Here is a 71,718-nt window from a genome sequence, read left to right as displayed (position 1 = left end):
CTTTGCTCAGGAAAGTTATTCTGAAACAGCAAAAGACCTTTGGTGACTAGATTTCCATGGTTTAATCAGTCTCAGCTCCTTAGACTGGAGCTGAGATGTTCATTTTCCCTTGCTCAGAGGACCAGGGTATTCCTGTACCATTGACCTGCAGAGGTGGCATCAACACCGGTTTGGGGCTGCAGCAAAGTCCTGGTGGGAACTGGAAAGAGGCATCTGTGCAGTAAAAAAAAAAAAGGATGCCATAGGTGGGAAAGGTTCAAAGCCTTGCTGATGCTTCTGGAAGGAAATTTATTATCCAATACAGTCCTGAGTATCAGGCTCCAGTTGCACAACGCCCATGGACAGTGCCAGGCTGCAGCAGACAGCAGGGAAGGGGCTTTGGGCAGGTGCCTCCTGCCCCCACCTCCAGCCTAAGGGGCTGGCTCCTGTGGCCAGAGCCTCTGTGCTTTGATACGGAGCTTTGAGGAGTGGCAGGATGGCCTGGGGATGCCCCACTCCCCTACCAGGTGTGCTCACTGGTGTAGGCTGCCAGCAGCCCCACCACCACCAGGGCATGCAGTGGAGCTATCTGCACGTCTCTGTCCTCTCAGCAAATCCACGGGGGAAATCTCCTCGTCTAGAGGGTGGCTGGCACGGAGGTGCCAGGGCAATGTGCTTGCAAATGGCTGTTCTGCAGCGATCAGGAAGTTGGGAGATCCTTATTTATTTTTTATTTATTTATTTGCAGATTTGCAGATATAAAGACATGTGGGCTGTCCAGGGTTCTGTTGGTTATTGGGCTTTCCTAGAAAAATGTGGTGTGCAGAGACCCTGGGGTGTAGATTTTCTCCCTTTTGGTGGGGTTTTGAAGTATGAAGGAAAAAAAAAAAAAAAAAAAAAGGCAGACTGGGATAAGCTCTGGGGTTTGAGATCCTGCTGGGGCAGCAGACAAAGAAGCTCCTTCAGAGGAGAGCAAACAGGCTGACATCACAGAGGAGTGGCGACCTTGCAGTCATGGTCTGAAAGCTCTTGCTGTGCAGCCCCTCCTGCTCCTGGCACCTCCAACAAAGCAACGGGGTTTTCAGCAGCGAGCCTCTCTTGCCCCGTGAGCACTGTCACACGAAAGCATCCAACAGGAGCCTGTCTGATCTCTGTCACCTGCTCCCTAACCTCTGAAGTCAGGAGGAGAGCCAAGCAGAAAGCTGTGTCCCTTGGACCATCCCAGCTGTCAGTTTAAAGGGGATGAGAAGGAGAAAATGGAGGGGCTTGGAGAAAAAAAAAAATAATGCACCAAACATTACGATTGAGCTGCAGCTGCAGCCGGCATCAGCAGCAGAAAGAGAAGCAAAAGTGCCAGGTGTCAGGATGAGAGAGTGAGCAGAGGATTCGGATAGCAGCACAGCAGCAACGGGCAGAAGGCAAGCGTCAGGTGCAGGGTGATGCTTCTGCAGGAAGGAATAAGTGTTGTGGGGTGGGTGACAGCAGGCAGGTCCCACTCGAGGAAGGTCATTTCCACGGTAGCACTGGGCAGGTGCCAGCTGCAGTGACATGCAAATGGGAAAGGCACAGAGCTTGGAGAGAGACCAAGCAGGAAGCAATGGACACTATACAGAAGCTTTAGGATTATACATGTAGCTGGGAGAAGGCCAAAAGAAGTCCTAACTTACAGCCTCATTAGGAAGCCTGGTCGTTAACTGCACAGATTTTGCTTGGGCAGGAAAGGGAGGTGTCTTTCAGCGTCCATGAAAGGCATCCTCAGGTGACTGTGCCAGCGAGGATGTCAGGGAAAGCCAGCAGAAAAATAATTACCCCAAGCCTGCAATCCCCCAGAGATCCTTCCCTCCCAATTTAATGAGTCTCTGCTTTCTAAGGCCTGATCCCACTGCTCTCCTCAGCAGCAGGCAGAAAGGGAGGACGTGCTGCTCCCAAAGGGATGGTGCATAAATATAATAAATATAAATATACATTTATACAAATATATTTATATATAAATAAAAACAGCAGGGTGCCCTGCAGCATGCTGCGGAGAGCTCACCTCTGCAGATCTGGGAGGAAAGCAGGTCCTATAACACTATAACAGAGCTTCTCAAGCCCCCTTTATTGACCAGTTCTTGTCCTCCCTGCTGCCAAGCCACACCTCAGGTTACTCCTTACAACCTGTTAGGGCATCTCAAGAGCAATCCCATTTCTGCTGGCAGCACTGCTCTGGAGGTCAGACAGGTCTAAATGACAAATGGTCACCTTGCGTTGCTTGCTGTTAAAATAAGCTGCTAGTTTGGCTTTAATGTGCTAGGTTATGGACTGTCCTCCAGTTAGTTATTTATTCCCCAAAGCCAGTAGCTAGACCTGTCTCTGATTTTGCATGCCGAAAACGGCAACGGGAAACATTGCCTTGAAACTCCTTCGTTCTTTTTGGGCCTGGATAATTATTTATTTTGACAATTATTTATTTTGTTCCAGACAATGCCATAAAAGAAGAATGGGATTCAAAATATCACCCAAATGCATGTAGAAGGAGGCAAACCGGGATAGTGCAGGGGTCTGAGGGGCACACAAGAAGGTCTTGGAGGATGCAACCACCAAACCAAGGCAGGAGCCCAGAGAATCAAGTTGCAAATATTCCTCGGAGGTCAGGAGAAAGCCTCCAGGCCCCTGGTGGGGAGCAGGTGGGTGAGCAAATGTGAGTATCTCGGAGAAGGCTGCTGGACCCTGCTTCCACATGCGGTCCAGAAAGCCTCTGCTCGTCCTGGCCTGGCACCCAGTGCCCATCTGTGCCCACACATCCCACATGTATCTACACACTGCTGTATTGAGGTCACCATTTGCTGGTGAAATCCTCGCTTTTGTTTGCCTTCTGCTGTAGATACAAGCACTGGAAGCTGCAGCATCAAGTGTGCAGTGGACCGGGGTAAAACAGGCTCTGCATAAAGTGAAAAGCAGCCAAAATGCAAATTACCTTAAGGCAAAGAGTTAGTGCATGAAAAAATATATATATATTTAAAAAAAAAAAAAAAAAAAAAAAGGGAGGGGTGGAGAGAGAATTGCATCTGTTCAGATCAGTGAGTTTCACATTCATAATGGTCAATGCAGGTTGAGATCCATTTACATCTTAGCGAACCCTGCTTTGCTTAACCCCGACTGTAATTACACATGATGTGTGATGATGACTTCCTGCAGGGCTGTGCTAGTCTGCGCAAGGAAGCTGGTACATACCTGCTTGAATCCTTACTTTAGGCTTCCTAGCCTGAATTCCCAGACTTCGGATCTTCAACAGAAGAAGACTCCCAGTTTTTGGCTTGTGATGGAAGTCGTCAAGAAATGTTATACTCCTCAGGGGGAGAGGACAGAGCTGGGGCGTGGACAATCCTGCCTGCTCACTGCAGATGCAGCCCAAGAGATTGACGTTGTTCCAGTTTTCCTCCTGATTGCTAATCACTTTCATATACCGCCGAGCTGCGAGCTGGAAACTGCTTCTTGTGAAACCATTGATCCAGCTGTTGGGGTCGTTCTAACATTTATTGGGAACGGAAAGTGCCAGCACCAGAAGCTGGCAGGAATTCCTTAAATTCCTTAATTCCTTAAATTCCTTAAACCATCAAGCTTTATCTTTGGCTAAAAAAATGTTGCAGTTTGTGGTGTAGCAGCTGGAGAACTGCTTGGGTTGTGTTGTCTGGACACAGTGCCATTCCAAGGGGCTGCTAGCTGTAGCCATTTCTGAGGACAAATTAACAAAGATGGGTGAAAAAAAAGAAAGTGTAGTCTGTGCTCTTTACAGAGGAGTAGTCAGGACTGTGTATTTTCATTTGCTTCCTTACTTGGCTCTCGTGCAATGATACCAGGTGAGGGTGTAAGTGAGGTCGTTTCAGCAAAAAATAACGGAGCAGTGATAGCTCTGCAGAACACCTCCTGGACTACATTTCGACCAGTCTGTATCTCATGAGAGCATTGCTGAACTATTTACCTGCTTCACTTCTGCTGAATAATGTGGAAACAGGGCTCAGGGCACAATCAAACACTGGCTGAGGTCAGCCGGGACATGGCGTGTTCAATGCAGCAGGAAGAAAAACACTCCCTGCCCAGCTCTTGGGCCCTCCACTCTTCCTGCCCCGGGGCAAGCAGTCCTCTGGGGCTCTGGTGAGGCCAAGGCCAGCAGGGAAGCCTCAGCAGATCAAGGGGAACCAACCTGGAGGAAATCCATGCCACTGTTTCCAAGCTGTGTTTTCAAGGTGAGAAGGAGAGGGGGCTTGGGAAAGAGAAAAGCCAGCCCCACAAGGGCCCTGCAGGGCAAGATGACCTCTCATCTCGGCCCTGTGGGGACACAGCACGGGTGGCTGGCTGCCCGTGGTCTGCACAGGGAAGGTAAATTAGGGAAACCTCGAGGGGCTGGAAGCATTTCCAGTTTCCTGCTGTCACTACAAACCCAGTTACCGGCCTGCTGGCTGCGTGACCTTGCAGGAGGAGAGCCCAGATGGTGTGAGAGCAGCACGCTTGGGAAGCTGGTCAGCATCCAAAGCAGCAAAATCTGCCGGCAGAGCGAGGGGAAACCAGGTCTTCCTGAAGCTGTGGTTGAAGCTGTGAAGCCTTCTCCACCTGCTAGTCACACAGAGCCTGAACTTTTCGTGGCAGAGTCAAGCAATGAGTCCCAGGCACTCACAGATTTGTGCAAGAGGTCCACGGAGTGCTGATAGCAGCCTCCAGAGAAATTTTAAAATTATGGTTAAAAATAGCAGCTTCTGCTGAGCTTCCAGTTAAAGAAGTAACGCTTAAGAAGCAGCCAAGCCCCTCTGGAGTTAGACATGGGAAACATCCCAGTGCCAGGACAAGAGGCAACGGGCAGCAAGTGGAGCACAGGAGGTGCCCTCTGAACATCAGGAGACAACTCTTTTCTGTTTCGGTGGTGGAGCACTGGCACAGGCTGCCCAGAGAGGTGGTGGGGTCTCCTCCTTGGAGATCTTCAAAAGCCACCTGGACGTGGTCCTGGCAGCCTGCCCTGGGTGGCCCTGCTTGAGCAGGGGTTGGACCAGGTGACCTACGGTGGTGCCTTCCAAACTCAGCTGTTCTGTGATTTTGAGAAATAGGAACATAGTCAAAAAAAATCCTGCTAGGATTTGCTGAACGTTATCTGCTGAGGCTGATGGGATCAGCTGGAGGTCTTTGGCCATCACTGGTGCCCACCAGTACCCGATGCCAGCCACCACATCTGGCCACACCGTGACCCGATGGCAGTCAGTGCTGCTCCGTTACCTCAGTGGGGATGAACAGCCTCGGCCAGCAGGGCTGGAACCGAGCAGTTTGTGCTTTCCCTGCAAAACAAAGGCTTGTCCTGCGGCGCTGGACCAGCTCCCAGAAAATAAGTGAGACAGCTGGTGCACGAGCACTGCTCCCTTTCACCTCCCGGCCCTCACACTGATCGCTCTCCAGGCTGCACTGCACGCACCAGGAGGAGCAATAAACACGCTGTGGGCTTTCTGTAGCATGTGCCAGTGCACAGACCTCTCTGGGAGAGGCAGATCCCAGGGAAATTCATGCTGGGAGCTCCTCACAGCACAATGGCAATGCTTCACCTCTGGCTGGCTGAGCATGAACAAATTTCAGCGTGGTTCTGGTGGGCTCCCCCATTTCCTCCTTGTGCAACCTGGCGTCACACTAACACTTTTTGAATGGGCTTCATGAGTCTCATGCCATGCTTGTGCTCGTGACCTGGCAAAGGGCTGCCCGGGTCAGTGTCCTCCTGGAGCAGCAGCCAGCAGACACCAGGACACCAAGGGTAATTGTTGCTGCTTGCCACTTGCATGCTCTCTCCCTGCCAGAAATGTTAGGAGCAGACGGACGATCTGGGCAGGTTTCCAGACCTCTGCCCGTATTCTGACCTCTTGCAAGCGTCACTGGAAATGCAACGTTCACCCCAAAACCGCTCGAAAGAAAAGCAGGATCCTTTCGTGGGCCTCTGAGCTGCTCATTTCCCTCTGATCCCAGCATCCCAGTGCAAACCTCCTCCATGAAGTGCAGCCCCCTGGGAGCCATGGGCATATGCTCCTGAATCACTTTGCTTTTGCTTTCCTCCATTGCTTCTCTTCAGCATTCAGACAGCTGTTGGTATGATTAAAATAAACAAACAAACAAACAAATAAATAAATAAATAAAATCTTTTTCCCTTGGACAATGATTTTTATTTCTAAAATTTTTAACACCAGCTCAAATTCAAGGGGCTAACCAAGCTAACGGCAGACTAATCCAGTTGTCCTCAGCAGGCTTGAAAAGATGAAACCCTGAAATATTTGTAAGCTGAAGAAAATGAACTGCAACCACAATGTCGATGGGCAGGGGTGTCCTCTGGTCTCTGTCCTTATCCTTCACCCCCTTGCTGAGGATCTGCTCCCAGCCGCGTCTGGATGGCCGCAGAGCTTTGTTGTCACCACCGACTGGTTTCAAAACGACACGTTGGCTTTTGCTGCAAAAGGCAGCAGTGGCAGCTCTTGGGGTGAATTGGTGAGAAAATCTCACAGGCTGCTTGCCTGCAGCCTTTCAGTGTGTTGTGCTGGCTCCCCTGGGTGCTCACTGCAGGGTGGGAACCAGCAGGGCGCCTCCCCGCCAGGCTCACCCTGCAGAAAGCCTTGGGATGAACAGGAAGGTAGAGCAGGACAGGCTGTGGCTTTCAGAACAAAAGCACCCCCCCCTGCACCCACCACATGCCCTGCCTGCCTCCTGCCCTCTCCTTTCTGCAGGAGGGGCAGCAGGGCTCGGACACCTTGCTCTCACTGCTTCCACAGCAGGGCACAGACACACATCCTCCCAGGGCAAACCGAAGCATTTTGGGGCATCAGATCCCTCCTGGCAGAGGACAGATTGCCTGGTCTCCCCCAGCTCTTCTCGTCCTGTTACCCTTCCTCCCTCTCCGGGATGAATCGTGTGCTTCACGTTTTTATTTATGAAGAAAAAGACCGATCTCTCCTTCCCAGCCCAGATTTCAAACACAACATAACAAGAAACCTCCCGGGCTTATTCCGGGACATGTGCTTGCCAAAGGAGGTGTGTGGGGGGAGAAAAGGAAAGCAAATAAGTACAGACAGAGAAAGACGAGGAGGAGGGGAAATGTCGTGCAAACCACTTCCTCTCGGTTGCCCCACAGCCAGTTTCTTTTTTCTTTTTCTGTTCCTGACAATCTGAAAACATCATTACTGCAAGAGGCCAGGGCTCAGCCAAGAAAAGGGGCGTTGGACAAGAACAATTAAGCACTTTGGAAAGATCAGGTCTTTCCTGTTAACAAAATAATACACATTTCCTGGGCTAGTGAAATCTTAACCCTTTGGCCTTAAAATCTCTTTGGTTCTCGGCGCCTTATAAAGAGGAAGTTAAAATTTGGCATGTAGAGATACTGAGAGATAGCTACACGTAAGAAAATCAGAAAAGGAGTGATTGTGACGAAACTCACCTGCGTTAGGGAGCAGGAGGATGTTCGCCACCCCACAGGCTTCCCGGTGAAATCAGAAACCCGGAGCGAGCTAACCCCTGACCGAGTGCCCAGAGGAAATCAGCCTGCCAGGCGCTTCCTCCCTCTCTCATCTGCGCTTGGGTTTCCCTTTGAGTCACCCCACTGCCAGCAGCAGTGCACAGCTGAGGACAAATTTGTTTGGTTTCCCCCCCACTCGTGCCTTACCCACTTCTTTAACACACACTTTACAGGAGGAAATAGACCTGCAGGATCCTGGTGCTTCGCAGAGGGAGGTGAAAGCTGGTGCTTCTGTGAAATGCTGAGGAAGATTTTGGGCATTTGAGGACTTTGTGCATTTTTTAAAAATTCATTAAACAGTATGGGAGGGGGGAGCACAACATATGTGAAAGTAATTGCTTTCTGAACAGCTCCCGTGAGGTTTCTCAGAAGGTGACAGGTAGGATGCCAACCCCTTCCTACATCTAAAACTCTGCTTACTGCCCACATCTGAGAAGGAGGTAGGTGCAGCGCTATGGAGTGTAGGTTTTAGGAATGACAACATTTATTATCAAGCTCTTCTCCTTCCTCTGCCTCTCCCTCCTGCCATTTTTCTCAACCTGCAGGAGTCATCTAGGTGAGAATAATCACGATGTGAAGCATTGATCACAGAGAAACTCCTCAGGGTCTCTCTCACTGGTGCTGCAGGCATCAAAGAGGTGTAAAGCATCCTCAGAGACCTATCACAAGACTGACAGAAGAAGCCATTACAAGTGGGAAGATCAGACACCAGGCTGGGATGGTCCCTCTAGCCCAGTAAATCTCTAGAAATACCAGGGAGTAGCCTACTTGCAGTCTTCCCTTCCCTTCCCTTCCCTTCCCTTCCCTTCCCTTCCCTTCCCTTCCCTTCCCTTCCCTTCCCAGCACTCTGAATCAAAGGTGGGTTGGACATTTATGGAGAAATTTTCCTGTTTTGTTTCAGGTTCCTGGGTTTGCAGGAACAGTGTTCCCACCAAAAGGCTGCAGAGCCCAGTATTTGTTTTTCTCTAACTGTTGAGACCTACTATGTTCTTGGCACCGCTTGATGTGTAACATCAACAGTGAAGTTCCTGTTGGCCAACATCCCTGTCTCAGAGCAGGCTTTTCATTCATTAATATCACAAAGCTGAGCAAGAAGCTGGGAGAAGGAGTCTGTCATGGGTTCAAAAAGACACTCTGGGGGATGAAAATGTTTTCAGATGGTATTTGAAGGAAGGTGAGTGGAGGCCACGTGGCGAGCCCCAGCTGGCTGGTGCTGGTGGGAAGGGGGGATGTGAGAGGAGGACAAGGGTTGGTGTTACTTGGAGAGAGATAACCCCGCTGTGGTGCATCCTTGCTATCAAAAATGTCTTCAAAACACATGCAGGTAGGGAAGACACCTTGGGGTTACAAGGTCAGCATGCTGTGCCTCTGCTTGTGGCTTTGCTGCAGAATCAGCTGAGGCAAGGGACAAAAGAGCAGCAATGGCTCAGGCAGTGCAGCAGGAAAGAAGGACAAAAAATGTGGTAGATTTGTGGTGTTTCACCCTGGTGGCCAACTAAATTCCACCTCACTCCCCCTCCTCATAGGAAGAGGGGGAGAAAATACAATGAAGAAGGGCTGAAGGTTTGAGATAAGGATGGAGAGATTGCTCAGCAATTATCTTAGAACAATGACTTAGACTAGAACAATGAAGAACTAAAAGCAAGCTACAAACACCTTCCCTCCGTCCATCCTCTTCACCTCCTCCTCTTGACCAGCACAGAGGAACAGGGAATGGGGGCTGCGGTCAGTCCCTGACGCTTCATCTCCACTGTTCCCTCACAGTCCCTCTCTGCCCCTGCTCCCCGTGGGGTCCCTCCCACGGGATGCCGTCCTTCCCGAACTGAAGCAGCAGCTCTTCAGGAACTGCTCCCACACGGCTTCATCCCACGGGGTCCATCCATCCCCCAGGAGCAAACTGCTCCAGCACGGGTCCCCCACGGGTGGGCGGCAGCTCCCCCCAGACCCCCTGCTCCTGCGTGGGCTCCTCTCCACAGGCTGCAGCTCCGGCCTGGGACCTGCTCCTGTGGCGGCTCTCCATGGGCTGCAGCCTCCTCCAGGCCACATCCACCTGCTCCACCGGGGGCTCCTCCACCCATGGGGGGGCTGCAGTGTGGAGATCTGCTCCATGTGGGACCCATGGGCTGCAGGGGGACAGCCTGCTCCACCAGGGGCCTCTCCCTGCACAGCCCACAGGGGAACTGCTGCTGCCTGCCTGCAGCACCTCCTGCCCTCCTGCTGCACTGAGCTTGGAGTCTGCTGGGCTGGCTCTCACTCCTCACTCCCAGCTGCTGTTGCGCAGGTTTTCTTTTTCCATCTCTTCGATCTGCTCTCCCAGAGCAGCATCTCACACTGTCTCAGCTCTGGCCAGCAGCGGGTCCCTTTTGGAGCAGCTGGAGCTGGCTCTGCTCTGGCATGGGGCAGCTGCTGGGCACTGCTCACAGTGACCACCTCTACACCCCCCCTGCTACCAAACCCTTACTGCATAAAGTAAGGGTTCTCCCTTTTTCTTGCAGGAGAGGTGGCAGACCTCCTGCAGCAGTGTCTCTGGAGCTGTTGGGGAAGCTGCAACACCAGTAAATTTCTGCCTTGCTGCTGAAAGCTGCAGGCGATCCCCTCCTGCATCACTCCTCTCCCACTCCTCCAACGCACCAGCCTGCAATGCGATAGTCTAACAAAAAGAAGAGAAGCACAATAAATCAGTGGTGAGGTCTTTGAATTTTCCCAATAGATGTTGAGAAATATTTGCCTGATGAGGAGACTGAACAAAAGCATCGCCAAGGCCTTCAGGATTATATTAGAGAGCCATTTCATAGCTGCAGGATTTCACTGCACACCCGGGGCTGCAGCCCCCATGCAGATCTGGGATGGCGATGCTTTTCACAAGAGCTGTCTGCAAGCCACCAGCCTGGGATACAACTTCACCCTCATCTTGGAGCCCCATGAGTAAAGGAGGGGGCACCGCCTTCATGCCCCAAACCCCAGACATCTTAAAGATGGTTGCTGAAGCACTGGGAAGGGGAGAAGGTGCTGATGTGTGGCAAAGCCTTGTGCCATCTACCTTCAACACATACTGCAGACGCTCTCTGATAACACCTCAGCATGGCCTCCTGCAGCATGATAACCAAAAGAAACCACCTGAGCACCATAAATGAGAAAGAAAGTGACCTGGGACTCCAGCACTGCAGATCAGCAAGGCTGTATGAGCTCTGCCAGCAGCAGTCCTGGTTTCTCAGTGCCTCGCTCTCTTCTTGCGAGAGGGGTGTCCAGAGGCACACACAAAATGCTGAGGCTGAAGAAAACAGTGAAATGAGGAGGAAGGGAGATTGCAAAAGCGCAGCAATTCCTGTTTCCATGAAGCCAACTATGATTCAGGTGAGCCTTTTCTCCAGGCAGGGCTCTCCTGCACTGTGCCAAGGAGGAATTGCACGACTGCAGGGTTGCATCAGATCCAGCCCTGGGGACACATGTCCACAAAGGGCACTGTGGTAGTGATGAAAGAAAAGGCTTAGTTATCCAGGTTTGTACACAAACCCATTGTCTCTAGTCATTCCCTTCTCAGGGGAACAGAGGGCCCTATTTGTCAGCCTGACCCTACCCGTAGGGAAGTCAGCTGCCTCCCTGGGGTCAGGGTCAGGGACATTGCCAGAAAGCTTCCCAGCCTGATTTGCCCCTCTGATTGTTATCCTCTATTGACAGTCCAGATTGGCAGCAATGAAAGAGAGGGACAGAGAGGACTTGGAAAGCCCACCTGATAAACACAATGCTCAGAAGCTGATGCCAACACAGAAATTTTGTCATTGTTTTTGTTTTTTACCACCTGGCACACAGCCTGATGGCTGCAGATGGGTTCCACCTATCTCTAAGGGGAAAACAGATCCTAGCCCAGGAGCTGTCAGGGCTCACTGAGAGGGCTTTAAACTAGGTAAGAAGGGGGATGGGGCTGAAACAAGGCTTGTTGGAGATGTGCCAGGGGTAACAATGGCTAGGCAGGGGGATAAGGCAATGGCCAAGCTGAAGTGCATCTACACCAATGCATACAGCATGGGTAACAAACAGGAGGAGCTGGAAGCCATCGTGCGGCAGCCAGGCTACGACTTGGTTGCCATCACAGAGATGTAGTGGGACCACTCATGACTGGAGTGCTGCAATGACTGGCTACAGAAGGGACAGGCAGCATGGGAGGGGTTGTGGTGTGGCTCTCTATATCAGAGAGAGTTTTGATGTCGCGGAACTTGAGGCTGGGAATTATAAGGTTGAGTCCCTATGGGTTAGGATCATCGGGAAGGCCAACAAGGCAAGCGTCCTGGTGGGGGTCTGTTATAGACCGCCAAACCAGGATGAGGAGACGGATGAGGAGTTCTACAGGCAGCTGACAGAAGTTGTGAAATCGTCAGTGCTTGTTCTCGTGGGGGACTTCAACTTCCCTGACATATCCTGGAAGCACAACACAGCCCAGAGAAAGCAGTCTAGGAGGTTTCTGGAGAGCGTGGAAGATAGCTTCCTGACGCAGCTGGTTAGTGAGCCTACCAGGGGAGGTGCCCCACTAGCCCTTCTCTTCACAAACAGAGGACTGGCGGGAGATGTGGTGGTTGGAAACTGTCTTGGGCAGAGTGACCACGAAATGGTGGAGTTCTCTATTCTTGGCAAAGTCAGGAGGGGGACCACTAACACTGTTGTCTTGGACTTCTGGAGGGCCGACTTTGAGCTGCTCAGGACACTGGTTGGTAGAGTCCCTTGGGAGGCAGTTCTGAAGGGCGGAGGAGTCGAGGAAGGCTGGGCACTCCTCAAGAAGGAAATCTTCATGGCTCAGGAGCAGCCTGTCCCCACGTGCCCAAAGATGAGCTGGCGTAGAAGACTGGCCTGGGTGAACAGAGAGTTGTGGATTAAGCTTAGGAGAAAAAAAGAGGGTTTATGACCTTTGGAAAAGAGGGCAGGCCACTCAGGAGGACTATAAGAATATTTTAAGGATGTGCAGGGACAAAATTAGGAAGGCCAAAGCTCATCTGGAGCTCAATCTGGCTACTGCCGTTAAAGAAAACAGAAAATGTTTTTATAAATACATCAACATGAAAAGGAGGACTAAGGAGAATCTCCTTTCTTTTACTGGATGCGAAGGGAAACTTAGTTACAAGAGATGAGGAAAAAGCTGAGGTGCTCATTGCCTTCTTTGTCACAGTCTTTAGTGACAAAACCAGTTGGTCTCTGGATACCCAGCACCCTGAGCTGGTGGAAGGGGATGGGGAGCAGGATGTGGCCCTCACTATCCACGAAGAACTGGTTGGTGACCTGCTACGGCACTTGGATGTGCACAAGTCGATGGGGACGGATGGGATCCACCCAAGGGTACTGAGAGAACTGGCAGAGGAACTGGACAAGCCACGGTCCATCATTTATCAGCAGTCCTGGCGATCAGGGGAGGTCCCAGTTGACTGGCGGCTAGCAAACGTGACGCCCATCTACAAGAAGGGCCGGAGGGCAGACCCGGGAAACTACAGGCCTGTCAGTTTGACCTCAGTGCCAGGGAAGCTCATGGAGCAGATCCTCCTGAGAGTCATCACGCAGCACTTGCAGGGCAAGCAGGCGGTCAGGCCCAGTCAGCATGGGTTTATGAAAGGCAGATCCTGCTTGACGAACCTGATCTCCTTCTATGACAAAGTGACACACTTGGTGGATGAGGAAAAGGCTGTGGATGTGGTCTGCCTTGACTTCAGCAAGGCTTTTGACACAATTTCCCACAGCATTCTCCTCAAGAAACTGGCTGCTCTTGGCTTGGACTGGCGCACGCTTCGTTGGGTTAGAAACTGGCTGGATAGCCGGGCCCAAAGAGTCGTGGTAAATGGAGGCAAGTCCAGTTGGAGGCCAGTCACTAGTGGCGTCCCCCAGGGCTCGGTGCTGGAGCCGGTCCTCTTTAATATCTTTATCAATGGTCTGGGTGAGGGCATTGGGTGCACCCTCAGTAAGTTTGCAGATGACACCAAGCTATGCACATGTGTCGATCTGCTCGAGGGTAGGAAAGCTCTGCAGGAGGATCTGGATAGGCTGCACTGATGGGCTGAGGTCAACTGCATGAAGTTCAACAAGGCCAAGTGCCGGGTCCTGCACCTGGGGCACAATAACCCCAAGCAGAGCTACAGGCTGGGAGAGGAGTGGTTGGAGAGCTGCCAGGCAGAGAAGGACCTGGGAGTGATGGTGGATAGTCGGCTGAATATGAGCCAGCAGTGTGCTCAGGTGGCCAAGAAGGCCAACAGCATCCTGGCTTGTATCAGGAACAGGGTGACCAGCAGGGCTAGGGAAGAGATTGTCCCCCTGTACTCGGCTCTGGTGAGGCCACACCTCGAGTACTGTGTTCAGTTTTGGGCCCCTCGCTACAAGAAGGACATCGAGGACTGTTCTGAGCACCAGAGATGGGCGACGAAGCTGGTGAGGGGTCTGGAGAACAAGTCCTACGAGGAGCGGCTGAGGGAGCTGGGCTTGTTCAGCCTAGAGAAGAAGAGGCTCAGGGGCGACCTTATTGCTCTCTACAGGTACCTTAAAGGAGGCTGTAGTGAGGCGGGGTTGGTCTGTTCTCCCTGTTGGCCTGGTGACAGGACGAGGGGGAATGGGTTGCACCAGAGGTGTTTTAGGTTGGATGTTAGGAAGAACTTCTTTAGCGAGAGGGTTGTTAAGACATTGGAATGGGCTGCCCAGGATAGTGGTGGAGTCACCATTCCTGGAGGTCCTTAAAAGACGTTTAGATGTTGAACTTAGCAATATGGTTTAGTGGCTGACTTGTTAGTGTTAGGTTGGACTGGGTGATCTTGAAGGTCTCTTCCAACCTAGACAATTCTGTGATTCTGTGGTAGGAAATCAAGCTGTACAGTCTGCAGAGCAGAAATGTAAGCTTCTTAGATCCTTTCAGACTGCTTTTAAATGTTTTGTCTTCCTAAAAGGACACCAAAAATCCTGCTATCAGCACTCTGGTATGTGCTGTCTGCCACAGGGCCCTGCACATACACTTGGCATTTTCTGTTTCCGCACTACAGAAGTGCATTTTTCTCCCAAACAGGTAAGACCCCGAGAGCCATCACAAAGATAAAGAGCAAAGAGGTGTTTTGCCAGATTTCTCCTTTCACTGCATGTTGGCTAGTTACAAAGAAGCAGCACAGAAAAATAAATAAATAAATAAATAAATAAATAAATAAATAAATAAATAAATAAATAAAATATATAGACAAATATACATATATAAGTTTATTATTATTATTTTTGCTTTACTACTTGTCTTCCGTAACACACATCTTGGTTCCCAGGGATACAGGGATGGCACCTGAGGTCTACTCACAAAAACTGAGACTGGTCCATCTGACTAAGAGGGGGGCAAGGGGAAATCTGTGGATGTTGCTCAAGCACCTTGCTGCCCAGGGCTCTTGCAGAGCCACGTGCTCATGTGCCACCAGGAGCCCCTTACTGCTGAGCACACATCTTCTGCGTGCCCCAAGGCAAGCGTACTGCTCTCACAGTCCCCCCCCACCAAGACCCAGCCCTATTTCCTGATCAAGAAAGAAAAGAGGGAGTGAGGCGGCTCCAAAGGTTATATAAATAAATAGCTCACAACTTCCTTCCCTGGTCAATCACTGGTGCTTGCTGCACTGCTGTGTGAAAGTTTCTTGCCCTGTGACCCCAATGCTCTGTCACCAGTGCCCAGGGAAGGAGGCCAACCCCCTGAGAGGTGGTCTGGGTAAGGGGTTCTCCTGTTTTTGTCTTGGAAATGAAGACAAAAAGCAGTTCTCCAGCTCATCTGAGACCTTTTCCCTGATTTGCAGGCACCCTGGCATGGGGAGGTGTCAGGTCAGTAAAGTGAATTTAAGGCATGAAAGAGCAGAGAAATAGCACTGCAGGATGTCCTGCTGCCTGTTGGGCAGGGACATCCTCTGCAATACAGCAGCAGCAACTGATCTGAAGCCACTTTTAATGTCAGACTACAAATACTCCTAACTGCAAAGCTGCTTGTAAGTAATGCCAGTGTGACCAGGATAAGCGCAAGGCTTTCCCTTCATCCTTATTCTTGGTAATTCCTACTGCAGCCCCAAGCAAAAGGCAGATAGATCCTGTGCTGCAGCTCTCTAGAGAGCAGTGGTTTAGACTGAAAGCCAGGTGGGACTGTGCTGCAGCACAGTAGCTGTCTGTGTGCACCCATTTATTTGATGTAAAAGTGAGATAACGTGTTATTAGCTTGGTCTGTAGTAAAAGGACATTGCACAACATTGTTCTTATCACGGGCTGAGAGTGTGTACTCTGGTATTTATGGCAGCTGGGCCTGTGCTCAGCAATTTCCCATAAAAGCTGTCAATTAACTTACTTCATTCTTGTATGCAGTCTCAGAAACAGCAGGGAGTGTGATCTGTCATTGGCGGCTTGTGCAGGGTCCAGGGCCATGCTATGCTCCTAGCACGGCCATTCTTATTAAAGTATTACCATGGTAATGAAAGTACCTTTAAGTTGAGAACCAAGCACAATAACAAAGCCCTGGAGTGCTGTGAAGTAAAGACGTACCGGGCCTCCAAAACTCATCGTGTTAAAAGGATAATGTGGAAAAGCAGCAGTGGAAGAGGAGATTGGCAGAATGAAGTATGCTTTTGTTGGTCCAAAAATGGCAAAAATCAAAGCAACAAGATCTAGGGACTGGAGAAACAGAGGAGAATGAGAAGAAATCTTTCTCCAGAGGAGTGCAAGGTTATGCCTGCTGCAGATGCAGTAAGGTCTGCCCACCAGTGATTCTCTAAGCTCATGGGGCATCCTGGAAAAAGCAGGGATTACTGTGCAGGGAAGACGAGTGTTGGACAACAACTGCAGGAGATGCTCAAGGTCCAGAATAGCCCGACAGGAAAATCTTACAACTCACATAGTCACTGCAGCTGTCTGAGTCTTTCTTTCCCTTTTAGGTTTGGTCTAGGAGCCCTCTTCCAGAGATCCAAAGCTGAAGACTCGGGTGCATTTTCAAAACCCTGGTAGTATTTCATTTTGTGGTGGTCCCCATCCATCTCTGGGACAGTTCAGGTCCATCTGGAGGCAGATGAGAGGAAGAAGAGTCAGGAAGAAATGCTGTCTGAACAGAAGGTGGGTTTGGAGCAGGTCACCTGCAGGCCCAAAAGAGGGTTTAAGATTTCCCAGGCTCAGGAAAAACAGAAAGAATTTCTCTTCCTGCTGGCTTGGTGTCACAAGAGGTGAGGTAAAATTCTGCCTGGTTCAGGCTGCTGATTGTCTCTTATTATCCTTTTCATCAAATCATTCTTGAGAGCTCTCTGAAGCTTAGCTGCTTTTATCTTACAGCACCTCAGAAGACATTGCTTCAGCTTTATAGCCTGGATTCATGACCCAAATGATGCATGAGATCCCTATTCATGATGCAGAAGGATATTTTGGTTTTGCATTTTGATTTCCACTAAGCAGCCTCCCTCCGGAGACTCCAGCAAACATCTTCATGCAATATTTACCACAATCGTATCACTTACAGTGTGGCATGCTCTCATGGTTTTGCTTATTGACTGTAAGGGGACGCTGCTATCCCTTCACATGCAGGCCACAACCCATGGGATGCTCGTGGAAATGCCACACCACCTGAAATGCAAGGACCCTCACATTTCCCAGGCCAGAGCTAGGTAATTAGCAAATGCAGGTGCCCGTTCCTGCAAGGGCAGAGGATCCTCCTTGCTGACAGCCTTTACTTCTGGGCTCCTGGAGGCCCCTGTCCAGGCTGGTGGTGGGGCAGATGCTGGCAGCTGGCGAGGTGTGGGTGACAGCCCCTTGTCACACATCAGAGGCTGGTCCTGTCACCTGAGAAGCTCTCTCTATGGGACCAGCCCCTGGTGGATGTGATCTCCAGTGCTGGTTGGTGTCCCGTGTGGTGTCTCGTCTCCTTCTGCTTCTGCTCCCCATGGTGCTCGCCTCCCACATGCACTGCACAGTGCTGAGGGTCCTCTCCCACAACAGCAGTGGCTTGGTTGCCTCAGCAGGCTAGGCCAGCGTGCTCAGGTTTCCATTAATTGCCCATCATTTGTCACTCCTTGCAGCACAGCCCTTATGGGGCCCTGGCAAGGGTTTGAAAGTCCATGATTTAGCTGATCAGTTGTTATGGAAAGGCTGAGATTGCCTGGTGGAAATTAGACTCAGACTTTCCACCAGCTGAAAGTAAAATAAAAAGTGATTTTCCTCTGAACTGCAGTAGGTGTGGCAGATAGTAGCAGATAAAACCTAAACCTTGCCCCTTTGTGTGAACGATAATGACCTTTCCCAGCTGTACCAAATGCTGCCACACGTGTGACAGCGAGATGTACTGATGCCACTGTCGCATAAAGGAGAAGAAGGGGCTTTTAATGAGGAGTGTCTCATTGACAGAAAAATGTATTTCATAACCAGAGATGTTATTGCATTCTGTACACTTTTTTTTTTCACTGAAAACATTAAAACAAACAAACCAAACCAGTTTAGAGTGTTAGGGATGAAAAATATCTCTGCTTCCTGACATAGCTTTCCCATAGCTTTCCTGTATGAAAGTTTTCTAATGGCTAAAACTTATCTCTGTATTGTCTTCTTCCTTCTTCCTTATTGTTTTTACTAGTCTTTTTTTTTTTTTTTTTTTTTTTTTTTTAGGTGATTGTAAATGGAGATATCTTTTGCTCTGTCTTACAATGGCTAGGGAAAGAAGTTAGAGGACAGAAACAAACTGATAAATGGAATAGATATATAAATAGATAGACAGATGGATAGGTAACATAGATCTCAGAGCTTTCACTCTGACACAGGCTGGAGTCATAAGAGACATGAGAAAACATGCAGAAGAAATAGTCAGTTGAAGAGAACTACACTCCAAGTAATGGCTAAGTTAAGAAGATTTTGTGTGAACTGCAGTGATTAAATTATGTACACGGTGTCATAAAATGGATATTGTTGAGAGAACTGCCGGAGTGAAACAGATTTCTCACCGTGGCTACGTACAATCTGAAACAGGCTTTATTTTAAATGGGGCTCCTGAACCAAACACACCTCTAAATGGACCTGATTTCCAGAACCACGCAGACCTGCTATGCCATGGACTTTGGCTTATGCTACCCAGCGTTACTGTCAAATCGTGTGGGTAAACCACACCACAGTGCAGCCCAAGTGTCCAAAGGCTACATAGGATTAAAGTAGAGGCTGCAGCAACCTCAGGTTGTCCTGGGAGGCGTGACTTTTCCTTGATAGATGGGCAGAAGGAGTATGGCACACCCAGGGGCAGACATGGTCCTGGTCCAGTCCTCTCTACCCTGAAGAGGGAAAATGTCCCCAGGGATCTTAGCTTGCCTTCGGGGTGTGGAAGGATGTGGTGGCACCATAGCAGAGAAACTCCTCTCTGGCCAGGAAGAGTTACAGCAGCTGATACCGAGTGCCCTCTGTGGGGGTCTGCCAAAATGTGTTATGAGATGAATGGTGGAGGTGCACATCAGGGAGCAGAGGAAAACCGAAGCACAGAGAAGACAAATGCCCCTGCCAGCCCAGAAGCAAAGCTTGTGGTGATACGAGCAACCCCAGTGCTGGAAAAGGCTCTGGTGACAGTCACTGCTGGAGTCTCACCAGAGTTTGGAAGAGGCAGCTCCAGGAGTAAAAATTGCCAGGGGGCAGCTGCTGTCCTTGCTCAGTCACGTCAGAGCTCAGGACTTTAAGGTAAAGATAGAGATTAACTGAACCACAAAGTGCATGAATCTCGATGGTTGTGCAATCTAATCGTGGTAATAAGGAAAGCCTGCGCAAACATGATATGACAATTCTGTCATCCCTCCTGTCGCAAGCACATGATGAATCAACACCCACTTTGAGTTTTAAGGTCATCAAGTCTATGTATCCAGAGCAATGGATCTCAAGGGTAAAACCTCCTACATGTACCAAAACACAACACCCAGCAAGTCCTTGGCTGCTCAGCTAATGAAGTTCAGCTACACTGAGCATCCCATCGCCAATTCTGTTTGCTGCAAATTTTCTATCCACCCCATCTAGTTCAACTTTTTTTTTTTTTTTCCCTTTTCCCCCTTTATGCACCAACTTTCCCCCTGTCAGATCCTTTTTGCAAACCCCAAACTAGCTGTCCAGTGCTAATTCCCTTTGGATAGTACCAGACCCAGCTGTCATGTTTCCTTGTTACCACAGATACACCCTGGAACTCTAAAATAGAGAAGAAATAAAGAAAAGCAGGATATTAAGGAGCCATAAACTCCACAGGAATACAACTCCACAATCTGGAGTATTGGTGGGCTGGATCCTACTAGCATCACAGGTGTTTTGTGCAGCAAGGCTAAACCCAGTAATATGAAAGCGTCAGAGAACTGGAGTGAATAAAAACAAAACCAGACGTGCCTTTATGCTCTTTTATGTTCTTGCTTTTATGTTCTGCAAGTGTTCATTTCCCACTCTGCAAGTGCTCATTTCCCATCCTTTAAGCTACCTCCCACCCCAATTTCCACCATGCAAACCAAAGAAAGGAGCAGATTGAGTGTTTCTGCCTTTCTCTGGCCAAGACACAAGCAAGCCCTCTCAATCAGATATTTCAGCTGAGAGGAAGACTTGGAGGAAGTACTATGCCCCCTGAACTAAACTACACATACACAGGCATACATAGAGGCATGTATGTATGCATGCCTCCCCAAGCCACTGCAGGTCAAAGATCTGAAGATGCCTTCTCCAGGTGCTTGCTGTGAACCACCAAACCCACATTGACGCTATTCTTCTAACTATGAAGCTCAAAACAACTTCTATGGGTGGCGTGATGTGGTGTGAACCTCACAGAAGTGTTGCCACTCAGAGCTACACTAGGGCACGCTCCCATGCCACAGCTCGCACCCTCGGCCAGGGTCCTGCCCGTGCCAGCCCACTGCTGAGGGCTGACACCCACCAACCCCACTGGCAAAGCCCAGCCTTGGCCATGAGGATCTGCTGTTCCTGCCCTCGATGGTGGCCTCCTGCCAGCGCAATGAGACAGGCAAGATGGGGCTCAGCAGGCAGCCCACATAGGATTCACTGTGAGACTCTTCTTTATTCTTATCCTTATTAGTATCCTTTTTTTTTTTTTTTTTTCCCTCTGGTGCAAGCTCATCCAGCACAAGTGTGAGGGACTGTGAAGGAACACAGTGAAAATGGGTTCATTTTGCTTACACAAAGCAGTTGTTCTTGAATCAGAGAAAGCAGTCGTTCAAATCATGGTCACGGGGGCAGAACTGCAAATAGAGGCCATTTTAGCCATAAAACATGGAATTTATTTTGGCTTTTCCTTCCAGGGGGATTGCACTGCCCACAGCCTTGTGTGCACCACGTTGACAGATTTCACAGGCACTGTTTCGCCCTTTGGCTTCTCTTCACAGATCTCAGCCCTGCTCTTTTTCCAGGTCTCCGTAGATTAAGAAATGGCGTAACTGAAAAAAAAATCATGCAATGAAACCAGGGCAAAACTCCTCAACTGACATTGTGAAACAGACTTAAAGCTTCCCTAAATCCACATGGATTCAACACAAGCACAGCCCTTGATTTACATTGAATTTGGAGCAGTCAGCTTCTTGGCGCCTCCCAAGAAACATCGGAGCTGGTTTCGGCAGAGAAGGCCCAGACCTGAGGGCATCTCCACAGGATGACTCCTGCATGCCCAGGATGCCAGCTTCTGTAGGGACAGCCAGCTTTCCTTGAAAGCCCTGTCCTGGAGGACATGGGACTGGTGTCCATAAAGTGAATTGAAGCCAGCTGGGTTGGTGCAAAACTGATTAGGCCTGAGCAGGTGTGGCCTGCACCTGCTGCCGCTGCATCAGAGCAGCTGCTCACCATGGAAATAACATCTCCTTCAGCTGCAGGACCTCATCAAGAGCTGGGGGCTGCATTTGAGGAGCACCTGCAAAGTGTACGGAAGGAAGAACAAGCCTGCTTTTCCTTTCAGATACCCTCTGGCTCAGAGTGTGCTCTGTGCTGGCCACTGGAAAGGCCTGGCACTACACCACTACCCTGGGCAGCGTCTTCCAATGCTTGACCACCCTCTCCATGAAGAAATTCTTCCTAAATCCCAATCTAAAGCTCCCCTGTTTTAACTTGAGTCCATTTCCTCACATCCTATCGCTTGCCACCTGAGAAAAGGCCTACACCTCCTTCTGCAACCTCCTTTCATGTAGCTGTAGAGACTGGCGAGGTCCCCCCTCAGCCTCCTGTAAGCCAAACTGCTCCTCTTGTGTAATGGGCTACAATTTCCTCCATCCCACAAAAATTCTCCATTTCAGGTATATTTTAGGATATCGGATAAGCAAATACACCGCGAATATGTATCTGTTCTTCAGCCTTACTCCAATTGCTATGGAAGGAAGACCACGACACAGTCCCAGTGGTGGGGAAGTGCATGCCAGGAGAAAAAAACACTGCTGGTGTCCCCCTTCATGTTCTTCCCAGGATGAAATTCCTCACACCAGGAAGAACCTTTGCCAACGTTTTTGTCAAACCTGTGCCAAAGCTTGTCAAAATGCAAAAACTCCCTCACCTTCACCAAGGAGCACAATTACCCTTTTATCCCTCTGAGCATGTGACCATATGAAAATGATCAATTTTCACCCTTCCAAACTCTTTTTTTTATTTATTTTTTTTATTTTTATTTTTATTTTTATTTTTTAATACCCTGCTAAAAGACAGGTATGGGAGTAGTCAACATGGAGACAAACCTGAAAGGGATACAACTGCTGGAGGGGACACAAGTGGCAGTCCAAAGGTGACAAACAGCTCAAGGACCCTGGGAGCTGGGCAGCCACCATCCACTGGGCCTGGTATGGTGGTGCAGCAGGATTCACACAGCATGCGTGGCATGGGGGAAAAATAAGCAGAGAACGTGTCTCTTCTTCAGGTAGGTGGGAGGATAACTGCTGTGCACTGCCCTGCCTTGGGGCAGTCTCCCCAGGCTGGGGTTGTCCACAGTAAGACAATGGGTAGGCACCATCGCTCAGCTAGCTCTGCTCCTCAAGTCCTTGCAAGCAAGAAAAGAAAATACAAGTGAAACTTTTACCCCTTCCTCTGCTGAGGTTACGGGACCATCTGGGGACAGCACCTCTGTGGTTGCTTTGCACAAGAGCTTGTTGTCCCACACCACATGTTTGCCTGCACAGCCCTGTGGGCTCCTGCACCCTCCACACTGGTGAACACACACCTCCAGGTGCTCTGAAGCACTGAGAAGAGATGAAGCTCTTTTTAGGGACACATTTGACGTGAAGAGTGCTTTATCTGTGCTAAAAGTACCTAATAATAAAATACCTGAAGAGAGGTGTTCATATAAATAGACAGGCTCAGCTTTGCACAGGGAGCATCTTCCCTCCAGAATTTTAAGTTGTTAACCTGCTGGATGGCCTGAAATGGTCTTACAGTTCAGAATAAACATTACAACAGAGAAAGCAGAGAGAAAGCCAAAAGCCAGAGAAAAGCAGTCAGCCCAGTAGGCAGCTCCTGCAGAACACACTTCTCAGCCTGCCAAGCTGGGTCCTGCTCCCAGGTTGGTGATGGGCACCCTAAAATCCAGGTGCATGTCAGAGCACATCAGGCAGATGCAAGGAGCAGGCTGGGTGACCACCAGCTTGCACTGACCGCATTTACCAAACACTGCCTAATCTGTATGCTTCCCCAAACCCTGGCATTTTATATGCAACCAAAACCACAACAGAGCAGCAAAGGCTCTCAGTAGCTCCAAAAGGTGGTTGTGTTTCTGGAGATGCAGTTTTCTCCACTTCTTTTTTTTAGGTCAAAATTTTGACTATGTGTATTATCCCAAGTCCTGCCCATTCACTTGGACCTTAGGAGGGAGGGAAGGGAAATAGGGGATTTCCAGACTTCTGGAGAACAGCAGCCTTACCAACTCCTCTCCAAAATAAGCATGCTTTTGTTTCTCTTCTTAAGTGAAACCATTTGTTAGATTACTCACCGCAGTGGATTTTAGGGGTGCTCATTACTTCATAGGAAGAAATCCCTGGAAGAAAAACCACAAGGAGGCTGAGGTATTTCCTCTCTCAGGAACCAGCAAACCCCCCTCTGCACTTCGACATGAAGATAAAAGCACGAACACCACATTTGTGCACTAAGCCCTCTCGAGGCACCAACATTATTACGGTTGCACCACCAGGAAATTTCACTACCTACAAAAGCACAGAGAGGTTCTCCATGGCCATAATGCACAGGCAGACATCAATGCATGGAAGGGATAGGAATATGTCCAAGCACCTGGCAAGGGGATGCCACCAGCATCCCTACCAGGGTGGTGTTGACAGGAGCATCAGGCTGGGATGGTGTGAGCATCCTCCCCAGCAGAGGAGTGGAAGGCTCCTGGCATGTCTCTGGGGATGTACAGACTCTGGAGGAAGGGGGCACCAAGGAGGCAGCTGTGTGGCCTCCGTGGGGGTTGGGTTAATGCTGCTGAGCACCGCTGTTTCCAGCACAGACTGCAAGGAGGAGGTGAGCAGCGTGCACGCCAGAGCAGCTGAGCAGGGGCTGCAGGGTGCTGTTGGTGGACTTCCCCTAAATGGCACATTGTTAGGTCTCGCATCGCTGCCACAAACCTCAGTCCCTGCAAAAAAGTTTCCAAAAGCCCCGTTTTCTGGCGGTGGTATTACCTTCTTCCCCTTTCAAAAACAAAATGGCAAAACAGATCTCTGTGGCATCCAGCCTGTGGGACTGAGCATCCAGCACTGCTGCGAGTTCTCTGAAATGAACCAGACATGGCAAAGGCTGCACACACCACAGCTTCGCTTGCTGAGAGGCGAGGACATGCGTCTCCCCTGCCTGGCCTCATGGGCCAGCCATGCAAGTGAAGGAAGGTGACAAAAGAAGGGCCATGAGCAGGCAGACTTGCTCCTCCAGCCTCCTCCTGTCGCTGAGACACTTGGAGAGCAGGCAGCTGATTTTGGGTGCACCCTGCCACAGGTATTGCCTTGGGGAATTGCCACAGGTTGGTGTCGAGCTCAAAAAAAAAAAAAAAAACAAACAAAAAAAAAAAAAAAAAAAAAGCGGAACAAAGAGGTGGAGGGGACACCAGACTGCGAACAATCACCATGTTATAGGTTTCTCCTCTCTTTTGCACGGGAACAAGGAAAGCAGCAGAGGAATCCAGCCCTGTGGCTGCCAGATAAATAAGGCAGCCTCCCAGGATTAGGACAGACAAGCACACAAATCAAAAACATTCTTCATTTACTTAAGTAGCCACATTATATATTTATTAGAAAATGAAAGGGAGGAGGTTTATTAACAGGACATTTTCTGTTGTTCCTAGTTATATGCACAAACGTATGCACCAACAAGCATGTAATTTAAAATTGTATACAAAAAAAAATATGAGGGGAAAAAAAAGAGTTAATATGAAAGTCAATACATTTAGCTTGAAAGTGAATATATTGCATATAGGTACAATATTCTAGTGGTTAATGCTGCTTAGGCGGCTGAAACCTAAACCTAATCCAATGCACAGCTTGAATTCCCAGAGGCCAAAGGAGGAACATGGTGGCAGGGGAAAGGTTGGAGAGGCAAAGGGAGAGATAGGGGCAAAGAGAGGCGTGCTCAGTGCCAAGGGCAGCGCCTCAGTTCCCTCACCCTCAAAAACAGCGACTCTTGCCCAAAATGCAATGAACTGACACAGAACCTGTGCCCGGGTGGGTACGCTGGGGTTGCACAAAACACACTCTGTTTCTTTTTTCACCCAGTTATTTCAGGAGTGGCTCACGGCCGATGAGTGCAACCATCACCTCATTTGCATTGTTTCCTTCTCAGACCAAGAAGGAGATAATTTTTGGTTCGGGGTGGTGGGAAGCTTTCCCCCACTTGCGCTGAAGTGAAATTATTTCAGACCCGTGATTTGAATACCCAGAGAGAGGCCCGGGTGCTGTCCTCCAGCTGAATGTACCTCTGCTCTGTAGCAGGCAGCATGGACCCGGCTGTCTGTGTGGCACTCCTGAAATGAACGTGGTTTTATTTGAAGTCTGGGTGTCATGGGAGAGCCGGGAGTGCTTTCAGTCCCGGTTCTCACCAGCAGAAGCTGGAAAAGCAAGAGCCCAAGCCCTCAGATTCCTTAAGCAGCTGCCTGGGAGAGCTTGCACAGGTCATCAGGTTAAAGAAACACCACTGGGAGACAAACTATGCTACCAGCCTGTACAAATGAGAACCACGGAGCTTTAGAAGAGAGGTTGAAGACCTCTGAAGGTCTGTTCAGCCTGAAGGTTGAAGAGGATTGTATCCATGTACATAAATACCTGAGGGGATGGAGCCAGGGATGCTCATCACGGGCTATTTGGTGCTGTTTGCGGAAGCAGGGATTATCCTCCATTAAAGAGTCTGAGTCTCAATGATTTTAAGAGGATTTAGTCAACCTGACCAAACTCAGGTGTGTAGTGATGCACTTTTTTTTCCCCTCAAAATACTGGGTTTCAGCTAAGTATGGAGAAAATAGTCCAGGAGCATGATTCAGGAGATGGGTGGCAAGGACTGCTGTCTGCAGTGAGACTTTCCGAACAACCTGCTTATCTCAGAACAAATGCTAAAAAAAAAAAAAAAAAAAAAAAAAAAAAAAAGGCTTTATACATATACTTTTTATTTTTTTTCTTTTTAAACACTTCCCCTCTGTTGCTGCCTTGGCAGGAGCCAGAGCCCAGCAAGGGACTGCCAAGCATGTGCCAGGCTCGCACCTCCTGCACCCCGTGGTACATGGAGATAACATTCACCAGCCACAAGTCGAGCATGTCCTTCGGTGCCCTGGTTTTCCCCCACTGCTAACAGCAGGGAGGAGGTGGACATTTTCTTTTGCCGAGACAAAGCTCATTAATCCACTGATTGCAGAGCTACAGAGGAAACAAACGACTGCTGCAGATGCAGTAGAAAAGGCCGCAGCACAGACCAGGTGAAAGCAGGGAAATTCTGGTGCACACCGACGAAACAACAGCACTTTGGTCCCTTCAGACACCTCATGACCTAAAACAGCCCCCAAAAATGAGGAAAAAATGCATCCAGCCTGTTTGAGATGACAGCACCAACTTCCTGGGGAGTGAGAAGCTCGAAACAATTTGCAGCCAAGAGGGTTTGGGCTGCATGGCAGAGATTCTGCTAAAATCAGCGTCGATCCTGTGCACGACTGGAATTTTTCATGCTTTACAGACACGGCTTTGTTGTTTTATACGTTAATACAGAATGGGCCCTGCTGTTCAGTAGCAACAAACCCCCTGAGGCAGAAACACACCAGCTTCTCTCAACAGAGGGCTGGATATGCCAAATCTCACTTCTGGCAGTCCCTTCAGCTATGGTTTCAAGCGGAGTGAAATCATCTCTCTGGCCATCACCTGCTGCGCACAAAAGCCGTCTGTTTGGGAGGCAAAGCAGGGGGATATCGTGCAGTTGCATTCGGGCTGCCCAGGGGCTGTCTGCCTTTACAAAAGTGCCACTGGATGTCAAACACGAGTGCTCGCTGCTGGCGGGGGCAGCGCAGATCGCTGCTGGTGGCAGCCTGCGGGCAGACCAGGCGCCTTGCATCCAGAGGCAGTCGTCCTCGGCCACGTGCTACGCAGCCCTGCCTGAATATCGAGAGGATGCCGCAACGAGAGGGTCTCGGAGTGGTCTGCAACCCAGAGACAAGAGCTGGAAGCTCTCACGTCTTGGTGCTCCCAGCCCCACCAGCTGGCTTTCCTCCTTTGCCAGCTGTAGACCTCCAGGCGCACGATGCAGCCATAAAGCAGCTCTCGCCGAAAGCCCCGTATAATTCAAGGGGGACATGGCATGTCCTAGACAGCTAGCCTTGAACCCTTCAGAGGTCTGAGCCTGTCTTTAAACAAGAAACCTGAAGTACATCCCTAAGATTTCACCTCTGGTTTTCTTCCTCATTACCCAGCATGTTGCAAAAGCACCCAGATTTGTCTATAATTTGTCACTCTTAATTATTAGCCATAGGCAAACAACACTACATGCACTTCAGCTCTCTCTTCCTGTTCTTTTTCCCTTTCCTTCACATTTTCATCCTAGGGCAAAGCTCCTTTACAAAGATCTTCAGGGACAAGACAGTTGTCCCATGGGGGAAGAGCAGAAGTCACCAAAAATGAACAGAAGGGAGGCAAGAGGCAAAGTTTGTTGCTCAGGTTTTGTGGGACTGCCAGCTAAGAAAGTCTGAATTCTGCCTCAGTTATTGAGCTCACCCAAAAGGCTTGAAGGATTAAACATTGTTCAAAATTATGAGAAAAGAGTCCAGAAAAAAAAAAAAAAAAAAAAAAAAAAAAAAAAAAAAAAAGGCATTATCCTTAAGGCTTTCCTTACTGAAAGACCAAATGAAACTGACTACAAGGCCCAGTGGCTCAGGATTACTTGGTTATAATCTGCTGACGCTTAAATTAGAAAAATAATTTACCTGTCTGGCCACCCACAGAAAAGAACAGCTTTTTTTTGTTTGTTTGTTTATTTTTTCCTTTGGAGCATCTTTAAGACATCTTAATTTTATTTATTTTCTTTTGAGTGCTAATTATATATTTATATATAGCTATATATAATTGCATATATGTGTATAATCATAGTTATACATAAGTGAATGAATACAAAAATAAACTAAGTTAGCTATACTGACTAAAATCACTAAAAGCCTTCACAGTTCCCCCGTATTTCCTTATTCCAAAAGGGTTTGTGGCCATTTCTGAGTGCGTTGCTGTGTTTTATACAGGTCCTGTTTGGAGCCTTGTGTTTCCTCAGCATTCAGGTACCAGAGGAAGGAAGCAGCCACTGCCACCAGAAGCAATTTGCTGCTGAATAAGTAAAAACAAACACTTCCAGGCGACAGGCAAGCCTTGGAAGAGGAGGAGCTACTCACTGCATGGTAGGGCAGGGGGAAGGGAAGTGCTCTGCAGTGACTGAGCTCGCTGCAGTCCTGTCAGCAGACCCAAATTTAGTAGGCCCGGAGGACTTAGACCCAAGTCACGAACAATAACTCTCTTCATGTCAAAGCCGAGTGACCAGACCTCTTCTGACAGCTCCTGTCTCATGCTTCCAGTGGGCTCGCTGGCTTCCTGCACAGCCAGACGAGCGCTGGAGCCTGACCTCTTCCACTCACCCACAGGCATTAACTCCAGCTGGCACCAGGCTGGGATGGGGCCACAAAACCAGTCTGGGCGTGGTTTTGTTAGTTTTTCCGTAAGAGTACATCCCCGATCACCGATTTGAGCCACCGCAGAGTTACAACACCAAGCGAGGAACCATACATACCTCCTCCAAGGCCAACCTACACGTATGGTGGACGTGGAGGTTACTTTCCTAGGGGAAGCTCCCCACCCACGCAGATACGCAACAACATTTGACATTGTGAAACAATTCCGACATGGGATGTAGTTTATTCCAAATGAGCATGTTTTCTCATCATTTAAACTTGTACCTTTACTCTGAATGTCTAAGTTGTAGACTCACATGTGACAAACTTCATTTTATGCATTTTCAGACCCAAAATCTGGATTGAGTTTGAAATTATTGCTATTCTACACATTGCTATCCTCTCTTTCAAGTGTTTTTATTTTTCAGACATGCTTAAAAGTCACTCTTAGGTACTCTACAAGAGCATTCGAGTCACTTTGTAGCACTATGGAAGTTTCTTTGTTACTACATGACACTGTTGTTGTCCACTTTTTAAGCTCTTGAGAGACAAGATTAACCAGACAACGCCTGGAGCTCAGACCTACCCTAAAATGAGGTAAGAAAATAATTGTGTGAGGAGTAAGAGGCCTTTACAATGAATGAAATAGCTTTCAGAAGTGATATGAAAGCAGATGGATATAAGCAGGCATCAACTGTTCAAGCCCTGAAAACAGGAAATGAAGGTAGTCAGCACTATCAGGAGACAGAAGAGTGGCAATGAAAGGAATTCAAGTGGGAAATATTTCATTTGAAAGCACAGAATAAAAGCCAAAGCATTGCTTAATAGGGAGGAAATTAATAAAAGGACTCGGAAGGGGGATTTAAGTATTGTGCTGTGTGCTGTGCAGCTGCACTGAGCACGAAATGCATTCAGGAATATTTGTGTTTCTATAAGCAGTTATCAAACGATTCCAGGGGTGTTTGTTTCCACCATCCCTCCCAGACTCCAGCAGCTCTGTTGTGCACAGTCTCTTATTAAGATTTGCATGAAAACTGGTATTAGAGGATGTATTAAGGAAAAGAAATACCAGTCCGATGACAGCGCAAGCACAGAATGCTTTCTCAGCAGTAGTGCCTCAAAGCGAAGTATGAATGCTACTCCTCAATTTCTACAAGTTTTATAGCAAAGACATCTATCTATAAAGCCTTAATCTAGGCTGATTAGTGACAATAGATAGTTTTCTATCTGATCAGTTATGACGTTTCCATACACTGAAGTTATTCTATAAAAACCTAAGGATAGCTCAAAAGATTTAGGCACATGAAAGGTAATTTCAGCAAAATGTAAAATCCAAAACAGATGGCATAGGTGTAAAAAAAAAAAAAAAAAAAAAAAAACCACCACAGCACTCTCATTTATTGCTGTGAAGATGAATTAGAAAAGAAACCCATTAAAACTGTCATAAACGCTTTAAATCAAAGCTGCCTTTTTACAATGCCATTGAACAAAATGCAAAAAAAATGTATTCCAAACATTGTATTCAAAATTTATTTTTAAATAAAAGAAAAACAAGACAATGATTTTAAATAAACATGGTACATTCTACATATCTGTATATCAACACAACTTTACATTAGCCATTTTTAACTTTTAAAAGATCTGTTGCAGCATCTTCTACAGCATCTGACAGTGTTGGTTTCCATTCCATAATCAACCAGACAATACTCAAATTAAACTATTTGCTTAAGCTTCAGTTTTCTTGACCAAAGATGGCTCTACTAATACAAAAGCACCCGTTAAACAGTTATCCCCACTTACATTTTTAAAATGAAGCCTGTTCAGCCTTTTTTGGTTTTCTGTTCCATTGCCTGCATAGAAATCAGCATAATGCTACGTTGCAAGCTATGCTTCACTTCAACAGCGCAATGAATTGCATCGAACTTCATGAAACAAAGATACAAACGTTGTCAGCAAAATTCAACTATGTAGAAACTCTTAAAAACAACGTTTTCGTGGGTCACAACTAGACTAGCTTTCAGTGTGCAACTTTCCTCAGGAAAAGTTTCTTCCTGATTCACATGAAAAGAATGAAGCATGCATCAAAAGCCTTTGTTCATACAGAAATGCCCATTAAAAGAAGTTCCATTGTATCATAAGGCAAAAGAAATATTAAGGTGGATAAAGCATTTTGGCCCAGAGTATGTTTAACACATACATACACATTACGCTAGTGTGTAGCATATGACAATTAAGGGATTGGCTCAGTAAGGTAAAAGTATCCGTTTTTATAAATACACATCATTATTGCTAATATGCTACACGTTATAATCCAACTTTTAAAGCTGCTTTGTTGGCTTCAGCCTTATAATTAACAGCTCACATTCATGGTGGCAATATTCTATCCCATCTGAAGTAAAGTAGCATAAATACAATTATGAAAACAAAAGGCTTATGCAACATCCCTCTCTAGCTTTGCTGTGTTTTTTGTTTTGCTTTTAATTTAAAAGGTTCAAAGAAAACAAGTCCAGTTCACCACAAATTAGGAAGTCTCACAATGAGGTTGGAAACCAAGCTACAGGGAAGGGGTCAGAAAACACGGCATGCATTATAATCTAGTCTTTTTAGTCATACCACTGGAATACAAAAGTCCAATTTAAAGGCTAGACTAACAGTAGTAGGCAAAAAGCCAAGAGTAGACTTAGTTTGATATTTAAATTAAGATTACAACTTTAATCAGTAACAGCAAACTCACTCAGCCCTTTAATATATTCACAATAACTACTGCAATTGAATACTTAATTATGATACTAGTGTAGGTATGTATGTTCACTTTAAAAAGTTATTAAATACCTGCATCATGAAATTACATTCTTAAGACATTGTGTGTGTAAGAAAATAGCTCATGTGAAATGTTTCTGAAATGTATTTCTGCTCCTTTCCACCCCCTAGTGACCCCCCCGCCCCCCTAAAAGCATCCACTCACACAAAACACCCCTTATAAAAGGATGGAAATAGTGAAGGGGACCAGCTAGGCTAGTTACAGCACAGTGCTTAACAAGGTTCAAGACCGAACCAGATCAGAGTTGGCCAAAATGTGCTCACAATACATGACTGTCTAATAATTCCTTTCAATGCATTCTATCAAACTCAGTCCACTTTTGGTTCATTGCAATGACAAGTATTTCATATATACATACAAACACGAGACTCCAGCTTTACTTTAGCTTGTTTTTGCAAAGCGTTTTTACCTTTCCATTCGTTTTGTTCTGCAGCAACTACAAGAGGTAGGCATAAAGCATTTAAGAGCTTCTTTCCCGAGGTCCTATTACTGGTTCAATTTAGTGGGATATGACAGAAATCAGACATACTTTTTCTGTGATTTTACTGGGTGTAGCCTTGTGCAAGCCAGCTGGACAATAGCTATGTGACCCCTGGCTTTGCTAGGCCAGTACACCATGGAGTAAGAAGCTGTTCATATCCAGGAGGATATACGTATAATTTTTAATTAGTTTACTGCAGAGCATTCACATAGCAAGTAGATGTCAGGACCAATTCTCACCATTTCTATTTGTACATAGGAGCAAGGTACCATTTGGCCAAAACTACAGATGTATTTTCACAGATGCAAGTGCCATGCAAAAATAAATTAAGGAACAGATACCAAAACATACAAGTAATAAAACTACTGAAGGTAGATTTTCTTAAAAGTACTTATATAAACGATTTATAATACTTTTGATCCCCTTTCTCTTTTGACATTCACAGTTACAAAGCTGTGGCTATACATCAAGGATTTCTTCTGCAGTGCCTCCGCAACGTAATCTGTAGCGTCCTGTCCTCCAGCTAATAGTGGGGTCCCACAAAGCAGATAGGAAGATATAAATTGTCATGGATTCTCTGATGAACCAAGCTACTGCATAATCAAGTTTTGAAAAGCACAAAGCACCGCCCTAGGAACATAAGAACAAATATTTAAACATGCTATTCCAAAGGAATTTTGGAGTTATCTCTAACACAAGTGTTTTAACAAGTCTATACTAAAGCTTACTGAACAGATTTACGTTATCAATAAACTTCTTAGAATCCAAGAAAGTTTTCCTATTCAAAATATTACCCATATTTAAACACGCAAAGCTTGACAGAATGAGCCACAAGGTTCAAAGAATGACTTCTGTGTTGAGCAAAAGGCAAGGAAAAGTGTGAATGTTTTTTCCTTTTGACGCTCTGTAAAATTGTGTTCAAGCAGGCACTGGGTTCTTGCCACAGCCCCCAGAACAGCAGCATCTAGATGGGAGAAGTACACTGCTCTTTCTCAGGAGAGTGAAATTCAAAAAACTCCAAGCTTTTAGCCTTGGAAAAAAGTGGGATTAAAAAGAGCTTAGAGACTCTGCCTTTTCTGTTCCTTTGAGGATTTCCAGCCACATGCAGAGCTGGAAACTGAGGAGGCTTCAGAAGGCTTCAGAAGGGGAAGACGAGGCACAAAGCTCTTCCCCTATTCCATGTACACGTCACGCATGGTGAGATGAGGACTCAGAAAGGTGACTGTGAAACCTGCCTGTTGGTGTTCTACACAATCAACAGCAGAACCAATTTATCTTTCTAGTAACTGTTAAGGCTACAAAAAGAATATTTTTCATAACGAGAGCTATTTGATAAATTTGTATACACAAGTAATCGTGGATCGGATTTAGATGGAATATGGTCACAGAAAAAATAGCATAAGGAATTACAGCATTAAAACAGCAAATGCTGTACTGACTTGTGACATCCTTCTATATTCAAAGTTTTGCTGAGGTTTCACTTCTTCCAGTGATAGAAAAGAATTATTTTTAGAAGACTACATCTGTACAATAAATCCATTATTCAATATCAAAATAGAGTAAGACTAAGTAATTGTATACTTAAAATGTACATATAAGCCTCAAGTCATACAAGACAAAAGAACAACTAAGAAAGGAAGAAAACCAAAATCCCACAAAGCTGCTGTTCTTGGACTCAAAAAAAAAAGCTTAAAAATTCTGGACATGCTGACGTAGAGCAGACCAGAAACAAATGCAGAAGAGGTAAAGTCAACAGAGAAACCAACTTTCAGAGCCTATGTAGAGGTAGGTGTACTCAGAAAACAAGATTACGAAGAAGCACACTTACACCCTCCTTTCATGCTTCTATAACTGAAGCTGGAAGGTGGGTAGGGGTAGCAGTATTTGACCTGGTATTTCTTTGACAACGTCAAGAGAAGTATTTTGTCCCTACAACCACATTTATCTTTTTGCTGAAGTAGTTGGCACTACACACTTTCATAACCTTTGGGGAAAAAAAAAAAAGGCTACATACCTGAACACCTCTTAGTTGAATGTAGTCAAATATAAACCATGCCAAGCAGTGACACATGAAAAATACCATTATATCCCATCTGAACACATGATGAGCTGCCCAGCCAATAACTAGACTGGCAACAAAGCACTCTGAGATTGGCTCACAGATTATTGTGGCAGGCAACATGTTAATTCGCAGTTTGGCCCACCTAGGAAAAACAAATAAATAAGTTCCAACTATATACAATTCCTTATGTCTCTTCAACAGACTCATCAGGTGAAGAGCCAACAGGGTCTTTCTCAATGCTAGTTTAATCTCATTTAATGTACACCTCCACATTAAGCATGACAAGAAAATCTCCCTTTCAAACATACTGTGCATAGTATTTAAAAGGTATAAAGTTGTTGTGTTGTTTTTGTTGTTGTTGTTGTTGTTGTTGTTGTTAAGGTTTTTAGTTTTTTGTTTGTTTTTTTAAGATGTTAATATCCTAGTCCTACTTCTGTGGAAAGCCAGCACCCCTCTTTCAGCACCAACAAGAAAAGTGCTTCAGGCCATGCATTGGAACTTCATCATTCTGGATATTACATTAAATGATGAGAGCCAAACTTCTATCAAAATAATTTAAGTTTTCCCCATCAGAAGCAAGTAAGAAGTGAGAGGGAGAAGTAAAAATTTAAATTTTACCTGATCATTCTGGACTGAAACTGAGAAATAGAATATGAACCAGAGTTTTGCATTGCGACTTGCGTGGCCATTGCAAATTTCCAGCCCCTGAAATATAAATGTGTATTAAAAAAAGAGCAAATAAGAAATGCAAAGACCAATTCTAGAACAAACATCTAAGAATTTTATTAGACTTGGAAAGTTTCTTTGGTATATATGCCACATTTTTATACATAAGCAAAACAAATTGAGCAGATTTTATCAAGTCTCTTGCTTGGAAGGTAGCAAATACCACTTGAATAATATTTACTCCAAGTTCTCTGAAACTTTTTTTCCCAAAGGAATAGAGTGCACTGTGACTTAGTTATTTCTCCAAGAATACACTGACAGGACAAAGCACATGTAAAATCTGTTTGCTCTATACATGTGAAACTGACCCAACTGCCTATACGTAAAATAAGAATTAAAACTGTACTTAAAGCAATAAGCAATGTCCAGTCATCTTACCGGTCAGCTATAGCTTTGGCCATAAAATAATCTTCTGCAATGTATTGTGCAAAAGCTATCAGTCCTCCAGCTTGATCCAAGACATCCTTCCTCATCAAGCACGACATTCCTGTCACACACTTAAAGCCAGTTAAATTGGCTGAAATATATGACCTTGGATGTGAAGTTCCAAAATAAACCTGCAAAAACAAGACAAATAAGACTTTTAAAGATCTACCTGTATTTATGCAAGTACTACCCACAGCTTTCTCCTGTAAGTGTTTGGAAAAAAAAAAAATAATCTAGACATGGCCAATTATGATGATATACTTGGAAAGATCTTCACCACCCACATAAGAAATCTAACGTATCACCAAAACTGATAAATCTAATAGTGATATGTGCTGTTTTTATAAATTTAAGCTGTTCATTAAATCCATGTATTGAACTACCATATTTAATTTGGTATTTAATTTCTAATTAAGAGGTTGTTCTCAGGAAGTACATACTAAAAATCATACTACCAATCATTTATAGATTTGGTTATAGAAAAAAAGATATGCTGCTTCCTTGTAAACATCAAGTAAATTTCTGCATACATTCTCAAAGAAGCTTACTATACGGTGGTATAGAACCAGTGGAATTTTGTTTATTTAACGTACATGCAAGAAGAAATAGGCAAAATAAAAATTCAGATTGTAAGCAAGTTATGTTTTTGTAAGATCTAATATAGAACCAGCAATTTTCTACAGAAAGACAGTTGGTACTGAGCATTAGCACCTCTCATTACTTCTTCCCACTGATGGTCTTACTAATACACTAATTCATTCCAGAAGAGCCATGCTGATCTTACAGCATACTGGATATGGGAAGAAAAAGCTCTTCCAGGAATACAGTAGCAAGAGATGAAATACTGTACTAAGGAGATTAACAGCAATACTAAGAATTTTGTGCTACTGCTTCTTGCTCCCTTAAAAAATCAATTCAGACTTTCTGCTGCAGAAAACTCACACGAGCTGCTCTCTCTCCACTGAATTTCCCTGCACTTTTGTCTCTCATATTTTGCCTTTGACTAACATCAGACTCAGGGCCAAAATGCCTCATTCATGCCAGCTTAGAATAAAAGATAATTGATTAAATTACTTGCCTTGAGACAAAAGGAATAAACAAGAAAACTCAACCTCTTCATTCTACAAAAGAGAACTTACTGAGAATAGAGAGAGGGAAGAATAGGACAGATAAACATAAGTGATATAAAGAGGATAGACAGAAATCAGCTGTTCACTTTCTCTTCCAAATGAAGCATTAGGAGACATGAAGTACACTACAGAAGAACAAAGTTCAGAGTGAACAAGGTGGTGGTGGCTGTAACTGTGGAACTTCCTGCTACATACAGCTGTAGATGTTGAAAGTCTAAATGGACTTAATAGAATGGAAATGGAATGGAAACATTCTTCTAAGAAAACCATTCCTACTAGTATATTGAGTAAACAAACAAGACTACTTTCTGTTCAGGATCTCTCCCAGCTTTCTGGTATTTTCAGCTGAGCGACTACTATCTGAAAACAGCATATATGCCTTGCTTAGGTTCTGTTCTCAAAGGTGCTGCTTATACGCTGAGTTGTAAATAAGACACTGTATGAAAAGGACTATTCTGGCATACAGCCATTTTTGTATTCCTATTCAAAAGGAAACACGGAATGAATAGCCTTTTCTGAATAAGTAGTGAAGAAGTTTCCAGTTTTAATTAACTTTAAAATAAAATCCTGCACTCTTTCTTGGAATTGCAAACTTAAATATTCAATCAATGTTTAGCGGACTGTGGTTGAATTTTCAAACATTTAAACATTATCCTAGATAGTCTGAAGTGTAACTGCAGCTAAAAATAAATGAAACATCCCTTCACTTAAAAGCTGCAGAAGGCACTATACAACTTTTAATCAGCCAGCAGTGTGTTAGGGAAAAAAAAAAAAAGTATTGCACTGACCTGTTCCAGGGTAGCAGCAAATCCCTGTCTGTCTGCAACATAGGGAAGCCCATGGACCAGGCCTACTTTCTCAGTCATTTGATTGGCCATATCCGTCAGTGTGTCTGGTGTGACTAAGTGACAAATGAGAGAACAATTCATTGAACAGTGCTGTCATTAGCAAGAGGCTACTCTACAGAAAATGCAGTGACTCATTTTATTATGAAGAGCAGGTACACTTCAGTGTGCAGTACTTTCGGGCAACAGTGTCAGTAAAACAGTAATTATGATTAGCATTATTATGATCAACAGCAATTAGAATGAAAGCAGGTTAATATTTTTTTTTAAATGGTATTTATACTTTTTAGAGTTGAAGCATCTTTATTCTGTGAAAATATCTTTCCAGAATTTCTATTTCTATTCTCATTTAAAACAATCCCCCACAACTGCTTGCTTGCAGCGAGTAAGAGCAATACAATTGTCATCACATTTCAACACCCACCTACCTCGGATTCCACTATCACAGATCCATATCAGATCATATTTGGCAACTTCATAGCCAGGCATTAAGTTGTTAATTTTGGGGTTGATGCCAACCTTCTTGCCACCTAAAAAAAAAATGTACATAAAATGCATGCTTTTTACAATCTAGGCTCAATATTCCAAATACTTAGATGTGTTAACTGAAACAGAATAATCTAACCTCTCAATTCTTTAAGTCCAACTTAACAGAAAGATTAAAATTTTAAGTGTTCCTTCACTTCTATATTTTAGCTCTTACTACAATTATGCAGAGGGTTAAAAAGAAAAAGGATTCAAGTGCTTCCTCATAATGCCAGGGTAATAAGGTTAATGACATTGAAAGGACAGTAGAACTAAAAAGCTTGTTACTACATTCTGTAGGGTCAATGCTGTTTGCTACTACTGATCATGATCATTATGCTCTAGGCCAATTTTATTAAAAAAAAAAAAAAAAATACAAAACAGAAGCAAGAACAGTGAGACAGTTTGCTCCTAACAGATATGATTCAGTTTATTTCATGTCAGAGAAGCATTATAGCTTTCTAGTTAAAACTAGTATTTAGTTCTAATATGCCTTATTCCTTTCCTCTAATATAATCAGAAAGAGAAGAAACAGACTCACAGTCTCCAAGTTGGTGAAAAAGGATTATTGTAACACCTCAAGCTCAAATACACCCACAACATTAAGTAACTTCCTGCATGTTTAGTTCAGCACAGAGATGGGATTTAAACTGATGAATTCCAGATTTAGTAGAAAAAAGCTGGGGGGTGAGGAGGGGCTTGCACAAATGCTTCTTCCTACAGTTTGGTTTTGTTTGTTTTTAAAACAAGGTCTCAAATTATGAATACAAAATTAATTCTGTACTTCTCTCAAACAGATGACTAAGCTACAGAACCAACGCTGTCAGAACAAGACAACTATTTATTGCAGAATACTGTACAAGGAGTTGAAGGCCTAAAGAGATTTTTCAAGCTAGAGTCCCACCCCAGAGCCGCACTGCTTACCTATGAACAGCCTAGCATCAACATTTGGGTATTTGCCAAGGAGCTTTTTGCAAACATCAATAGCTGGATCGTCATGATCTTGTACACAGAGTAGTACTTCATACTAGTAAAAAAAGAAAAACAGAAGTGTACACAAATGCACAGATGTTTTTCTGTTTTGTTTTTACACACACACACAATATCAGTATAGCTGAGGGAATAAAGCTTAATGGTACACCAAACTGAAAAAATAAAGAGCACTGGGATAGAATTGGAAAAAAAAACTAATGGGGTTGTTCTACAGCTAAATAAGACTTTTTCAATGTGCAACCACATACTTGTGAGAAGAACCTAAACCTGTTTCTTTATAAACTGTTGTCGTTAAGAACATTAATTTTCCTGTTATTGGAAACGTTTTTACCAGGCACAAAACAAGATATTCTGGTACACATAAAAAGTAACATTTTTGGTTTCACTGCCATTTCTGCTCGCATACGAATCTTAAAACCGAGTTTACACTCTATGAAATTACAGTACACAAAATAATTAAAGAAATGATGATACAAGCCATGAAAGCGTTAGCTTTCACAGCAGACCAAGCAATCTGTATCTTGACTTTCAGTCAACATACGTTAATTTCCAAACTGCAGTATGTCAGGACCGCGATTGAATTTTATCTTTACCAACAGAGCCTGTAACGCTCTGAACGCTTGCATGACAAAACAAGGAAGACACTTAAAAATGGAATTCAGACAGTCAGGTTTCTTTTTATACCCCTAAGAGAACTCCCTAAGATGTTAACACAAGCTTTATTGTACATCAAACTGCATCTTCCCTTTCTTTACTTTGTAGTAGATGTAGATGCACAGAAGATAATCCTTTGAGACCTGTAAGTGTGTACCTAAGCACATAAAAAAGCTAAGCTCAGGGACATGCATCTTGCCATCGTAATGTGTATACATTTTCCTCATCAACAGAAAAACAGTTAGAAAAACTATCAAGAGGTAAAGGAAAACTGTAGCAGTTTCAGCAATCTACATGCTTATTACATGAACTACAGACACTAGAGTGAAAAAGTGGCATTTTTTAAGAATCACTCAACATAATGTTTTGAAACAACTTTACAAGTTTGGAAGGAAACATTTGTTTCTGCATTTGCAAGAGATTCCCTGAATGCTCCTTACTTGACATAACCCTCCCTTCTCCCTGGTCAAATTGCTTAAGTATTACAAGAAGTTAATAGAGCTCCATACAAAGAACATTCAGAAAATTTAGATCTCTGATCAAGAAACCTAGTGGCCATTTTTACAGACCAAAAATTAAAAATTCAGCTTAAGAACAGTATTATTGTTGAATCTTATTTACAATTGCTATGCCAAATGAGAAGTTCCAACTACTGATCAAGACAGTTACTTCAATCTCCCTCACACTGCTTTAACACCTACCTGAACTTTATTTTACATAATCAAAAATAAACCTGAATCTCAAGAGCTGAGTTCAGTGACAACCATTTCTGATGTTTTCAATCAGTAAGAAGTAATGTTTTTACAGTTTTGAATAAAATAAATGGAATAAATACATTCAAGAAAAAAAAAGATAGAGACAAAAATACAGCAATCAAAAGTTAGGTTGTGGAAACTTAAAATCATTAACCACTAAATAGTAGCTAGTAAGACTTGGTCTAGCGCTACAGACTACCGGACAGGCACATTTATGTCTCAGAGTGCAAGCCTAAAGCCTTCTAACCTAAAGAGTCAGTAATATTTGCTTCACATTATTTTTTACCAGCATAAGAAGTTGGATTTAAAAGGCAAAAGACCTGTCTCATTAAGCAGGCAGGTCCTTCCACTATTATAGAATGGTCCTGACATCTTGAACATCAGGAAAATTACCAACTGAAGAAATTAGCGCTTTACTGCTGATTCAATTAAATATGCAAAAGAACAATTATTTTTGCTGGTAACTTGTAAAATTAATCTTCCATCCACAGTTGCATTGACATTTCTATATTCACAGTCTGAAAGAAATTCAACGAGAAAGAACAAAAAGCTTTGACACGCCAACATTTGTACAGAGAAAAATTCTTTTACACAGTAAATAGTCTTTGTGTACAGTAACAGCCTAAAGAGCTACAAAGTATATGACTAAAGCAGAAGAAATACAAAGATGCTTATCTACATAAACATTAGAATCAGGTTCCTTTGGATATAACAGGAATGGGGAGATTTCTGCCAAAATTTCAATATGCATAGTAGGTTAAAAAAAAAAGTATTTGTAGTCAAGTGTTCAGATGCTCATTAAAGTCATAGAATGTCTTAAGGTCGCGTTGCAAGCTTTTTGCATTGTTTGCAATATTAGCATATAAAGAATGCCTCAAGCGTGCTTTAATTTATTTTGGCTACACTTAACCTTTATTGCACTTTTCAGTGAGTCAAAGGATTCAAACCTGCGTGCCTCAAGCTTTTCAAAGGCCATGGATGTCATTACAAAAGAACAATCCAATTTTTAGTAAGTTCCAAGTGTTTTGTTGTTGTTTTCTTTTTTGTTTGTTTGTTGTTTTTTTTAAACCCTACCAGACAGTTTTGAACTCACTCCTAAATAGCACACACAACAAAAACCTGCTGTAGAGCTTACCCACACCTTTAGCCTTCTACAGCTGAAGGAACATTACCAGAAATGGTTTTGAGAAAGACTGAGAAAAAAGTCTTAATATCTCCTGGGTTCAAAATCTTGGCCTGTAGTAGGAATAGCGTGTTTTCCACACACGGTAGCATAAGCCAGGTACCCAAGGATGCAGCAAGCATTTCTACTTTATGCTGTACAGTCCTTAAAGCAAGGACAGACTCTGGCACTTATCACTTATATTACTTATCACTAATATTACAAAGTCAAACAGTGTTCAAGAGCAAATGGGAGCTTTTACTAACTATTTATTTTCCAGCAGTGGCTAAGTGGCTTGGAGACTCTGCACCTCAACGTTTTTTTTATAGGATAATCTCATCATTGAGCAATTCTTTGTTATTAATGTCTAGAGTATGTTTTATTCCCAAGTCTTAGCCATGTTTCTTCATAAGCAGCTTTTTTAAGAGCAATATTTATTGTCTGGAACACATAAAACATGTAATTATGCATTAGCTGTTGAAGGAAGAACAACTCACTATACAATCAAGTTGAATAGCTCTAACACAAACACTTGATACCAGTTTAGAAGGCACAAGAGGAAAGACTGTAAATAATATACATACCTTGGGATAATCCAGTTCAAAGAAGGTTTCTAAATTGTTGATCAGATTAGGATCCACACCTTTCAACGGCTTGAGAAGTGAAACACCAGGAAGCTTGCTATACGGCTGTTTATCTGTAGCTTTCTTATTTAGGTGAAGACGCCTGTAAGAGAAATAACACACCACCATAAAAGAATGAAGATACGCTAGAGAACTCTACTCAAAATACTGTAAACACTAAGGAACTCGGAAGTTAAAATCTGCTTCAAAACTTGGTTTGTTCAGCATTTTTAGACCTGATGACAGTTAACACGTCAGAGGCAATGCCCAAAGAACTTCAGCGCTGAATAGGTTAAATTCAACCTCATTCAACTTTCTATATATTTCAGATAAACTTCCAAACAGTACACGTTTTGAACAGTAAAAGTATCACTTTCTGCAGTCTAATCGGGAGATGAGATTTTCCTGCCTTCCTACAAAGTATTTAGAATTATTGGTATTACAATGGGATAACCAGAAGAACAACTTACTGTAAACAATAGAGAAAAAAAAAAAAAGAAGAGTCATGTTATTTTTCCTATACTAAATTATGCAGAACTTAAATCAAGCTGAAAGCACAGGGGAAAACTGATCAGCAGAATCAACAGTTAAACATCTCCGAGAAAAGTACAACTATCAACTATAGCGTAAATATCCTAAAAATTAGATACCAGACCTGGTCAGAATCATGGATAAAGTGAGAAAAAAATCTAGACTATCACTAATATTTCAGCAATAAATATATAAAGTAAAATTTAAAACCGTGCCACAACTCACTAACATGAATGTTTAATTCTACGCTCCTGTGTGAATTAATGCAAAATTAAATTCTCAGTGGGCCAGAACACAATAAAATTTTAATGAAGTAAATATGTAATCTAAGTAACTGCAGAAAAAAAGTATTTGCTGAAACGTAACATTTGCAAATTACTACAATATCAATCTTTGCAAAATGAGTTCTCATCTACTGTATGCTGCAGTAGTATGAAAACATGCACAGTACTCAGACTGAAATAATATTTTGTATTAAATTTTTTTACAATTCACAAGATGCTGCCTAAAAAAGAGAATAAGGCGGTTGTCCACTGAGAGGAATTCATCCTAGTTAAATGGCAAAACAAGAGGTCATGTTCCTGCAGCTTGCTCCTGAAGAATGTGCCTGATGAAGGGAAGCTATTGATCTACTAAGAGATTCCAGGAGTTCTTTACAGTTTTCCCTGAGACGGGACAGCAACATCCTCACGTGTTACTTCCTCTGCTTCCCCAGAACGCTCCTTTGAACGAGTTTCGCAGCTGGACACCAGAAGCTCAGCACAGAGAGCACCAGCAATGGTTGGTCCAAGAGACAGAAAGACAGAGATAACTGTCCTCACGCTGTCACCAAGCCTGAGCCTGGACACTGCAGAGGTGAACCGAAATTGTCTTGCAGAACAATTAACAGAGAAGGGACAGTCAGAGAGAAACAAGGAAAGTAATAGATTTAACAGTTCAGAAAGCTACCACAATGATTTCCTTGCCAATGTTCACATAAACATAATGCCCTTGTTTGCTGTTAAGTATGAAGGGAGAGCAAATAATGTAACTTTGAAAAGGAGGAGTAAGAGGCATGTAAGGCAAAAAATTTTTTAAAAATCCATTTTAAATGGACTGTAGCAATGCACACATAAGCTTTGCATACCGAGGCAAAATCCTTAAGAACAGAGTAACAGGGTGGGAAGAGAACAGTGAATGGAGACAGGAAAGGAGAGGAAAAAGAAAAAAAAAAAAAAGGAAAGGTTTGTGACAGAGAATATGCAGCAAGTGACAGGACTGCAGAGCCTCGCCAGGCGTTACAGCACAAGCCCTGCTGACGTGCAGGACTGCGGAGGTGACTGAATTACATAAAGGAGAGCCTACACACGCTGCGAGTGAGGAAAGCCCTAGAAAACCCGCAAACGGGGCACGTGGCATGACCAGGATCCACCCAGCTACACAGCACCACAGACTGGGAATTTTAACAGAGCACAGTTCAGTGGGGTAGCTTGCTACCCTACAGGTAAGCCATCAGATGACCTGCTACTCGTCACGCCGCACTGAAGCAGCATCATTTTACACCGATACGGACGACTTGTGCATTGACACAACCTGAAGAAGAGTGGAAATGCTACAGCTGAACACCCATCACCACCAGAGAAACTGACCAGCCATCACGGGAAACAAATTAAAATACTCAGGGCTAGCAGCTCAAGGCCAGGCTGGATGGGGCTTTGGGCAGCCTGGTCTGGTGGGAGGGGTCCCTGCCCGTGGCACTGGGTGGTCCTTAAGGTCCCTTCCAACCCAAAGCAGCCTCGCAGGCTGTGGTGCACAGGCAGTTGAGATAGCCCAGGAGATCTTTGCTTTGGGAAGAGGCTGCTTTCCCTGCTTGTCATGCTGAACCCACACAAACACACACGCCCTCTGGTCAGCTCCCATCTTAGTGAGCTGAATCATTTCACACAGGGATTTGTGGAGAGCAGGATCTGCGATGGAATACCAGATCTGGGCTCGGAGCATGAGAAACAAGAGGGAGATGGTTTCCTCTCCTTCTGGAAGCAGAAAGGTAAAAAGCAGGAGTTCACCAGGTTTAAGGGACATCCTACTGAGCACTTGGAGGCCTACTACACTATTCTTTCTTAGGGTCCTTCCTCGACTTCAGAAGGATTTGAAAACTGCAAAACAGATCGGTAAGCAGAAGACATCACCTGTTAGTCCATTCATCATGTCAGCATTTTGTCAATGCAGTTTAGCAAGCACACACCCTGAAATGATGGCCAGGATGATCAAGCAGCTTCACTAACAGCGAAGAGAAGGCTCCCTTGGCGTTCCTCCTCTCCCTTGCCTGTTTGGTGTCAATACACTTGCAGTGGGATGAGGGCCAGTCCCCTGAAAACCCCTCCACAGCTGGCTGGCACAGAAGTTGTCCTTCGCAGCATCCTCTCCCTTCCAGCTTGCTCCCTGTCCTCACTGGCCCACCAGAAGGGCTAACCAGTATCAGCTGCTGGTTGAAAACACTGCTGCCACTTACAAGACATGCCACTCTCCCTGGCACGGCTGCATGGAAGAGGCTTTCCACACACACTCACAGAAAAACGCAGAATTAAAGGTCTCAAGGAGGGGCGGAATGAGGCATAACCTGGGCTGTGGTGATGACACTTTTTCGGGAGGGAAATGCTTTCAGAACACAAACATCAATTTGCTCTTCCAGTTCTGGGAATCAGGAGCTCAATTAGCGGGCGGTAAAGACAAGTACAACCACACAATGCAGAACAATAAAAACCTTATCTCGTGCAATTTAACATTTTTAACTTCAAGCCCTCATACAGAGCTGAAACTCCCTGCGACGTGCTTTCTGAACAGCTTAACATGTTATCACAGAAGTCACATTCAGCACAGGCAATGCATAAGGTGGTGCAGCCTTTTCAAAGGTGGGGTTTTAGATTTTGATTTATTTTTTTTAACTCCGTGTTTGAAAAAAGCTGAAGCAGGAAAAAAGAACAAAAAACCTTATCTTTTGGAAATAAGTAAGAGCAAACAGTTTAGACCTCAACTGAAAACCTCTAGCAAACACCCCCCTTTTTTTAATCTAGAAATTCCTTCCCTACTCCCCTCTCTTATCCCCACGCCCACAAGATAAAAGGGAAACAATCAGGCTCCCATACAATGGGCTGCAGTTAAACATAAAGGGAACCCTTTTACCATCCAAATCCTAGGTCCTGCACAATTTGCCCGTGTGCTTAACAAAAGCCCCACGCGTTGCCTGCGCCGCAGCCATTACTGGATCATGGCAAGCACTGAAACGAACCTGGTCCTGCTCGAAGCCCACCTGCAGGCTGCCATCAAAACAGCAGCTCACTCACGCCTGGCTTCTGCTTCCCCACACCCTATAAAGCAGCCAGGGCCACGGGATAGATTGGATCAGCCGGCTGACCAAACCGAGAGCTACCCCACGGAAAGAGCTCGCTGCTGCTCTGAGTCACCACGTCGCCACACGCTCGCTACAGGCAGATTAGAGCGGCAGAAACGTTTAGGAAGGTGTAGGGGTGGAAGGGGATTTAGATTATCCCTTTGGGCAGCAAATGAAGAGCCAGCAAGGCACAGAAGTAGAAGTGCTTTTTGATACAGACTCCTTGCAACGAGTGTCAGGCAGCTTCAGAGGACTGCACCCCGTGTTTTATTTATGAGGGCACCTCCTGCGGACGGCCACAGCTCGGCGCCAGGTAAACCACTCGCAGCAGTGAGGGCTTAGCACAGAAGCAAGTCCCAAAAAAAAAAAAAAAAAGCATGAAAATTTTAAATAAAGCTTTGTAAGATTTGCACTGTGAGATAATGCAGTTCAAACCTGAATCAAAAAAGTTTTCTGACTTATTTTGCAATTCTGTCGGGAGAAAATAGCATATCGTTATTAATTTCATAAGGGACAAGTTTAAATGACAACATCGTTTTCTCAACATTAAATAAGGTGCTTCCTACAGACCCATTGCTGCTCCTTACTGCTCCCATCGTGCCACTCATCAACATTTTCCATTTTCTTCCCCCTGAAAGCTTCCAAAACAGTTAACTGCAAGTAAGAGAATTGTAGTAATGACTGGCCAGAGATGGCACGAACAAATCAGACAGACTCTGTCAATACTTTTCTCCTTATTTTAGTGGTTGACAGGTTGACAGTCCCCCCCCCCCTTTTTTTTTTTTTTTAATTAACTCATTTTCATGTTTACAATGTTTCCAGAGTACAAAATAGCAGCAGAAACCTCACTCAAACACCAATGTACTCAAGTCTGAACACACAGTCCCAGTCCCTCCTTGTATCAACTGAGATAATAAGAAAGCTACACACCTTGTCTGGCCTACAGGGCTGTCAGTGCTCTCTGCAACGGTCTTAAGGGACCTTCAAGACTTTCCAATAAAGAAAGCAATTATGAAAACCTTCCAAAGAAAACATTAGAGTAATTTCTATACTCAACACAATATTAAAGGCTTCAGAGAAGTAATCCCCCCACTCCCTCAGCAGATGGGAACCAGAAAAACCACCTTTGCAAATTTCATCTGCCTTCTCTACCAAAAAGCCACAAAAATATACACACAACACTTTGGTCACAGGCTCCAAAAGAAAAAAAAATCCTTCCTTCCTACATGATCTACGTAAAACAATCTGCCTGGAAATGCTGTTGTGAAACCTGTGCATTTCACCTCCCCGTTACAGATGTTTGAAAGGGAACACGGAGCCTCTCAGTTTTGAAACACCTCGCTGGTGTTTCAAAAGGCTGGTGGGTACAGCCCTCGCCGCAGCATCTCCGCCACCAGCTGTACCACCTCCTTCTCTGGAGACAGGCAGGCGAGAGGCCAGCAGAAGACTCCTGCAGCCTGGAAACCCTGCCTGCTTCCCCCGCTCCCCCAGCCCAACACGTGTCTGCGAGGATGATCACGGGAGGAAGAATTTCTCACTTCACCATGCGTGCTCTCACGATGGAGACAAGTCTGAAAGATTTCTGCTTTAACTCTTACTCCAGCAGAGTCTGCAAGGAAAACATGTTTAGGATTAAAAAAAAATACTATTTTGGCAGAAAGCACTTAAGACACCTCCTCAAAAATACCTCTGCATGTTGACCGAAGTCTAATTTTCAGCATCTTGATTTTGCTACAAGCAAGGTATGCATACGGCCAGAGAAATACTTCTTCAAAATGAAGGGCAGCACGCTATCATTATCAAACCATAGCAACAATCACCTGAGAATTTGTTATTACACAGACAGAATGAAACAACACCCCAGAACAAGTACTTACAAATAGGACACTTGCAAAGACGAAAATTGATGTTTCTTCACCTAAACAGCTTCCTTCTCCATGGACTACACTGCTGACAGAAGCCTTACCAAGGAGTTAGAAACAACAAACAACTAACAAAACAGACAGACTTTGGTTTTCAAAGAGGTATTTCTGAAGAGGGGAACAAGCAATGGTTTAAAATAGACCAAAGCGACTACCAGCAACAGAGATGTGTTGTTAGTTATCCAGCTGTTTTAATTTTTTTTTTTTTTTAAAAAAAAAGGTTAGTCCATAGGAGCACCTGTGAGGTCAAACTGCTTCAAGAAATACAGTTTCAAAGCAAAAAAAAGTTACAAGCAGCACTGCCAAGACAGTCTTTTACTTGGTACTATGCTTCACTGCGGCTTTCTGCATTTGCCTACGCTTGTAAACATGTTTTACCTTACTTGCCCAGAAGACAACGTAAGACTTGTTTTATGCATGCTACAACCTCAGTAATTTGACTCAAGGTATGAATTAGCCCAAGCCAAGAACAAGAAGGTATAATCTAGCCTCGATCTTTATCAACTATAAGTAGCGTATTTAAGAAAATGCAAACTATTCACTTTGCAATAAGCAAAAATTAAAGGCTTTTTTGATCTATTGCGAAATATTTGAAGTACGTTAATTATTTTTCTACACCATAGTCTCCAGTAAAATGCAAGACCAATGTTAGGGGCATCAAACTTGCAGAACTTCTTTCAGTTATAAGAAAAAAATTACAATCCCGATGAATTTGACTACTTTTAACACTACTTTTTTTTTTTTTTTTTTTTGACTTCAGGAGTGCTCTAGCAAACCAGAAAAACTAGTTACATACTTTGCATGCCACACAGGAGTTCTGACAAATTCCACAAATTCACTCTTAAAGTCACTTGTCATGGCCATCTACCACCTTCTGCCTACACAACTTCATCAAGTTGCACGCACCTTTACGGCAACCTTTGCTTTACAGACAGCCTCAGCTTCTTTCCCCTTTTGTGAGATCTTGATTAAGGTTATGGTAGCCAGCACGCAAGATATCTTCTTCCTCATCCTGCTGCTCAGATTCTTCCTCTGCAGCTGGCAGGCAAAGCTGGATGCTGCTTTGCCTCCAAGACCCCCGCTTACACTGGTAGCACAATCCATTTCGCTCACTTTAACCTGTTTTTATGCCTTGTATACCCCAAATCTTGCAGCCTCCCATCTTTCCCTTCCACACAAGCCATTCACCAAGCAGACATGGTTGGCCCTACCAGCACACTTGCCACATTTATTGCACCACCACCACCCCTCTTTCTCAACATACTGAGGATATCACCCGCAGGTTTGCCACAGCTGCTCTCCTTTAAGCCTACCCCAGACAGTCTTTAATTTTGGCTTTGGATTCCACCAAACCATCCACTTTAAGAGCCTCCGATATTACACTGCCCCCCCACAGTTTATTACCTGTACCTTATCCTCCTGACACATAACATTAAAAAAAAATCAGCTAATTGCCTACAGCATTATGGCTTTTCTCCAACATTGTTACCACTCTCAGATTCCTGGTTCTCTGCTGTTTTGCTTTCCTTCCTTCTAGTCCAGAAACACCCAATCACAAGCTTAGTGCATATAACTCACAAATTAACACTTGCCTTCTCCAGGTCTGTCTTTCCCTACAGATCACCTAAAATTAAGCCTGGTGACTACAAGAGTCAGGTAAATTTGAGGTTGTCTAAGATTAGCAACATGTACAGCTTACGTCCTCCACACCGCCTCCATCCCCATCAGTCCCTAGCTACTAGGGACCAGCATCACAGGCAGGTAGCAGCATCACCCAAGACCAAACAGAAGTTTCAGAGAAGTGCCCGACTTCTCCTAATTCTCTGGTGTCCCTCTCTGTGGTCAAACATGCAAGCTCTGTTTTTACTTCCTTTTAACCCTCTGCATTTCTGCAGAAAGATTACTAATGGAGATCATGAGCTCACTCCACTCTCTGTTCCACACAGATGAGACCGCAGGTGACAATCTGCTGTTAAAGCTACCAAACGTTTCAGATCAGGTTTGTTTGTCATCAGCTGCATAGCTGGAAAAAACTATTCACCTGCATGGAAAATTTCAGCCTAAATGGTTCGAGTTCAATACAGACTCATCTGAGCAGCGAAGAAAAACAAGCCCAAGAACAGGCAGAGCATTCTGCATGTGCTAGGAACCTCCCAGCCGCTTCCTGGAGGAGCTCCAGCACGCACCTCTCAGTTTTCTGTTTGATCACCAACAAGAGGGAAGGGTACCTCTCATCTCACAAACAGGGACTCGCATTATCTCCGGGGAAGTTCATCCAAATCTTAGCTCGCTTACGCCTGGCGGTACGTGATAGCACGCGCTTCCTCCCCTCGTAGCTTCTGTCTGAGGGCTGCCTCTGAAGCAGTGCCACAAACCAGAAAAAAACCCACAGCCCTGTCATGGCGAAGGGAATCACTACTGCTCATCCATCTCCTTTGGTCAATCCGCTGCCAGGCACTGACAGTGACGGTGGAAAACCAAGACAGCCTGAAGGAAGGAGCCGCCGTGCCAACAAGCAGAAAGGTCAGAAGGACACGAGCAAGGATGTCAGAGCAGAGCAGGGTAGGGCTGGACACAAATCATCGACTGAGCAGCAAGGGAGGGCCAAATACAAATACAGGGGGACAAGACAATAAGATACGGACAACAGAATCGTTGTGTTAAGAAGGAAAGGTCACAGTTGCTGTACAGTAACATGTTATTAACCCGAAGATCAACATGACTTCATAAAGAGCAGAAATCAAACACCAGCTATGCTGGGGGAGAAGGGAGCTGGTGTTTGTTTAGAAGAAAACTTATTTTTCTGTATCTTTGTAAACTGAACTTCATCCTTAGATGCATATGACTCACACCAGGGGTATTAGATATGTTTTTAGTCAGATTTAGGAGTTTTACTACACTTATGTTTCTGGAAGTCTTGGGTTTCACTCAGACAAGGCATAGTACACCTAATTATACCTGAACAGAGCATGAATACAAAATTTGTGGTTTTTTTTAATCACTGGCTACTCTTTAACATATAGACATTTTAAGTATAATTAGAAGCTAAAACCAGCAAGTAGTTATCAATGAAATGATATGGTACTATCCTTCCCGCTGATACCTGGCGAACCAGCACAATGAACAACTTGTGTACGGACTGACTATGGATCCCTTGGAAAAAATAAGTAATAAAATAATTTAAATGAGGTGCTTGTAATTGGAATTGCTGCTGACAGCAGGTACAAAAACAATGGAGACTCAGGGCTGGAACAGGACTCCACAAGTCCCATTTTGAGGGCCAGGAAAACAGAGCAGGAAGCTGCGAGCAGGTTGAGGTTTTGTGAGCTCGCACTGGCAGAGCTCAGTGCAGATCTCCAGGGACAAAACATCTCCGAAGATGTCCCATCCTCTCTTTGGTCCCCAAAACACATTAGCAACACATCTCTGCGCAGCATACAAGTTGAAATAATCAAGTCAAGTTATTCAGAGAACTGTAAAACATGAGCTTTCTTTCGTTTCTAGACTAAAGGCGGAAGACATGGTAGGGAAACAGATCGGGTTATGCTTAAGTCAGGCTTTTTCTAGCCTCTGCAGACTTTGTTTGCCAGTCTTATTTTAGAAGCGACACAAAGTTCAGAAAACCATCATTATTAAACTAGAACCATCTATTTTAAAACGCTGTCAAAGCAGCAAACCCGCTGCCACAGAATTTGCCAGTCAGTCATTCAGAAATACAGGACGTGTTAGAGTGCCATAAACCCTGAGAAAGCAGCTTCAGTTGTTTTTATTTTTTTTCCCCCCCTGATTTAAGACAATTTCTGTTCCACTGTTTGCACATCGTCAGAATGATAGTTAGGCATCATTAACTCAACATTGATATTTTAGCAGCCTTGAAATAAATTACGATTTACTCCTCGGCCTCCTGAATAACACTTCAGCCGATATCGTAAGATCCTTTTTTCGTGTTGCACTCCTTTCATTCCAGATACAGCTACGGGTTTGATTTTAGTTCTGAAGGTCTGCTTTGGCTGTCTGCACAGCTTCAGAAGGTTTCAGAGTTGGTACACCCAGTGACCTCCAGCACTGAACTCCTGCGGGATCGGTGTCTCAGGCCCGACCCAAGCAGCTATACGCACGCAAGGGTCCTGCCCAAGGACCCAAGCTGGGCATGAAGGATAGAGCCTGAAACAGGTCAGTCATCACTGCCTTATTACACAGAGCAAATACATGCAAACTGCCCTTTACCTAATTACTAGCAATAAAAAACTGCCATTTGGCCTGTGTTCATTTCATTTACTCCACTGAGTCAGCGCTACACGGTGAGCACCCGGCGTGTACTGGTTTCATAATCACATACTTCAGGCAATTTACAGAGATCACCTTTTGGCTTAGCAGTGGGGCCGCCTGAATTTCACTGCTCCAGCCCACATGCTTATTTCGAAGGAACATGAAATCCACCAAACCCGCTGCACTTTTTATAAATCAAGCCCATTCGCAGTGAGGAAAGGTGGCAGGGGAAAAAGCCGTCAAGAACCAAGCTGACAATCGTGCACGACTCGTATCCCACGCAGTAAGTGCCTTCATGGGAGCACAGACAGCGGGCATTCTTCCTCCGACCAAAACCTTGCATGCCACCCTAGATATCCAAAACCTGTATCTTCTTTGAAGCCACTGCAATGCAAACCAGCACAGCTGAGATGCTGCTATGACCTTAACCTTGGCAACTGCCGGAAGCAACTAAAACCAGGGAAAGATTACATTCTTAACAGATGTATAATCCCATTTATCTAATTAATTCACACATCTTCGTAGGGCATTTCCTTTTAAATCAAGCATCCAAAATGCTGAAGGGGAACCACAGCCTGAGGATTGCCTTGGCCACAAAAAGCTTTGCTGAGCAGCTTTGGCATTATCATTCCAGCGGCAGAGATCAGCCCTTCCAGCCCACCAGCCAAGCACCGCTGGGCGCAGCACAGGCTGAGAACAAGCAGTCCCTACCCCTATCGCTTTAACAAGTGTTAAACCAACAGCATCATCCACGCAAAGAGAAAACGGCAAGAGTAATTACTTTTATCTTCCTCCCTTGCTTTCTGTAGCGGGTACAGTTTAATTAGTTTTCCGTGCGTGGTAAACATAATTCTGCTCTGATGCTACACCCTCTCCCTGCGATCCAGAGGAGTTCCCACGTGTAAGCAAAGACCCTGCACACCTCAGAGCTCTCAGCCGCCCACTGCTCCAGCTCTTTAATTTCCCCTCCAGCGAGGGGCAGCTGCGTGGCCACACTGGGTGCAGCGGTCCCCTTTCCACATGGCCAGGGCCCTCCACCACAGCTCGCCAGCTGGTCACGTCAGCTACCAGCTGCTCCGCTCTGCCCGAGGGACACCCTCCTGCACCAACAGCCCTGTTGCTGGCCTTCCTCCAGCAGAGAGGCACCCAGATCTGCGGGGCCGGTCCCTGCGGAGCCCTGCTGGAAGCACGCCTTTCTCCAGGGGTGTCACAGCCCGGGGCAAGCGCCCGCCCAGCTGGAGAGTTCCCAACCCGTTACTGCCTTGTGTACCAAGCAGGGGTGGCACACGCAGGCAACAGGCGCCCCACAAATTGCCAGTGACAAAACCCACAGCTCTGCCCAGGTTTCACAGCCACGGCGCTTACTCTAGGGCCAAGCCATGTCAGGTCAGGTCTGGCTGCTGCCCGTGTTCTCCACCAGCTCCTGGAGGAGGCAAAGCAGCCTCAGCTTGGGGAATTCTTCTCACTTCGAGTTACTGCCACTTAGGGGAAAATTAATTGTTGTTTTGGGCATTGAGGAAAGAAAGCAGAGCACCAAACTTCCAGAGAAGCGCCTTTTGTTTCCCTTACCCAAACCCGGCTTCAGGCAAAGACCTTTCCTCCCCACCTGAGCTCCTCGTGCTTCCCTGCACCTTACGCTCAGCCCCTCCTGACCCAGGCGAGACAGGTGGCCGTGGTCAGTGCACAGCCACCTTCTGCCCCACCTCGCTGCTTGCTCATTTTCCTTCCTCCTTAGCTGTTCCCTGCTCCAGCAGGTGCAGCTGCTCTGCCGTGACTCACACACAGGTTGCACTCCCTCTGGCAGCATCCCTGCCCCACTATGGGTTGTGCAGGGGCTGCAGTCCCTTGGGTGTCCCCTGCCTGCCCTGCTCTGGTGTCACCCACCCACAGCGGGGTCCTGTGGCGAGGGCTGCCAACAACATCCCCCTCCTGCACGGCCCCCTGGCTCCCCTCTCGCCACAAACCTGCTGTTCGTCCTCTCGCATGTCTCCTCCCGTGTCTCCCTGTGGGTCTCCTGCCCCTCACAGCTGCCGCTCTTCCTTCATTATTCATGGGCAGCGGCAGCACCGCCGCACGCTCCCGCACTGGATGAAGTTTTGGCAGGCGAGGGGCTGTTTTCACCTGGCTCAGCGCTGTCCAGAAGCCGCCGCCGCCGCCTGTGCTCCCACACAGGGCACCCCTGCAGCTCACCAGCACCGAAACACCGCCGATCCTAGCGCAAATTTCGATACTCTCCGATGCCTGCGGTGATGCAACAGCGGCCTTTCGTTTCAGGCAGCGGCACAAGCCGGGTGCTTCGTGCAGGGGGCGAGGAGCCCCCCCCCCCAGCCCCTTCCCCTCGGGGGCAGCGCCCTGAACCCAGCTGAATCCAGGGCTGGGCTCAGCACGCTTTGTTACACAGACCCCGGGCACCCCGCGACCCAGCACCGGCCTGGAGGTGGTGGTGGTAGGGGGGGGGGGGGGGACGGGGGACACCCTGCGCACACCGCCATCATTCACCAAACCACCGAGAATAAATTAAAAAAATAAAATAAAATAAATTTAAAAGCAGGAGGAGGAGGGGGCCTCCCCGCGCCCTACCTCACCCCCCCCCCCCCCCCCCCCCTTCAGCAGCACTCCAGGCGGCGGCGCAAGGTCGCCGGGCCTGAACGCCGACCCCTTTATCTATTTATTTACTTAAAATATTCTCTTTTTTATCATTTTTTCAGCCAGCACGAAGGGGTGTGCGGGGAGCTGCGGGGTCGAGCTGCGGGGCCCGTCCCCGTCCCTCCCTACCCCCCCCCCCCCCCCACACACACACATACCCCAAAACCTGTCGCCCCTCAGCTTACGTGTAGATGATGGACATGAAGTGCATGAGCCACAGCACGACGAACAGGACGAGCCCGAAGATGGCGAGTCCCTCCAGGGCCAGCGCCAGCACCGCCATCCCCGCTCCGCCGCGGCTGCGCCTCTGCTCCCCGTCCCCACCGCGCACCGAGGAGGAGCCGCTGCCGCCAGCCCAGCCCAGCCCAGCCCAGCCCCGACCCCTTCCCTTCCCTTCTTCCCTTCCCTTCCCTTCTCTTCTCCTCCCTTCCCCGGCCCCTTTCCCGTTCCCCCTCCTCCTGCCGCCGCCTTTCTGTCAGGCGCAGGCCCGGCCCGCCGGGCAGGGGCGGGCGGTTATGGCCGGTACAGCCCCCGCTGCCGCCCGGCCATGGCGGCGGGGCCCGCAGTGTGGGGTGGGCTGTGGGGTGAGGCGCGGCCGCCCCCCGGGCTGCCTCAGAGGGGCTGGTGTCGGTGAAGCGCTGCTTAGTTCCCTTCTAAGAACTCGGTCATAGCTGTTTCAAGAGTCTGGTGGCCAAAATGTCCCCGAACTGCATCAAAATCTGGCTTCGGGGTGACGCGGCTCAGTGTCGAGTCCCGGTGTACGGGCTGAAAGCAGTGCCCTCAAGTTGCACCAAGGGAGGTTCAGGTTGGAAATTTTGGGGACATTTCTTCGCACAGAGAGCAGTCAGGCACTGGGACGGGTTGCCCAGGGAGGTGGTGGAGTCCCCACCCTTGAGGGAATTCAAGGAAACGCTGGACGTGGTGCTTGGGGACGTGGTTTAGTGGGCGACACTGGTAACAGGGTGATCTCGGAGGTCTCCTCCACCCTTAACCATGCTATGTCCACAAAGCTCACACGCTGCCACAGAAAATGACCGACTAAATTGAAACTGAAAGCACTGCTTAAAACTGAAACGGGAGTGAAAAGCTACTGACAAATCTCTGGTAGGAACAGGTGAGGGACTGGTGTGCCGCAGAGCCAACGCTGCGTGAGCCAGCATACCTTCACGCTGTCTGGCTTCAGTCTTTTTCTCAGCAAAACTGCTGTTTAATGAACTTTCCATGTAAAACACAGGGCCCCAGTCTTCAGATTCACTTATCACAGATCGTACCTCATTTTTAACTGCGGGTGCCAATCTATCGGTTTTTCATTTTTCCCTGTTAGAAGCTAAGGATCCTGTTCATATGGGCTTAGGACGGCATCATTCTTAATGAGCTTTATGTACATTTTTAAGCCGTGAGTTGAACAGTAGTGCTCAGTTTTGATAGTGTCACAAGACTCAGCCAGAGAATTCTGAGTCAGTACGTCCGAATCATGAAAAGTATGAGCTGATATATGTAATAAACCCTTACTTGCCCGGACTTAATCTCTCTTCTGAGGCAGAAACAACCTATGCAAAATAGTATCTAGCATTAAAATATTACAGTACAGTGAATTAGGAAGATTGAGAGCCAGTCTTCAATAGTAAGTTGAGCAAATAATCACAATTTATTAAACTTTTTTCTTTTTTTTCTGGCTCTGAAATATCGAGCTGAATCACTAAAGCTTAATCTTTGTCCCAGAAGGTGTTTGCATGGGAGATTATGTTGACCAGCTGCTTATTTTGCAATAGCTGTTAGGGTCAGTGGCTCCATACAAACATTCTGCGGCTTCCATAAACTGTAGCATGTGTTTAAGAATTGTTAGAGTATAAATAAAATGAATAAAGGTTATTTACCCTGCTACCGACTGCAACCTTCAGCGAAGCATACTAATGATGAATGAGCAGCCGTCACACAGTGTCATGCAGGAAAATGCCAAGCTGGCACAAGTCACTTTGGTTTAGCAGAGGACCTGTCTTTCTGCCATCCCCTCAGGGTCAGCAATCGGTCCTGCTTGCTCTGTTGTATTGAAAGGAAGAAATTCGTCCCCATGAGAGGTTTAAGGTAAAAAGGGTAACAAGAAACCTTTGGGAGACTGCAGCATCCAACACTGAAGTCGATGCCTAGTTTAACACATAAGGCTACAAGACACTTTCAGGAGGTTTACTGGGAGCATGGTGGAGAGACGTGAGGTAGGGTGAGGCCTTTGGTCTGAAGAACTTCTCTAGCCAAACCTGCAACATGGCTCCTTGCAGCAGGTACATTATATATTTCAGCAGCTGGGTATGTCCCTCAGCTTTGTGGGGGACAAAGAGTAAAGGATATGGCTTCCCAGAACAAGGGGCCATCTGGAGCTGCAGCAATTTGAAGTGATGGATGACGTGCTCCTGGTCTCCCATTAGCACAGACTGTGTCGATTCACGAAGAGCAGCGTTCTTCAGCTGGTGTGAATCTGCCTCCTCCTCAAAGATGGCTCATCATGCCTCAGAGGCATGATACACCCTGTAGTTTTCATCAAATGCCTTGGACTTATGCTAATGTGTACTGTGTTTAAAAAAAAATAAAAAAAAAAAAAAGGCAACCTATCCATGTGTTATAGAGCTACTGCTCTAGGTTCATTCTTCATTTCATTGCCAAAATATCGATGAATTTATTTACCAGGGTTTGAGGACAGCTTTGCTGCATACTGAAAACAAGATAGAATTGTAGAAAAATTAAGGTTGGAAAAGACCTTCAAATCATCTAGTCCAGCCATGACCCTACTACCAATGTCACCCAATAAAGCATATTTCTATGCACCAGGTCCAACTTTTCCTTGAACACCCTCAGCGACAGTGAATTGACCGCTTCCCTGGGCAGCCAGTCCCAATGTTTCACTGCTCTTGCTGAGAAGAAATGTCTCCTAATTGTTTTAATTGTTGAAGAGTAGTGCTCTTTGTTCAATTCACAACTCTTTGGGCCCGGCTATCCAGCCAGTTTCTAACCCAACGAAGCGTGCGCCAGTCCAAGCCAAGAGCAGCCAGTTTCTTGAGGAGAATGCTGTGGAAACGGTGTCAAAAGCCTTGCTGAAGTCAAGGTAGACCACATCCACAGCCTTTCCCTCGTCCACCCAGCGCGTCACTTTGTCATAGAAGGAGATCAGGTTCGTCAAGCAGGACCTGCCTTTCATAAACCCATGCTGACTGGGCCTGATCGCCTGGTTGCCCTGCAAGTGCTGCGTGATGACTCTCAAGACAATCTGCTCCATGAGCTTCACTGGCACTGAGGTCAAACTGACAGGCCTATAGTGCCCCGGGTCTGCCCTCCAGCCCTTCTTGTAGATGGGCGTCACGTTTGCTAGCCGCCAGTCAACTGGGACCTCCCCCAATAGCCAGGACTGCTGATAAATGATGGACAGTGGCTTGGCCAGCTCCTCTGCCAGTTCTCTCAGTACCCTTGGGTGGATCCCATCCGGCCCCATCGACTTGTGCACATCCAAGTGCCGTAGCAGGTCATCAACCAGTTCTTTGTGGATAGTGAGGGCCACATTCTGCTCCCCATCCCCTTCCACCAGCTCAGGGTACTGGGTATCCAGAGAACAACCGGTATTGCTGCTAAAGACTGAGGCAAAGAAGGCATTGTGCACCTCTGCCTTTTCCTCATCTCTCGTAACTAAGTTTCCCCCTGCATCCAGTAAAGGATGGAGATTCTCCTTAGTCCTCTGTTTGGCGTTGATATATTTGTATCAATGATATTAGTGATATGGTTTAGTGGAGGACTTGTTAGTGTTAGGTCAGACGTTGGACTTGATGATCTAGAGGTCTCTTCCAACCTAGAAATTCTGTGATTCTGTGAAATGCCAGGACTTTTCAACTAGGATAGAGAGAGGTTTGACAACTCCATCAGCCAGTTCCCTCAGGACCCCGGGATTCATGTCATCAGGTCCCATAGACCTGTCCCTGCTGAGATCCATCAGGAGGTCTTGAACCTGCTCTTCACTTACAGTGGGTGGGACTTTGATCTCCCAGCCTCCATCTATGGGTTCAGGACCATGAAAGACTTGGGAAGCCCGTCTACCAGTGCAGATGGAGGCAAAGAAATTGCTGAGTACCTCAGCCTTCTCCACGACTGTTGTTACCAATCACTCAGCTAGAGAAACCCATTCCTAGGAGAAGAATTTAGCCACCTATAATCGCTTACACACTCCTATTTTCACCCGTCCCTCGGTCTATTTTCACAAATGTTAGAGGTGCATGGTGGCCCTCGGGGACTCCTCCTGTCACCCCAGCGCAGCAGATCGAAGGCAGCTGGGTCCTCTCTTGTGCTCTTCCTCGAGGCTCTGTGCAGAAGGGATGGCGCCTCTGGCACAAGGGCTGGGGGATGGGAAAGAAACACACACACACAACCCCTGAGAATTAGCAACAGAGTGGTTTATTGGCGGGACGTCTTGCAGGTAGGCATGTCCATGCTGTCTGGGGGCTCCGTCGCAAGCTAATGCTTGCGATGGAGCCGGCGCGACAACGAGTAGGGGACTAGGCGGGCACTCTTGCGACGCTCCTTGTGCGCTTGGAGAGTAGAGAGCAAGGATGCGCCGCGGGGGTCCCAGCTCAGTTCTGGCGGAGGTGGATCCACCTCCATCGGCTCCTCCACGTCTCCCGGTGGATCCAGCTCCATCGGTTCCACAGTGTTGGGCAGAAGGCAAAGCCAGTCCTTGGCTGGGACTGCCCAAACAGGCTGTCGTCCACTTGGCATGTTTTCAGGCCAGGGAGCAGATCCAGGGGCTCGTCCGCTTGCACTCCTTGGTGCAGTGCCTCCGTTGGGTTGATTTTCCTGTGTGCGACCACTGCCGGCATCTGATCTGTGGCCGTGGCTGGGTCCTGCACTGGTTTCCCTGGGGTAGGAACGCCTGTGCTCCCCGTGTCTGTCTGCCCGATAGTCCTCCGTTTGCCCCGTGCCACTGTGACGGCTGTGGGAAGGCCCAGGGCCCCCATCGCTGCGTGGTGGAGGGGATGGCCTGTTCCTCGCATCGCTGCGGTGCCAGTGGTACCGCCGGTAGGTGTCTGGGCTTGCTCGATGGACACGCCTCTGCTCTGTGTGGCTGGCTGGCTGATGTTCCTGCCTTCGCCTTGTGCCATCGTGGCGTGAGCTGGAAGACCCATTCCCCGAGTCGCTGTCTCGTCTAGGGGAAGGGCGCCTCACGGCTTGGACTTGCTGGTGTCGGAGCCCGTCCTTGCTTGTTCCTGGCTGCACGCGATGCCTTCCCTCAGGAGACCTTTCAGGCTGGGGTGCCGAGCCACGGGGTCGTTCACTTGCACGCCGAGGTCCTGTGCCACTGGGAGGTGGATTTGCATTTTTGGCTCCAATGCTGCCGTCAGGTTTGTGGCCGTGCCTGGATCCTGCACTGTGCTGGGGACTCTGGGCACGCCTCTGCTGCATGTGGCTGTCTGCCCAATGGACGTGCCTTTGCCCCTTGCCACTGTGGCGGCTCTGGGAAGGCCCAGGCCCCCCGTCGCTGCGTGGTGGAGGGGATGGCCTCTTCCCCGCATCGCTGCGGTGCCCATCGTGCCGCTGATAGGAGTCTGGGCTTGCTCCATGGGTGCGCCTCTGCTCCGTGTGGCTGCCTGCCCGATGTTCCTGCCTTCGCCCCATCCCGTCGCTCTGTGAAATGGAAGGCCCATGGCCCGAGTCGCTGTCTTGGTTAGGGGAGGGACGGCGCACGGCTTGGCCTTGCTGACGTTTGAGCCCGTCCTTGACGAGTCCTGGCTCTATGTGGTGCCTTTTTTCCGTGCACTTTCTCGGCTGGGGTGCTGAGCCATGGGGTTGTTCATTTTCACGCCCAGGTCCCGTTCCACTCTGCGCCTCATTTCCATTCCTGGGCCCCACGCTGCCATCTTCTTTCTGGCCGTGCTTGGGCCCCACGCTGCGTTGCGCGTTGTTGTTGCGCCCGCGCTCCTGGTGGCGGTTTGGCCGCTGGTCCTGCCGGTTCCTCATGCCGCCATTTGGACCGGAAGAAGGCCCAGGCCCCCTGTCACTGTGTGGCTGGGGGGCCGGCCTGTTCCTCGCATCCTTGCGGTACCCATGGTACCGCTGCGGGGTGTCGCTGGGCTGGGTGCCAGAGCTGCCTTGGGCACTGGTGTCTGTCGTGCCGCCAGCGCTCTGCCTCCGCCCATAACTCTCCTCCATCTCCTTCTCCTTAACAGCTGCCTTCGTTGCTGGTGCTCGCTGGGCCTGCAACGCTGCCTGCTCACACCAACGAGGGCCGCCTCTCGCCTTGCTGCTTTGGCTCTTCCTCCTGCCGCCAATGCCGGCTCTCAGAGGGCCTCGAAGCTCAGCGAGTGCCGGGCCAGTGGCGGGGGTCCGCTTTTATAGGGCCCGAAGCAAGGGCAGGGCAGCGGTGGCCACTGTGACCTCAGGAAGCCTCTGTGATGCAGGGGCCCGTGCGTGGCCAATTTGGGGTGGCTGAGGGCCCCTTGTGTGGGGCTGGCTCCCCCGCGCCATTTGGCTTGCCAGAGAGAAAGGCTGCCCCTCGGCCACAGGGATTGCCCTCCACCTCGCATCCTGTGCCCTGGGTTTATTTTGAACGCTGCTTTTTATGGAATTTCATTCTCTTGTTTACGGAAAAGAACAGAAGCACGGTGCATCTTCAGCCCCAATGGCCATGTGTGCTTTATCCTCTGAGTGAAGAACTTCTTCCTCACATGGCATCTAGTCTAAATCTCCCCTCCATTTGTTCAAAGCCGTTATTCCTTGTTCCATCACTACCCTCCCTGATAGAGCCCCTCTTCAGCTTTCTCTTAGGCCACTTTTATGGGTTAGCTTAGGTGGCAGAACTACAGGACCTTGCAAATTGCGGCCTTATCTGCCTTGTTCCACATGATGTTTTCCAGCTCAGGCTCTAGCCTCTCATCAGTGTAACACAGAATCATAGAAACACTAGGGTTGGAAAAGACCTCCAAGATCATCTGGTCCAACCATCACCCAACCACCAACGTCACCCACTAAAGCATGTCCCTGTGCACCAGGTCCAACTTTTCCTTGAACACCCTCAGCGACAGTGACTCGACCGCTTCCCTGGGCAGCCCGTCCCAATGCTTGTCTGCTCTTGCTGAGAAGAAATGTCTCCTAATTGTTTTAATTGTTGAAGAGTAGTGCTCTTTGTTCAATTCTTTGTTTTAATCATTGAAGGGTAGGGGCATGAAGTTTCCATTTTGCCATCAGCAGGGACATTGCCCAAATTCTGCCAGTTTTTGCCCAAATTGCCAGTTTTCTCCTCACGAAACTGGCTGCTCGTGGCTTGGACAGGCGTACGCTTCGTTGGGTTAGAAACTGGCTGGATAGCCGGGCCCAAAGAGTCGTGGTGAATGGAGTCAAATCCAGCTGGAGGCCGGTCACTAGTGGAGTCCCCCAGGGCTCGGTACTGGGGCCGGTCCTCTTTAATATCTTTATCGGTGATCTGGATGAGTGCATCGAGTGCACCCTCAGTAAGTTCGCAGATGTGTGGTGGTTTTACCGTGCTGGGCAGCTAAACCCCACAAGCGCTCTCTCACTCCCCCTCTTTAGATGAGCAGGGGGAGAAGTAAAGCAAAGAACAACTCACGGGGTGAGATAGGGATAATTTAATTAAAGGGAAATAATAATAATAATTCAATAAAGATTATTATGAACTAAACAATTTATCTAAAGGGAACTAAAAAGGGAGAGGGGAAAAGGGAGGGGGAAAGGGAAAATAAAAAAAAAAAAGGAGGAAAACAAACAAATAAAACAAATGAATGCTATGTAGAAGTGCAGAGGAAAGAAATTACTCTCTGCTTCCCAGAAATGAGCGATGATTGACCACGTCCTTGCAGCAGGGCCTCAATGCACGTAGCTTGGTGTTCGGGAGGAGGACCGACATTTTCACAACGAGAGCCGACCCCTCCCCTCTTCTTCCTGTCTCCACCTTTTATTGCTGAGTGTGACACCACATGGTATGGAATATCCCTTTGCTTGGTTTAGGTCAGCTGCCCTGGTGATGTTTCTCTTCTCGCTTTTTGCCCACCTTTTTAAAACATTTTAAAAGACGTTTAGATGTAGAGCTTAGTGATATGGTTTAGTGGAGGACTTGTTAGTGTTAGGTCAGAGGTTGGACTCGATGACCTTGAGGTCTCTTCCAACCTAGAAATTCTGCGATTCTGTGATTCCGTGTGACTAAGCTCTACATCTAAACCTCCAGGTTAAAAGACCTCCAGGGATGGTGACTCCACCACTTCCCTGGGCAGCCCATTCCAATGCCTCACAACCCTCTCGGTAAAGAAATTCTTCCTAACATCCAACCTAAATCTCCCCTGGCACAACTTCAGCCCATTCCCCCTCATCCTGTCACCATGCCAACAGGGAGAACAGGTCTGTTCTCCAGCCTCTCATCAGTGTAACACAGAATCATAGAAGCATTAGGGTTGGAAAAGACCTCCAAGATCATCTGGTCCAACCATCACCCAACCACCAATGTCACCCACTAAAGCATGTCCCTGTGCACCAGGTCCAACTTTTCCTTGAACACCCCCAGGGACAGTGACTCCAGCACAGAGTCACAGAAGGGACCTCAAGAGATCATCAGCCTGCCAAAGCAGGTTCCCTAGAGCAGGCTGCCCAGGTAGGTGTCCAGATGGATCTTGAATATCTCCAGAGGAGACTCCACCACCTCCCTGGGCAGCCTGTCCCAGTGCTCCTCACCGAGAGGGAGTTCTTTGGCATGTTGGTGCGGAACTGCCTGGGCTCCATTTTATAGCTATTGCCCCTTGTCCTCTCCCCACAAACCACTGGAAAGAGGTTGGCCAAATCCCTCTGTCTCCCACACTTAACATTGCCCATCTCCCTGGGCAACATGTTCCAATGCCTGACTGCTCTTTCTAAGAAGAAATGTCTCCTCATTTCCAAACCAAACCTCCCCTGATGGAATGTGAGGCCATTCCCTCTAGTCCAAAGACCTCACAATGGCACCCTTTCCTCTCCTGGGACATTTATTCCTGACAAGAGGAGTAGGTCCCACATCCTGAGGCCAAACCACACCCCGACATTTCTTCCTGAGGATCCTATATGGCTGTGGAGTATGTAGATAGGAGACCTGTTGCTCCGACAGAAAAGATGAAGGATAAACACTCATATGTGATTTTGTACTGATAAAAAGTATACATATATTTAGATTATTAGCAAAAGATCATTACTTGATAACCTCTAGTGATGCTGGTATTGGTTCTGAGAGGACTGTGGAAACATAAAAACTACAGAAGTTTATACAGGCTTCTCAGGTTTCTCCAAAATCATGAGAGTTTCTGTTAAAAAACATCATTTATATAAGTTTTGGAGAGACAAAACCTAAAATCTAGTTCTGCAGCTGCAGATGGCAAAACAGTTTTTCACCTGAACCCCAGCTAAAACCTCATGTAAAATCTGCTGAAATGCTGTTTCACAGCCCATGTGTGCCTTTGTTAGTGTTTCCAGCTGTGCGCTTTTCCCGTCACTGTCCTGTTACTGTTTCTCCTCACGGGGACATTGCTGAAGATCTGGGCAAAAAAAGGGCAAAACCAAATTATTCATGAAAGTATGGATATGAGGGGAGGGTGGAAGTTTGCCCTGTGCATAATGGCTTCATCCACATCCTTGACTTCATCTGCACTTGAAACTGCTTTGTAAAACACCTTGTTATAAAGGTAATATGCTTTGGTAGGAACTGTGTGTATTTGAAGTGAAGTTTTAATTTTTAATAACTTAAACACCAAAAACTCTGCCTCCGAGGCTAAGCAGAATGTTGGATATATCTAACTAACCCTTTATCAAAATGATTTCTTCCTTCCTTTCAAATAACATCAAAGAAACAGGTATGTTACTGCTAAACATGATCGTTATTATCAAAATGTTCTCTCTTGTGCCTTTCTCTTGTCTGAGTCTTCATTTGCATTGAGAAAAAAAAAAAAAAAAAAAAGTGTGCAATATTTAGCAGGATTCAATACAGAAATTTACTCAATTGCTCTCTGTCAGTCGTTTCCCTTGCCTGAATGAGTTGATTTTATTCAAATCTTTGAGCACTTGTAAAATTTGAGGAAAATTCTGCCTAATAGAGGAGAACTAGAGAGGCCCAACTTATCAGAGAAGTCTGCCAGTACCCTCATAACTGGCAGTAGTAACAAGCTTTCTAATCAGCATATGTGAAGTGGCCACTGAGGTTTAACAAACGGAGTGCCAGACTGGCCATAGCACAGGCTGTCTCCTGTCTGATAGAGTGTTTCAACAAATTAAACACCAGAAGAATTAGACACCCAGGCTCTTAAAAAGTCCAATAGTGGGGAAAAAAAATAAAAATAAAAATCAACTTGAAGTTTGCAGTGAAATCTCAAGGTACAAATCTGTCAGGAACGAGGCTTTGATACCTTTGACCTTCAGGAATGTTACTGCAAGGGAATATGAAAACAATTTTTAAATAATTTTTAAAATAATAATAAATAAATACTCAATATTGTAAGATGTATGCAAACATTTTGGTTCCATGGTGTTTTTCTTGGGAATTGATCCTGGTCTGTACTAACCTATAAGCCTTCTCCCCAGTATTGCTGTTGAAAGCAGTTATGTAGTCAGCATTAAATTAAGGAAAACTTGGAGAAAGCATGCTCAGAGTTTAGCTTCAAATTTAGAAAACCCAAGTAAACAATTTCAGAGAATCACACAAGAGCTGAAGCGACCAACCTCCTGCTGAAGCAGGGTCAACTAGAGCAGTTTGCCCAGGATCGCGTCCCAGCAGGTTTGAATCTTTCCAAGGACAGAGACTCTACAGCCTCTGTGGGAAACCTCCCAGCATTCGTACATCTTCACAGTAAACAAGGTTTTTCATATGATTAAATAGATGTTTTTTTGGTTTTGTTTGTTGTTTGTTATTTTTCATTTTGTGCTCGTCGTCTCATCCTGTTGCTGCACACCATTGAGACAAGTCTGCTTCCATCTTCTTTACTCCCCTGCACCCAGGTAATGTGCACATGGACAAGACTCCCCTTGAGCCTTCTCTTCTCCAGGCTGGACAATCCCAGCTCTGTCAGCCTCTCCTTGTCCAGTCTCTCCATCATATTTGTGCCCCTGTGGTGGACTCACCCCACCATGCCCATGTCTCTTGCAGTGGTAACACACTTACTAACGCAGAACAAAATGCTGCTGGCCGCCCTCGCTGCTTATGGTCAGCCTCGTGTCCACCAGCACCCCCAGGTCCTTCTCTGCCAAATTGTGGGTACCGGTACCTGGAGTTGTTCCTGCCCAGGTGCAGGACTCTGCATCTTCTGTCATTGAACTTCACGTGGTTCCTATCTCGCATGTACATCCCACCTCATACATACAGCCCATCAACGCCTGCACGTTTCGTGTCATCTGGAAACCTGCTGAGCAAACACCCTGTCATTAAGGAAGATGTCGAACACTGCTGCCCCGGGGTCAGCCCTTGGTGCATTGAACTGGTGACTGACCTCCGGCTGGACTCCTGCCACTGATCACAAGGCCTGGGGACTGGACATTCAGCCAACTTTCTGTCTAACTCGCCCTTATCTAAACCCTTATCTAGTCCAGTCTGTGCCAGTTTTATCTGCAAGGATGTCATGGGAGACAACATTGAAAGCCTTGCTCTGTTTCAGACTCACACCGTCCATATCTTACCCCTTGTTCAACAAACCAGCCAGCTGGTCAAAGAAGGCTGTCAGGTTGGCTAAGCGTGGTTCCCCCTGCATAAACCCGTACTGAACACAAAGGAGAAACGTGAGCCTGTCAAAGAGCAGAGGACCCTGGACTTTCAAAGAGTGAACTTCCAGCTGTTCCGCTGGTTCCAGCTGTCTCAGGACCAGTGCTGTTTAATACCTTTACCAATGACACAGACAGTGGGATCAAGCACTCCCTCAGCAAGTTTGCAGGTGACACCAAGCTGAGCAGTGCAGTCAGACACCAGAAGGAAGGGATGCCATCCAGGGGGACCTGGACAGGCTGGAGAAGTGGGCCCACGTGAACCTAATGAGGTTCAACAAGTCCCAGTGCCAGGGGCTGCACCTGGGCCGGGGCAATGCCAGCCATGAGCACAGACTGGGAGAAGAGCTCCTGGAGAGCAGCCCTGCAGGGAAGGGCTTGGGGGCTCTGGTGGACAAAAGGCTCGACACGAGCCAGCAGTGGGTGCCTGCAGCCAGAAGGCCGACTGCGTCCTGGGCTGCACCAACAGAGGGGTGGGCAGCAGGGGAAGGAGGGAGGGGATTGTGCCCCTCTGCTCTGCCCTGGGGAGGCCCCACCTGGAGTGCTGCGTCCTCCTCTGGGGCCCCCAGCACCAGAAGGGTGTGGGGCTGTTGGGGCAGGCCCAGAGGAGGGCCATGAGGATGATCAGAGGGCTGGAGCTCCTCTCCTGTGAAGAAAGGCTGAGAGAGCTGGGGGTGTTCATCCCGGAGAAGGCTCTGGGGTGACCTCATTGCAGCAATTCATTACTTGATGGGAGCTTATAGAAAAGATGGAGAGAAACTTTTTATGTGGGCAGATAGTGATAGGGCAATGGAGAATGGTTTTAAACTAAAAGAGGGGAGATTTAGATTAGATGTGAAGAGGAAGTTCTTCACTCAGAGGGTGGTGAGGCCCTGGCACAGGCTGCCCAGAGGAGCCGTGGGTGCTCCATCCGTGGAGGTGCTCAAGGCCAGGCTGGATGGGGCTTTGGGCAACCTGGGCTGGTGGGAGGTGTCCCTGCCCATGGCAGGGGGTTGGGACTAGGCGATCTTTAAGGCCCCTTCCAACCCAAACCTTTCTGCGGTTCTATGATTCTATGAATATGTGCATTTTCTTTACTGCCTGTCCCAATTCTTCCTTTGAAGTTCTTACTCTTCATTCTAGAGACCCAGCAGAATTCTAAGTTTCTTGAACTATAATGTCTCTTTCTGCTGCCTTGCCAGCTCTTTTTAACCTCATTTTTTAAATCCCTTTATTCCAATTTATGCCATCCCTGCTTGCTCCCTCTACTATGTTCTGCCATATTTCACAGGCATTCATCCTCCAAGGCCTGTCCCCAAACATGTTTGCCCCATCTTGTCTTTTGCAGGCATTTCAGAATTTCTCCTTTCAATTTCCAATCATCAGTGAGCAAGCAAAGTGTGAAGGATTTGTTATAAGTAACTGGAAACAACTATTTTATTTTATTTTATTTTATTTTATTTTATTTTATTTTATTTTATTTTATTTTATTTTTCAGTTTCCATCCGCCCTTTTCCCTTTTTCTCCTCTTGTCTCCACTCATTTTATATTGTGAGATTTTCAGGACAAGGATAATCTCTGTAAGGTGAAAAGTCATTTTTTCCAATATACAAACTGACAGAAAATTGTAGTATCTACACCGCTGTGAGTTATTTTGCTTTTAAAAAATGTAACATCCCTATAAACAAATTACATCTCTTTCTGAGAAATATCATGCTATCCTTGCCTCCTGGAAAACAGAACCATCTGGCCGCAGTATTTCAATTATTTCTGAGCTGCAAGCTAAGAAAGATGGCCAAGACTATCCCTGTGTGCTGATCCAAGAAAAAGAGATGATGATCAGGGGTGAGAGCATCTGGTAGCAAGAACTCAGTATCTGTGGTATTTCTCACATATAAAATTTTTCCCAGGGAATTTGTGTGAATGCTTCAGGAATAGTAAGATAAGGTAAGATAGTATAATATGAATATATCTATATTTATAAGCCAAAGTGTTTGTTTTGGTTTAAGTTATCAATCTCTCTCTCTTTTGGGCTAGCCCTGTTTCAAAAACAATCCTTTTATTCCGGTGTTTAAAACAGAGTTTCAAAGTCAGCCCTCTCAGCAAAGAGCTCCCCTTTATGACTTAAATCTGTTTGCGTGTATATCCACAGAACTGCATGTGCTGAGGAGAATATATGTCAAAGTATATTTCTGTATTTTTTTTTTTATGACCAAAAGCCACATGATTAGAGAAATATTGAAAATGAACATAGAGAGTAAACAAGAAGGTCGTAAGGTCTTAAAATATTATGTTCTGGTTAGAAGACATTTTAAAATTTGTCTTTTTTCACCAATAGCTCTTAGAATAAACTTCAATTTATTATTTATTTTTCCACAAATATCTTCTCTGTTTTATTTGATCATTTGTTTTTTTAATCATTTGTTATCCACACAGACACAGACTATCCATGGGCTTTCCACTCTGACTAGAATTTCTATTTTTATTCATGGTGCTCAGTTGGTCACTGGTACAACCGCTGTAAAAATGTTCCCTGCTTGTTGATCCGGGCACAGGCAGTCACCAGCAGTTGCGATTTCGAAGTCATCATTTCAGCGTTGTGATATGAGGCAGGGCGAGTTGTTGGTGGAGGCAGGAACCAAAGGCAGTCAGCAAGGCCTAAAGCTGAGGCTAAGAGTTTGGTCTGAGAGAAACAGAACTGAAATTTCAGGAAACCAAGCAAGCCACTTGGTCCAGAAGGCCAAAAACACAAATGCATTTTAAGCTGAGTGCAAGAACCAAAAAAAGTGAAATAAAGGCAAAACATGACAAGGGGACAGCGTCAGTCTGCAGAAGAAGTGAGCTAAGTAGTCATGCTTCGTGACTGAATATGACACTACATTTATAATTAATTGTGGTGCTTCCATCTACAAGTATTTTATGCTTGAAGAAAATGAGTAGATGAATGCTCAATGAATCTTTAGATGTCAACACAGGAATTCACCCTTAAGGAAGCAACTGGTGCACTCTTGGGCCCCAAGATGGGTACCCACGGTGCAGAAACGGCAGCGAGGGTGGGAGATGGCTCCAGAGTTCAGGGGAAGCAGACCCAGGAGCTCTGGAAAGCTCCTGTGTCCTTTGTCACTAACACAGCCTCGAGAGCCTGGAAGCAGAACGGCCTTGGGGATGTCTTGGTCCGTATAAAAGTACCCCAGTATTGGAGGAGTGGAGGAAATCTGTGGTTTGGAAAGACACCTGGCTTAGAAATCAGGTCCACCTCTGCCTCAAAACAGAACACCTGGCAACATCTGAAGTCTGCAATTAACACATCAATTACAAGAAATCTCTTGGGATTAAATGAAGTCATCAAGACATCTCATGGAGTTTCCTACTCTTGTCTCAATGGCTACCACCATTATGACATACTACACAGATCTGGCAGGGGCCTTCCCAAGGATTTTCTCCTTCCACGGTGTCTGCAAAGATGCAAGCCGTATTTGTATCTTCCCCCACTGCTGCACAGTTGCCAAGCATCCAGGAATTACCCCGTGCTTTCCAGGTACTGAGATCTGCTTCCTGATAACCACCAGCATTTGCATGCAATCTTCCAAAATTTGAATGCAGATGCAGACTGCAGATGGAAGAAAAGGTTACGTACAGGCAACCAGAACTCCTTGAGACCTGAGTTTTCGGTTTCTGTCTCCAGATAACCAATGATGTCTGAGTTTCTGTTTATAAAAATATTTAACATTCCTATAACTTTTTTTTTTTTTTTCAAATGAAAGATCATATTTAGCCATCCTTCATTGTGTTGTTACACCTTGCTTGATGTGAGCTACTCCTTAAAAAGTAGGGTAAGTTTGTGGGAAATTAGTATTTAATTAATACTTATACTATATGTATATACGTACAGTACTTGTGTGTGTGTGCGTGTATACATATATACATATTTATATATATATATAAAGTTTCAGTTACTACTTAAGCCCATTACAAACCCACCACAGTGTAATGCTCATATAATTTTCTTTGCAATAGAATATTACAATCAAGCACACAGCAGGTGAGTGAGAAGGCTGAGCTACTGTGTATTGCAAAGAAAGTAACTCTGAGAAAACTCTGAGAAGCACTTTTTTATTTTTATTTTCTAAAACAGGGTTTTTATAAAACTCTAAGTATGTTTTCCTTTGTCTAAGCAGAACAGATTTTTGTTGCTTTATTGTAAACATTAAGTTCTGAGTTGTGTGAACCGGGTGCATGCTTGGGACTAGTAGTTAGAAGAGCTGTGGGATTACCAGAGCTCTCAGCATCATGGTCTTTTCGTGCAGTGACCTGTGCTTTTGCCCTGGAGCTTTCTCCCAGTTCAGGTCTTTTCAGTGATCCTGAGAGCACCTTCTGTGTAATGGTTTTCTTTATCTGCAGACAGGAATTAATTTGATTCAGTACGGATCACATTTAATGGATACGGAAACTGTATCCACTAAATAGGATATAGACTCACCTGCTTCTGAAATCAGCTGCCCTTAGCAAACCTCAGTGTCTCTTACCAGGCGTGTTCACACCAGTAAGAGCCAGGAACAGAAGCAGAAGCAGCTGGTTGCTGTTGTGTCAGCTTTGCTCAGAACAACCTTGACATCAGGGAAGAAACAGTGGGAACTGCTGGAGGATCCACTAAAATTTTGCCTTCTACAAGAGCATGATCTTTTCCAAATACTGGGAAAAAAAAAAAAAAAAAATAGATGGCTGTGCAATTTCTCTCACTTTCTTTTAACTTTGAGGCCTCAGCCCATAGTGTGAAGGCAAAAGACGCAGGGCTAGTGCATGATTTTGTCCTGTGCCAAGGAGCCCTGTGGCAGACAGGGCTGTGCTCACAAACGGGTCTTCCCTTGGGTGAGCCAGGGACGTGATGGAAGTGTTGTGCCGTGTCAGGGAGTGACTGCCACGGTGCCCTTGCCTAAGGACAAGAAGTTCAGCCCTTCGTCAGTAAGTCATAACCGGGCTGAGCACCCAAAATACAAGGGGCAGGCTCGTTCTGTGTCCTCACCATCCTGAGTCATCGCTGCGTTGTGACACGTCCTCCAAGCCCCGGTATCAGGTTAGGGCGTGACGAGCTGGTTGTGATAAGGCAGTGAGTGTCTACAAATTACTTCATCCTGCAAAAGGGATGACTAGAAGGTCATATCTTTTCACCCGTTTCTTAGTGACATGCTCTGGTTTTCGTCACAGTTAAGGCTTCTTTTCAGGCAGGTGGTTGCACATAGGGGTACAGAAATGCTGTGCTCTGTGCCTGGGTATCTCACCCTTAAGGACAGGACATCTGTAAAAACTAAAAGGCATTTTGTCTTTGGTTAGATCCACTACAGTTAAATAATGATATATATACAACATATATATATATATATATCATATATATACATATATATATGTATATATATATATATATATATATGAAACTTTGCCTTTGCCCTTCCTTTCCCTTTGC

The 71,718-nt window shown here is 46.2% G+C and overlaps 1 protein-coding gene across 1 annotated transcript; it reads right to left on the bottom strand.

The window, feature by feature from the left end:
• Window positions 1–31,580: 31,580 nt before the first annotated feature.
• Window positions 31,581–54,865, bottom strand: UGCG (UDP-glucose ceramide glucosyltransferase). Its single transcript, XM_084304680.1, has 9 exons — window positions 54,713–54,865; window positions 41,751–41,892; window positions 38,527–38,629; window positions 37,506–37,607; window positions 37,021–37,133; window positions 35,055–35,233; window positions 34,569–34,655; window positions 33,903–34,092; window positions 31,581–32,518 (listed from the first exon to the last, which is right to left on the bottom strand). The coding sequence occupies exons 1-9, from the start codon at window positions 54,808–54,810 to the stop codon at window positions 32,348–32,350; spliced, it is 1,185 nt and encodes a 394-aa protein (XP_084160806.1). The 5' UTR covers window positions 54,811–54,865; the 3' UTR covers window positions 31,581–32,347.
• Window positions 54,866–71,718: the final 16,853 nt, after the last annotated feature.

Source organism: Netta rufina, assembly GCF_964035555.1.
Source record: "Netta rufina genome assembly, chromosome: Z".
NCBI classification, from domain to species: domain Eukaryota; kingdom Metazoa; phylum Chordata; class Aves; order Anseriformes; family Anatidae; genus Netta; species Netta rufina.
This window is presented reverse-complemented; position numbering and strand designations above follow the sequence as displayed.

Bases quoted from the DNA above. Each gene is read 5' to 3' on its own strand.
- UGCG (XM_084304680.1), bottom strand. From the start codon at position 54,810: ATGGCGGTGCTGGCGCTGGCCCTGGAGGGACTCGCCATCTTCGGGCTC. The intron at 41,893-54,712 runs GTAAGCTGAGGG...TTTCTCTTACAG, and splicing joins TTCATGTCCATCATCTACAC to GCGTCTTCACCTAAATAAGA. The intron at 32,519-33,902 runs GTATGTAGCCTT...TTATGTTCCTAG, and splicing joins TTCAACTAAGAGGTGTTCAG to GGCGGTGCTTTGTGCTTTTC.